At 46.9% G+C, this 66,206-nt stretch overlaps 2 protein-coding genes across 3 annotated transcripts in view; both read right to left on the reverse strand.

Moving 5' to 3' along the window:
• The window catches only part of LOC142582020 (uncharacterized), an 11,640-nt gene extending 3,516 nt beyond the window's left edge, over nucleotides 1-8,124 (reverse strand). Inside the window, exon 1 of the mRNA XM_075691443.1 lies at nucleotides 7,583-8,124. Within this exon, the coding sequence (XP_075547558.1) occupies nucleotides 7,583-7,802 (220 nt within the window). The 5' untranslated portion in view covers nucleotides 7,803-8,124. The remainder of the gene's footprint in view (nucleotides 1-7,582) is intronic.
• A 30,392-nt stretch (nucleotides 8,125-38,516) lies between these two features.
• On the reverse strand, nucleotides 38,517-60,634 carry LOC142583304 (glutamine synthetase 2 cytoplasmic-like). 2 transcript variants are annotated; one of them, XM_075693721.1, is made up of 6 exons: nucleotides 60,552-60,634; nucleotides 54,173-54,353; nucleotides 49,462-49,623; nucleotides 44,816-45,102; nucleotides 43,653-44,021; nucleotides 38,517-39,905 (listed from the first exon to the last, which is right to left on the reverse strand). In XM_075693721.1, exons 2-6 carry the CDS (start codon nucleotides 54,342-54,344, stop codon nucleotides 39,792-39,794), a joined length of 1,104 nt encoding a protein of 367 aa, XP_075549836.1. In that variant the 5' UTR covers nucleotides 54,345-54,353; nucleotides 60,552-60,634; the 3' UTR covers nucleotides 38,517-39,791. The 2 variants fall into 2 exon arrangements, with proteins under 2 accessions (XP_075549836.1, XP_075549835.1); XM_075693720.1 differs by lacking the exon at nucleotides 60,552-60,634 and adding an exon at nucleotides 59,745-59,899.
• Between the last annotated feature and the right edge of the window lie 5,572 nt (nucleotides 60,635-66,206).

Consider the following 66,206-nt stretch of genomic DNA (forward strand, 5'->3'; position numbering starts at 1 on the left):
GGAGGACTGCGGTGGCTGTGGAGCCGCTATAGATATCTTTCAGTATTTTTACATACGGCTCGTCTACACCCTGATTCCGCAATGCCTCCATGACTGCTGAGCTTTCGACTGAGCTTTCACCATCTATTCGGAATTGTAATTTTATTGTCGTCTTGCCGTCGTCATCATATCGTCTTCATGTTCTCTCGTAATGATTGCTCCTTCGTCATTTTTTCACCGTAGCTGAGTCGTCTTCAAACAGTCATCGTTATGCCGTCATGCTCATGTGTAACATTCGCTTTCAAAAATTTGTTGTTGTGATGCCGTTATGGTCCCTGTATTGTCACAATTTTGTCATAGGATTCTCGTCATGCCATTGTAGTCGCGCCTCATCGTCACGTGGCCTTGGTCATCTTATTGTCCTCATATCGTCTCCGTCAGATTTTTGTCCTTATGTTATAGCCAATATCTTGAATCATCATCGCAATGTCGTCATGCCATTGTCGTCATACTGCCAACTTTGTACCATCGGCCTAATTCCTTCATTGTCACTGCGTCATCATACTGGGGTGAGCATTCTGTCAGGCTCATGGCCAATTTCGGCATGCAAATGTCATAGCAAAGTGGGCCGATATTGGAAAGATTGTATGTCACATATAGCCGAGGCAATGAAAATCCCCGTATGACCACTATAGGTTCATTATCTTCATGCCCTTATCAGAACGATAGGTTGCTACACTGCTGGAGTGCTAATCGCATTACCATCTAGCGTCATCGTTAGATGGTTCCTCCCATAATTTATTTTTATTTAGAAAATCTCAGAAATATTACGCACTAAACCATGACATCCATTGCTTATAGCGTTGAAGTCGCCAATTATCTTTGAAGGGTCGATGCACTGACAATTTTTTATGAGATGCCGGCAAATAAAAGCTGTTTCCTAACGGACGGCAGTGCTGTCGTGGGATCGGGCATTTGATGGTTGTGTGAATTAAGCCTTACTCAAACGGACCGGCACTGCTATGCCACAGCGGAGTTGACCGGTCTTCTTTAAGTTTAGCGGAACGGCTGCCATGGTTTACCGTGGCTTCATAATGACATGACAGCGCATAGCAACCTAATTTGTTCGCGTTAATTACTGTCCGACGCGACAGTATGAAATATATAGTAAATAAGCAATAGCTGAGTCTGATCCCACACTAAGGACAAGGCATAATCACTGTTTCGTCGTTAATATTGAGATTAGATGTTCGTTTTGAAGCTGCAAGTTCCTAGAGAGGTGGAAGATAGGCGAGAAATGTGCCGGTCACAACCGAGCAGATGGCCAGACAGAACAATGCTAAGTCAATTGTAAATGCGGTTGTGCTAACAGGTAGGGCTAGTGGGTTCTTAGGTTCAACAACCTCGTAGTGTATTGTTGTGGTCGAAGCAGACCTAAGCCGACATCCACCACCTGCTGTGGGTTTGTCTTGCACTGAAACTGACGAGGCCCCGGCACCTCGCAGCAGCGGGAATTTCGATGCATAATCCGAGGGATTACGCTGCTTGAACGCAGGGACCACATTATCGATCCCTCTTAGACTTCATTAGATCAGCAAATCTTTTTTCATTCGTTTATTCATACTTATTCACTCCCATCCCATACCCCTGTATGCCCTGATGCATTTACCCTTGCATTAAAAAAAAGCAGACCTAGGAAATGCGAAACCACAGATACCCGCTTAAGATATTCATGCGTCACTTGGAAATCTTGAACTTGCCCGTGATGGCGTCAGAAATGTGTAAAAATTTTCGTTGTCATAAAGATAATAACAGTAATGAACCTGCCAAAGGATACGCGCAGTGAAAATTGGGAGACAAACAGCTCAAATATTGTTAACAAAGCATTAAAGCCACTAATACCACTGCCTTGAAAACTTCAATATATAACTTCGAAGCTGTCGACAATTTTTGTAGCGTATTTTTATCACAAAATATAGCGATGGGCGTGAAATATCATCAAAGTGCTCAAACAAGTAACCTAAGCGACTGTCAACATAGGCAAGGGGGATGTATTTTTTTGGTTTTTGACATAGCCATGAATCGGCTCCGAGCATGAGCAACAATGCTTGCTGCATTGTCGTCTGCGATAGGAAGTGAAATTTACTCCCGAAATAAACAGAACCTCTGTATTGGAGACTTCTCTAACTAAATGTGTTGGTCTATCTTGGCAGGTCCATCTGGTGTATAGTAAGGTAATGCATGACTACGTGTAGGAAAATTTTGCCACCTACAACATTAAGCCTTCCAGTTGCTGCTGCTACTCCGCTAACTCAAACAAGCTTTCCGTCATGTGAATTGTGGCACTCAGTTTAATCGGCACGGTTTCTACTTTTAGTTTTATGTGAGAATATAAAATTGAACTTTATTTCGAGGGAGATCTGGGAAACTCAAGAAAAGTTTAAAACCACGCAGAAGTGCAGTAATTGTCGATGAATGTTTTTTTTATACAATACAAAGGAGGCAAAGCGACTGAACAACCTTCTCAGGTTGTGAATTTGCGTAGGTTAGCTCTCACAAGGCTATCAGGCTATTTGGAGCACCGGGAGTCATTATTCCGGCACAATATTTATATTCAATAACAATAATAAAGGAATCAAACTATATACAGCACTGGCTTCTGGCTCAACGAGAGCACAAGCTCAGTCCAGGCACGCGCTTTGAACATTGTGCAGCCTTCTACTGATTTACATTTGTATATAGCAGCATTGCTGTATATACGCGGCGCATTGTCGATGTTGTGGCGGAGAATATTTATTGACAGCGGCAGGGTTGAACCTGGCACGCAGGGTACGTCCAAAAGACAAATCCGAGGTTTTATTTCGTCACGAAGTTCTCGTTTTTTGGTGACATGGTGGCACATAAAGACTTCATTTTAACCTATAGAAATACTGCGATGATTCAAGACATTATTTATTATTGTAACATATCCTGTTGGTTGTGCGGTCGCACACGGGGGGTTACAACGGGCGGAGACCGCAGTTTGAGGAAGGGGCCTGAGATAGCACCACCTAAAGTGCATAAATGCCGTTACTGCTGCACTAGTGTACTTTGTTCCAGATTTAAAACTTAATTTTATTAGTTTATCTTCATTGGTTGCAATATCGTCGCTCTGCGGTAGAAACGAGATCTGCCGTGATGAAGAGAGTTTTGGATGCTCTGATGAGGAAGGTCCAGTGACTTGAAGAAATGCCAGCATAGGGCAATAAAGATACTGTGTTGTGCTGATGGCCATATGAGATGTCCAGCGATCTCTAAACGCGCCCTGTGTGTTTTAGTTAACTTTCGGGTGGTGTGATTGTATTATTTCCAGTTAACATTGGCTCCTGTGCCGAAATAACTTTTCTTCAGTCGTCAGAGTGCTGCTTTCTTGTTGTTGCTTCTGAACCCGTCCATTTTCCGCGTTGTTTATAATGAATTTCGCCGCATTGTTCTTGTTCAAATTTTGCATCAAGCTCCATTTTATGGTCGCAGATGTTCAGTTACTTGTGTGCTTCGCCAAAAGCAAGTGGTTGAATTTGTCTTTGTCTGCGATCCTGGCAATAGATGATGTTTAAAAAACGGTGCCCATGTATCTTCAGACATTCGCAGTACGGAATGGCGTGGACTTCCAGATTGGTTTACTATAATTCCTCGACGGCGCATCTAAAAGTCGGAGACCCAGGCAAATTTGTAGCTTATTTGAATGGGAACCAGATAGGTAACAGTACGATGTATTACACGTAGCGAATCCGACTAGTAAGGGCGATCACGCGGCAAGATTTGTGTATAACCTAGCAGCGGTAGGCGGAAAAGTATTTTCAACGGTTTTAGGAGGGAGAAGACGCACCTTCTTAAACCACGCCAGTAATACTAATTTGTGATAGCATGTGGGGAACATGGGTAAAAAATTAAAAAAAAATATTTACTCTCAAGCTTCTTAGACGAAAACTCATGCTTCGCAAGCATTATTCGCGGCAAAATAATATACGCGGCATCAATGTGGCAGCCGCTCTCCGATTAACTAATTCAGCATCTATTACATATACCAAGTATATTGCACTTACTTTGAAATTACTGTAGCTGTACAAGTAGAGTGTCATCATAGCACACGTCTCTGCAATTTACTCGAAACTTATCGCCGGCCCAAATACCTTCGCTTCGCGTTTTCCTCAAAATGTGCAGTCGTGAGCAAAAACCGCAAAATTGAAATTTCATCTAGCACTACAGTGAGGCCTTAAATTGCCCCAATAGATTGCGTGGGGCGAATATTCATGGGCAAACAAAGTAGCATTTCATCGCAGTTTACGTGTCTAGGCTACGACAAAAACATTCATTTCCTGGCATGTGTGGTCCTTAGACATTTGTTCTATGGTATACTGCAACGATCCTCGCACGCGCGCAAGCATCTTATACGCCACCAGTCATGCATCATCGCGTATGGATAATCGTCACAAGAATATTATTTGAGAGTGTAGCAATACAGTCTGTCAACGTTTTAGAGGAGTTCGCAATGAAAACCACATCCCCGGAATCTTCGTCCAAATCGAAGAAAGTCTTCACGTGACCCTGGTCGACATTATGAATCCCTGCTAAACACGATCCAAAACTGCACTTTCGATACTTCTAGGTTCTTGCTCTTTTTCTTCTTACTGCCCATTTAAATAATTATGATCTCGAGAATGTAATGAACAAGAAAAGTACAAGTTTGCGCAGAGAAACTTGCACTTGTATTTCTTGTGTGGATCAACAAAATAAAATAGGGCTCGATTCACGAAGCCTCCCATTCATAAGGGCTCGCTGCCACGGAGCCACCTACTAAAATGACTGGAGCGAACTAGGCTAAAGTGTCATTGACCTACGACTCGCCGTGGTAGGTCATTGACTAACACCGCTGAGCTCGCGGGTCGCGGGTTTGATCCTGGCGGTGGTGGCAGCATGTCCATGGGTGCGAAATGCAAGAACACTGCTGTCCTTAGAATTAGGAACAGGTCAAAAAACACAAGGTTGCGAAAATAATCCAAAGTCGTACCTGACAATGGTGCCGTAATTTCGGCACGTAAAGTCCTTGAATTTAACTTCTCCTATTTTCCATTGGATTTACAGCTTATCATCAAAATGATGGTTAGGTTCATGATGGTGGTCTGATCTTGGTCCATTTCTAGCCTTCGTAAAGACGTTCTTGGGTCTATAGTTCCTGAAATCCATCGGTTTTTATTGGCGCAGAATTTGAAGCAATGATACTTTTCTCAGTGCAGAAGGCTTTAAGACTTTGCACACAGACGCACTCATTCCATTATAGTTTCTAATGTAAGCAAATAGCATCGCTGTAAACATAACTGCATCAATGTGTTCTTTTTTTGCTGATGATGGGTGTAGTCTGTAGAACAATACCTAACCCCCCCCCCACCTGACGTAACATCTCTACAGAAGGATCTATTTTTGCTTTCAGAATCGTGTGAAGGAAGGTGAACAGATATGAAAGCATCAAAGTAAAAACGGGCTAAATATGCCATCGCTTCTAATACTTCAATACTCCTTCAATGTAATGAATTAATGATGTCACTATCGAAACAGCCTCATCGCGGAAATACTTAGGTGTCATTCTTACTTCTAATCTAAACTGGATAGTCCATATAGAGCACATCACTGCTAGGGCATCTAAGAAACTAGGGCTTCTTAAACTTCGGCTACATGTTGCTAATAATGGCACCAAACTCTACGGATATACTTCATAAATCCGGCCTTCCATAGAATTTGCTTCGATTATTTGATATATCCATTAAGCTCATTTTAAAAGCTTGCTTGAAGCAGTGCAGAACAAAGCAACCCTTTTTATTCTATCATATTCACGGTATCAAAGCAGAACTGCTTTAAGAAGTCCCTTGATTTCAACCCGCTTGCCATGTGCCGCATGCTTTCACGATTGTCATTTTTCAGCTACTATTCCAAATGCCTCTTTGCTCGCACTGGCACATATTCTACCAGCACCTTATACTTCATCGCCTCTCGATCACTGCAACAAATTTAGCCTGATATTCGCTCTCAGAAATAAATATCAGAACTCTCCGGTAATTGTACCAATCAGAGCGGAACTCATTGCTATCTAAAATTGTCATCACTAAAGAGCCAGTATATTTTCTGCAATCACTTCAATGATATCTAGAAGACGATCGCTTCCTACTTGTTTTGTAGTGCGTGTAACGATTTGTTTTATTTGAAATTAGTGCGTCATTGTAAGTAAATATCTGTTATTCTTATGTAGACAGAGCTTTATCTTTACTGATTTTCTATAATTGAGACATATTTGAGAAACGCCAATCGGTTTGATGTTCCGTTAACTGCTGCGTAATGTATATTTTATGCGTATGCATTTTTAAATTTAGTTTACTGTGTAGTGAAGAAGTATTCAAGCTGTCAGACTGGGAATGTTTAGGAGTGCGGATCAACGGCAAATATCTCAGCAATCTTTGGTTTGCAAATGACATTGTCCGGTTCAGTCACGCTGGCGACAAATTACAACAAATGACTGAGGAACTTAACCTAAAAAGTGTAAGAGTGGGGCTGAAAATTAGTATAGGTAAGAGGAAGCTAATGTTAATAGCCTAGCAAGTGAACAAGAATAGAGGATCGCCAGTTGACACTCTAAAAGCTTGTGAAACTTTCATTTGAAGTAAACTTGAATACGCCTCAGCAATTTGGAGCCCACACCAAGCTTACTTAATTAATATATTAGAATCAATACAAAATGGTGCCGCTAGGTTCATCACTTCCAGGTACAGCCGTGAAGAAAGTCTCAGTGCGAATAAATCATCTCTAGGACTCGAACCATTGGTGTTGCGTCGGAAAATTGCAAAACTCTGCCTTTTCCAGCGACCTTATTATAACTTCCCGGAACTGCATGGAAGGATTCTAATCCCACCAACCCGTACATCTCGTCGCCTTTTTAACTCTTGCAGCATCCAGCGCTTGCGTGGTTCAACACTTTCCTTTAATCAATCGTTTTTGCCAAGCGCCATAGCAGAGTGGAACGAATTGCCAGATAGATTAGTCAGTGAACGTAACCCCATTATTTTCAAGCAGCTGCTTACTGATTACCTTTAATCCTAATATTATAATGACCGTACTGTGCCTTCATTCTTTTGCGATTGCCGTCTCACATTGTCACTGTTCTGCTGATTTGCTTTTGCATTCTATTCAGTGTGCCTCTTGGCTTTTCTTTTTTTTCCTTTTTTGTTCTCATACGAATCAGCAGGCTAAGTTTTTTAAGGAATTGTAACCATTGTAACCATATCTTTGTTTCCATTCTTATCATCTGTTACCCCCCTCCACCTTTATTTAATACCTCGACAGGGGTCCTTAAGTGAAAATAAATTATGATTATGATGATGCTGATGATTCTTGAAACTTCCCTAGCGACAAGACCGGTGTTCCATTAAGTAATTTTTTAAGCAAATTCTATGCTCTTTGACATTAGACAGCCGCCTTCGTTAATATGTCGAGCATCAGGATTTGTTGAAATTTTCTCTTGTTAACGATTACAGTAGTAGCGATTTTTGTGAATGCGAGCCCTGATAATACTTACGTAGCTGTATGATGCACCGGTCGCAGCACTGGCATGGTCCGGCGTTGTGCCGCAACATCTTATTTCCGGTGCATCTGGACGCGTCGACGGCCTCGCAAACAACATTATCGCAAGACATCGGACAATTTGGCAGCCTTTTCACCCGTCCTGCTTCTGCAAACACTTGGCTGAAATAGCAGACCACAATCGCTGCTGATATCTGCTTCAATATAAGTACCATCGTGGGTGCGGATCCTGCCGACGCTCTCACTCTTTCTGCTTATCTTGTGCAGTGCTCACTTTGCGCAGTACAATATGCCCCTCTGCAGTTTAGCTCTCTCGGCTTCACAGGACCTTTGGGAAACCCTGGATTGACGCGAAATGAACACAATTTCCCCGAAGTTCCAAAACGTAGTCAGGGATTGGGGTACGGTCTGCATGACTGCGTGAAGCCTGAGAGTATCACCTTCTTTTAAAAAAGCGTTAGCGTGAACTAGGCAGACAGACTTTTCGTGGAAGCGTCACCCCATAAACTCTATATGACGATAGTAGATCTTTTTCGGCCATATGCATCTGCCGTTTTACCGTGCAACTTCTTTGTATGCTAGAGCAGCGCGCGCTTAGCTAAAGAATAGCGGAAAGAGTTTATTTCCTATTCTAAACGCAGATGCGCTTACCGTTTATGGGCCTAGACAGATGTCGGAACGCATCTCTGGAAATCTGTGAGCCTATGTTGAGTCGTGGTTGAAGGGCGTTCTATGTCCTGAGGCCCTAGCAGCTGTCGAGAACGCAAACTGAGAAAAGTACGCGGGTCACTTTTGAATAGCCTTGCCTTTGCGTTCGCAATATCTTGGCCCTTCGCTTCATACGCTTTCTTTATGTTTGTTTGCTTTCCATTAATTTTTTGTGTACGATGTGAAATTTATAATAACAAATAACCCTTAGCTGCTATCTGTAAATGAAGTTGTAACATAACGCGATAAAAACCACAAAGACAAGAAAGGTGGACAAAGACAAGCGCTACTCACAACTGTTTAATAGAAGGATACCAAGGTATATGTAAACTGGTGGCGAAGCTCCCATAGAAGCCCATATGTCAAGAAAATCGGGCTCTTTGTAATCGTCGCCATCTACGTATCGTGCGGAAAACTAACAGCAAGCAAAACAACATTTGTATGTTTCGGGCTACCATTTGTCAAGTACCAACACGTGGCCACACTCACTATCTATCACACTCTATCAATTTAAATATTTTTTTGTTCGGACATGTGATATAACTGCACGCCAGTTCTGTCCGAGGTGGTGCTCACGGAGTCAGCAAATGTCAGCATCGAATTTAGCGTTACCGTCTCAGTGTAATATGCATTGTGGCGGTTGAAAGGGTGCCTCATTGAAGAGGCTTCGGTTGAAGTAACCCGATTCGGCATGTTGCCAAAAGTATGCCCCTCGTCAAAGGGCCTATGCGTTTGAAGTACGTAGAAGATGGACACCACACGTTGGAGGTCCCCACCAGAGTGCCTCTCAAAAAAAAAATAATGATATTGCCTAAGAGTATGCCTAATTAGCCTCCTGTACGCCATCCCCCACTGCTGTGGAATAGACACCGGGAGCGCCGGCATTCTCCTAAAGGGAATTTAATTAGAGGACTCCGGCACCGCGTCAACACCGGTCTTTAGTATTTATCGTACGTTTCAGATATTTCAAACTGCAGAGAACAACGCCGACCTTCTCTGACGAACACTTAGGACTGGCAACCCTTGCCGCTCCGTTTTGTGAGCGTACCTCGGTTTTCAAGGCACACTGTCTCACTTTCAAAAGATAGTGCACTAGTTAAGTAGAAGTAATTACTGTTTAAAGACACTATTTGGAGGAAGGGACAGAAAATTTATAGAAAATATTTGCCTACAGACGCAGAACATCATGAATGATGTTTACTTTAGTAAATATTGCCACGGAACAACACTACCTCTAGGTTATGAGGACACCGCTGATTTTCCACGCATTTTCCAACGTTTGGAGGGCATTTAGTCAAGAAAGATGCTAAAAACTCGCTACGCTATTCGGTATTCCTAGGCTCCATTGTAATGCAGTGTGCAATATACATTACTGATTAGTTGTTAGGTAGTTCCGAGAGCCTACTGTTTTTATCTAATTACCTCCACTGAAACTAATGTGGAATATTCAAGCCTGCCCTCAATTTTTCCGTCATTTCATGCTTACCACGACTACGCTTACGAATTAACTGAATTTGCTGTTACTCCAGAACAGCATTTTGCGACTCAGCAAAATATTCGTTACTGAAGTGGCCGCCTTACAAAACTAAAACAAAATGGAACACTTCGAATTTGTACCAGCTGTGCAACACGCTAGTTTTGAAGTCATATGAGTTTTTTATTTCCCGGTGCCTGTTAATGCGGTTGGCTACCCTCGGTCCCACACAGCAGCCGTCGATGTTTGCTCTAGTTAGCCCCTTGCCTTTCCTTCCCTCTAACAGGAAGCTTTAACTCTGGCACTGCACCAAATTTGTTGAGCTTTGTTGATTTACAAGAATATAAATAGGGTGACTATAAGAAGTGCAATATTTATTTAGGCCACTGAATGTTTTATGAAAACTGTCGATAATTGCTAAATTTCAAATAACTATGTGGTCAAGCTTACGAATGTGTGTGTCAGAAATGTAAGAAAGACCTCACAGCTCTGTCAACTGGACCTAGTATAGAACTCGAAGCGTATAAAAGTGATGTATCACACAGCCACCTAAATATACCACTAATACCACAATACCCTATCAACCAATGTCCTACCGATATAAGCTACCTAAGACACCTTTCACTTTGGGATCTCCCTCTGTAAACCTTGTACACTTAGACGCCTATGCGTTTACATGATATGATAGTAAGCTTCAGCCTCAACTTCTGTTAATTTGTGGATCGCAGTTTCAACTTCAACATCTTCCTAATTGCGAAATGCTACAAAACAAACGCATTTGCACCAATAACATTAGCCTACTTACATCATTGGTTTATTTTCAAGAAGCAGACGTTTTTATATTATCGCTTCGAGGGGAACCGAATGGAATGTGCTTTTCTTGCGGTGAAGGGTTGAAGGAGCGCGTCAACGCTCCGGAATGAGAGCCCACAAAACACTCACAAAACGGTCCTACATTAAGAGCGTTCATGCCAGCCTATAGCGACGTAGGACATATTATTAGCGAAGGCGATCAGCCAATAAAAAGCAGCAATTACGAAGGACAAGCTAAGTGAATTCGCGCCCAGATGCGGCAGTTGCAGCAGTCCCACTTACGCGGGCTACGCCGACTCAGGCACACATAATTTCAACACATACAAAATGAACGCAGACGCATAGAGCTGTTAAGGGTACTTATGCGAAGCTTATCTCGCCGTTAAACATGCAAAAAAGAACGAAATACGTCAGGTATACTTTCATAAACACACTGCCGGATTCTTCTAACGTACCCGGTAAAAATAGAGCGATAATGGACGTACGATTAATTTCAGCCGCCGCCTTCGACGAAATATGTGTCTTTAGTGGGCAATATTTCATCAGATCACCGCAGTCAGTGTTTTTCGTTAGCAGACAATCGACCCGAATTGCATGTAACGAAGTAATTCCATGTAAGCTTCAATATGCGCCACCTACCGCCCACACACGCTAACGCGGCGATATTGCTAAGCCTAAAGCTCGCTCTCGCCGCGAATTCTATCGTCGCGTACAGCATACAAGTGCATAGCATCAGTTTATGAATGCAGTGAAATATAAGGCTTTAAGAAGTTCCAAATCGCCAACGCATTACAAACGCGCACGCTTTAGCATCGTGTGCTATGCGGAAAATCAGTTTCCGTAATCGATGTCGGCATTATATTGGCCTAGCAGTGACACACACACAAAAAGAACATACATGGTCTCAATACGCTGTCCCATTGATTACGAGGTCACAAGTTCATATCCCAACCGTTAAAACTGTATTTCATGGGAGGGGCAAAATGCAAAAACTTCACTCTACCGAACTATAGCAGCGGGATTCTGAAACCTGGTCAACGTTAATCTGCAGTTCATAGTAAGACGTTTTACAGTGTAAGCTGTGATGGGCTCATTTCAATAGTCATTTCGGTTGGCGATGTTGTCCGCCGCCGCCTCCGGTGTCCTTTGCAGTTATCACCGGGAACAGGAAAAAAATTACCGGGTTTCAGCCGGGGTCGAGCCCTGGCCGGCTGCACCGGAGTCATCTACGCTGCCACTGAGCTGCGCCAGCTTTTTTTTCTTTATTGCCACATTGAACAGCACAAACACAGAATAACAAGCATTCGGGGAGCCAGACACTTGAAACTGGCCTTATTATGCGATTTCGTTAATATTCGGGCATGCTTAGCAAGGCGTCAAGCATAAGGAGCCACTCAGGCTCTGCATAGGGTTTGAAAGTGCTACACTGTGTTACGGTTCACTTTGGGCGGCAACGAACAGAACGGATGCCAAACGGCTGAGACAGGACGTGCTTAACTGTTATGCTCGTAAGCATGAAAAGACTTGTCCGTCGATTGTGTGCGACGGGATTAGGCGGGGAATGTGCACATATCCCTCTCCACTTACCTACGTTCATCTTTTATACGCCAGGGAGCTGTTTCTCTTAGTATTCGTCTGTGTGGCTTGACCTAACGTTACTTACGTTCACCCCTTCTACGCCAGGGAGTATTTTCTCTCCGTATTCCTCTGCGGGAGTTTACCCGACGTTTTCTGACGAGGCCCTCTACCAGGGAGCAAGGGAGAATAAGGTTGGTTGGATGGTGGAGGTATAAGAAAACCAGCGACTCGCATCGTAGAGCCTTCTCGGCCCTGGCATGCAGAAGTGTGCATTCCGAACTTTTCTGTACTATTTTTTTTGTCTTGGAGCGCACTGCTCACCCGTAGTAATGCATTAAACTTCTGTTATAGTTTTTTTTTCATCACCTCGTATTCCCTGCCAAACCTTCTGCGATGGTGAGCCTGGTTAGAGCTCCATGCAGATGCTGTTGAAGGTCGCCGAAACCCCGTCTCCGTAACAACAGATGGAAGCCATAAGAACAGCTATAATTCTACTGACGCTTTCCTTGAAATCCTGATGGGCTTCAGGTCAATGTCAGCAATTCCGAACTGCCATCCTAGGTCGGTATATGCTATGGCGGCTCAAAAGCATAATGAGGTCAAATGAAATACAATCCTCATCTTAAACTGGCAAAAAACGTACGCCGAAAGCAGGCCCTCTAAACGCGTCCTAGCGTGCGAGCAGACACGCGATGTGACATGCGCGCCGCGTAGCGTCGATATGGGCACTCTGTGCATTGCAGTTGCGTATTATTACGCCAGGTTGCCTTCCGTGTAGCAGTTGCATAGGTAGCAGTACAAGGTGCATAGAGAAGGTTTGAGGAAGAAAAGGAAAATTAAGGAGATGTATAGAAAAATGCTAGAATGCAAAATAGGTATAGTGACCCTCGAACTTGTTAATCTTTTTCGAGTGAGCGCTTTCACCGTCTAACAAATGTTATCGTTCAGCGCGGGACGCTCCTGCGTGTATTGGAAGTTTCTGGACTGTTATGGATGGTTCTATCCGCTGTCTGTTGTCACTGAACCTTGTGTAATATGATTGCATGAATGCGCGACGCGAATGGTGTAGAACTCTCTGGAAGACGCGCGGGCACCAGCGATTACTCTGGAACGTTCACTCACTCGCGCATAAAATCTGGCACACTCCACCGGAAGATTTTGGACGATCGCCGACCGTGTTCGCCGTTATTGCTGCACACTGTGTGTAACTTGCTTTTGTGAGCACAAATGCGCCCAATAAGAAGTCAGATTCTTCATTCACAGTTTTACAGCTGTATTATTCACCGTCACCACTACGTTACCATAGCATATTCCATTAAATCAAGCAGGCTAGTTGGCTGTTTCTCACCGTCCCGTTTCAAATGGAATGCCAATAAATGATCATCATTAGCATCGCATCGGGCCATTTGTCACGCGGCGTTGCATGCGTGCCGTGTAGCGTCGGTACCTGCGAACTTTGCATTGCAGTTGCATTGTATTCCACCAGATGTCCCGACATGTGACAGTTGCATGCTGCTGCATGTAGCTGGACCTGGTCAACTCAAGCAGGCTAAGTGACTATTCGTCACCGCCCCGTATCAAAGGGGATGCCAATAAATCATCGTCATCATCATCACCATCATGATGGTAATCATCAACACCAGGATCGTATTGTGCCACGGGTAAAGGGAAGTGACATTTGCGCCGTGTAGTCTGGATCCCTGTGTTTGCTCTTCGATGCACATTATGGCCCCTCCTCGATGGGCACGGTCCTCTGTTCCAGAAGTCAATCGTAGAGGTACGCGTGTGGCTGCCACCAGGCAGCGCCCGGCTCAGCAGACAGCTGTGCAGAGAGCAGCACAAGAAGCAGCTCGCCGTTGACGCCAGACGGACAGTTCAGATCATTCTCGTCAAAACGCCGCCAAGAGACTTCGCCGCGAAGACCCTCTTGTACTTGTAGGCGCTCCTGCAGCTCACGCTGCGACTGTACTGCGCGTGCCGCGCATGCCTGTGACATTTTCGATAACCCCTGATTGATGATATCATACTCAATTATGAAAACCTCACTCATACCGGTAGGGAGTGAGAGACTGCATTAGCCAGTGAATCAATGTTTAGTTTAATAATTTTCATGACTTGGAACGGCAGCGGTGTTGTTGCGAATTAGTACCATTTTAACGCGAACGCCAGCGGTTGCTGCTATGTACGATGACTCAAGGTCAACGGGATACCACTGTGTGGCATTCAGCTGCAAAAATAATCTTCGGAAGTGAACGCGAATTCCATATTTATCCGCGACTACATCGCGGACTCCGCCGCTGTGGTCGCAGACAAGCATCCGGTTTTCTTTGTCAGCATAACAGGGCTTCACGCCATCAACTTCGTCGCCTGTATGTGAAGCAGATTTTCTTTCCTGTAAGCTCACGTTGACCAACTTCGCACCTTTTATCAAACTCGGATATGACAGAATGGTTCGTATCCGAACATATCAACTATTGCGAATAGGCGTAGTTATTTATTTTTCGTGCACGCACATTAAGGTTATCATGTGCAAGTGGGTTCTATGTTTCAAAGCGTACTTCCTGCGGACTGCAACCCGGAAGCGCCAGAACGTCTGCATTATTCGACGCAGCTCGAAAAGCGGCATTCAGAGAGACCATCCGCAGCGCTGTGAGTGTACACGCTTTGACAGCAGCAAGGCGGCGGCCGCCAAGCTAAGCCTACGGACGATTGCCAAGCTTTGCTCCCCGTGGCCACGCGCCTCGCGCCTCGGCCACGAGCCTCCTGCCCGTGCCCGAGCTTTGAGACCGAGCTCTTCGCTTCGTGAACCATCTGCCCGCCGCGTACTGGCCCTTTGAAGGCTGGGTACGCTTTATACTCAAGATGGAGTATCAAGTGGCGGGGGAGGATATCTCCCCGGAAGAGGTTACCCAAGATCAAGGCTGGCAGTCTGCGGGGGCCAGAAGAGTTGGCGCCAAAACACGCACGGCTGACACTAATGCGCTATCGCCCCAGCCGGGAGTGCGACGTGGCAAATCAGGCGGTGCTGCGCTAAAATCCAGAGTGATACGGGCGGGACGAATGCCCTCACTTCCTCGAGATGATATCAAGATTGTGATCAGGCCGCGAGGTGGACTCAATATCGCCAAGATTGGCGTTGTTACGGTGGCTGACGCAATACTCGCCGCCGCTGGCATTAGTCAGGAAGATCTATGCCAAGATACTCTATGCCCGAATCTACAGCAAAATGTTATGGTTGCTAGTACTCCCAAGCGCGAGAATGCGAACCGCTACGTCCGGATGAAGCAGATGCTCATCTCGGGCAAGGTATATGAGCTCAGTGCCTACGAGACGGCCCCGCACTCCACGTGCAAGGGAGTGATCCGCAACATCCCTCTTCAAGACGGCCCTGACATCATCGATGCCAAGATTGTCAACACCAATAATCCACTCGCCTTAGCAGCGAAGAGAATAGCTCAAACCGGCACGGTCATCGTCGCATTCGACGGGCATCGTGTACCGAACTTTGTCAGGTATGGACCGTTACTCATGCAGTGCTCACTCTACCGCAAGCAACTCGACGTGTGCTATACGTGCGGCCGCCTCGGTCATCGCGCCGACGTGTGTCCCAATCCAGCTGACGCTATTTGCCGTGGCTGTGGTGCCCCTAGTCCCGATGAGCAGCATCAGTGCACCCCCAAGTGTAAGCTCTGTGGTGGCCAGCATCTCACGGCTAATAAGGACTGTGCTCAAAGATTCAAGATCCCATACATCGTGCGTCGTCGTCGCAGTGAGCGCGCCAAGATGGCCGGTGCCGTGTCACCGTCCCCTCATCAGCGCTCGGACACTGCGGAACTCGTCCAGGCTTCGTCCACTCCGGGTGCTCAGCGCAGAGGACGCTCCCGTTCCAGGGGCCGCTCGAGAGTCCGTTCCGTATCCAGGGGCCACTCCGCCTCCAGGGCACGTTCCGGCTCCCGCCGTGGGTCCAGAGGACGGGCCTGTTCCCGGGGACGCTCCGGTTCTCGGCCTCGCTCCAGCTCCAGGCCGGGGCGCGACACGTCGAGGCGGACCAGGTCCCGCTCCCGCAAGTTCACGCTCTCCTGGGCCGACAATGTTCGAGGGGGACGTGAGGGTCCAAGAGGTGACGACCCGCCTCGCGATTCGCACCACGCACACGAGCTCGAGGAGTTGCGACGAGTTAACGAGCAGTTGAGGAAAGAAAACGCGCAGGTTAGACAAGAAATGTGCAGGCTAGCTGCGGAGATGGCGGAGATTAGGAAACTCGCGCTTTCACCCTCCTCGCCGCAACCCCCATTGGCCCCGGTCGCCATGGATACATCCGAGACATCCCACGCGGCGCGCGCGCCCAAGCGTCGAGCGATAGAGAACAGAGAGGAAGACGAGACTAGAAAATTGCTCTCAGAACTCAAGAATGCTTTCGCCAGCATGCAGGCTAGCTTAGCAAAGGTCCAGGAAGTTATATCGCACCCAAAAATGGGCTTAGGTGCACTCAGTGAACGGATAAGCAAATTAGAGGAGGTCGATGCCAGGAGGAGAGAACCCAGCCCCGCTCCTTCGCAAGTCGCAGCACGACGTCATGTACTAGCACCACCGACGGAGGGCGCGATTCTCAGGGCCGTTCAAGCCTCCTCTCAGCCTAGCCATGGATAGTGCGGACGAGAACTTTAGTATTTGGCAATGGAACTGCGGAGGGTTTCCCAACAAGAAGCCGCTTCTGCAGCAATATTTAAGAACTCTCACGGTTAAGCCCCAAATCATCGCTATTCAGGAAGTTGCAACTAGTACTCCTATCAAACTCGCAGGTTATCTGGTAGTATCCTCACATTCAGGAGGTAGGGGAGTTGCTACCCTTGTCAGCAAAAGGTACAATTGCCTCTCTCGCGACCTCGGCCCAGTTGGTGATGGCATCGAGTACATCATGACTGAAATCCTCATGAACCCACCCAGAAAGGGCCTCAGAAGAAACAGCCTTTATATCCTCAACGTATACTGCAGCCCCAGCTTCCGCAGGGCGAGGGCGAACTCTCTCCTCAAGAGGGCCGTCAGCCTGGCCGGTGGGCACCCCCTTGTCATCGTCGGGGATTTCAACGCTCCACATAGGGTGTGGGGGTACACCCATGACACGCCCAAGGGACGCGAACTGTGGCAGACTGCGATGGAACTGGACTTGACCCTTATCACCGATAAGGACTTCCCCACTAGGAGAGGCAACTCCGCATGCCGGGACACTACCCCAGACCTCTCTTTTGTCAAGAACGTAGGGGAGGTCAAGTGGGTCAACACGGCTCTAGACCTCGGAAGTGACCACTACGTCATCGAAGTCTCCCTCCCGATAGCCCGCTATAAGACGAGGAAATTCAAGCTGATCGACTGGGACGTTTTCCGCAAGATCAGAGCCGAGCGCGCGCCGATGGCGGAGACAGATTTTGAAGGTTGGTGCAAAGGGATCAGGGATGACGCCGCGGCGGCAACCAAGGAGGTCGTCACTGAGCTCGACGTTGACAAGATGGATAGCAGATTGGCGCACCTTCTGGAAGCCAAGCAAGCCCTCCTCACGAGATGGAAGGGGCAGAAGCATAACAGGCGGCTCCGCAAGAAGGTTTCGGAAGTTAACAGGCAGATCGAACATCACTGCAAGAACCTGTGTAAGCAACAATGGGATGAGCTCTGCGAATCCGTCGAGGGTCAGCTCAGATCAGGCAAGAGCTGGGGTCTGCTCAAACACCTTCTCGATGAGGGCAGCACCAGATCCAGCCAGAGACGATCCCTCGCGCGAGCCATCCACCTCGCTACGGACTCTACCCCGGACGTGTCGATTGTCGACAGGCTCATAGACAAGTACCTGCCGGTCGCGGATAGCTCTGCCCCTACCCAGTTCCCGGACTACGTGGGGTGTGCGGTGCCGGAGTTGGACCAGGACTTTACCGCGGCCGAGATCCGAGATGTCCTCTTCTCACTCAACGTCAAATCTGCCCCTGGTCCAGATGGCGTCACTAACAGGATGCTGAGGAATCTCGATGATGAGTCGATCGACTTCCTCACTGAAAGAATTAATGAAGTCTGGTGCAGTGGACAGGTCCCCACACAGTGGAAGGCGGCCTGCACGGTACTCATCCCCAAACCCGGTAAAGCACCAGGAATAGAGAATCTAAGACCAATTTCCCTGACGTCCTGCGTTGGTAAGGTTGCAGAGCATGCCCTGCTCAACCGGCTCAAGGTGCACATCGAGGCCAATGACATGTACACCCAGAATATGATTGGTTTCAGAGCCGGCCTCTCGACACAGGACGCCATGAAGCTGATAAAGCATCAGATCATCGACCGGAGCACGGGAGATACCAGAGCCATCCTTGGACTAGACCTGCAGAAGGCATTCGACAATATTTCACACGAGTTCATTCTCCAGTCTATTGCCGGCCTCGGGCTCGGGAAGAGGGTCTACGACTTCGTCCGATCCTTCCTTAGCCAGAGAACTGCCAAGCTCAAGATCGAAGGATACCTTTCGCAAGAGATCACCCTCGGTTCACGCGGCACGCCTCAGGGCTCAGTCATCTCGCCAACATTATTTAACATCGCAATGGTCGGGCTTTCTAAGGAGCTCGCGAAGATTCAAGGAATCAACCATACTATCTACGCAGATGACATCACCATCTGGTGCGTCGGCGGGAGTGACGGCCAAGTTGAAGCCGCCATGCAGAGCGCCATCGATGCGACCGAGCGCTTCCTCCGCCCCACTGGGCTCAGATGTTCTCCATCAAAATCTGAGCTACTTCTCTACAAGAAAAGACCCAGAGGTGGCGGCCATCGTGATTGGAAACCGGCGTCCGAAAGCGAAATACGGCTTTTCACTGGTGACGGGTCTCCGGTGCCTAGAGTGGACTCACTCCGAATATTGGGGATGTATATCGAGTCTAACGGTTCCAATGGAACCGCACTCAGAAAGATCACCGCCAAGACGGAGAGTGCTCTCGGCCTCATTCGGAGGATCGCCAACAGGCACCGGGGAATCAAGGAAGAAAATCTCATCCGCATTATACATGCTTTTGTTCTCTGCCACCTTTCATACTCGGCGGCCATGCATAATTGGCATGTGGCTGAGAGGAACAAGCTCAATTCACTCATCAGAAAGGTTTTTAAGCTTGCCCTCGGCTTGCCTGCTAGCACCCAAACCGAAAACCTGTTGAAGCTCGGAGTCCACAACACGCTCGAAGAGATTATCGAGGCACAAGAGCACTCACAGCTGCTCAGGCTATCCGGCACCCCGACGGGCCGCAAGATACTCGACGAGATGGGCCTCAATCCTGTCGACCAGTGCCCTGACGCCATGCGGATTCCCAGCGACATCAGGTCTCAACTGCACATCGCGCCCCTGCCCCGCAATATGCACCCCGCAAACAACGTCGGCAGACGTCGGGCCAGGGGTAGAGCTCTACTCGAGCATGTCCGCAATAACCACATTGAGGCAAGCTTCGTGGATGCCGCGGCATATGTCCAACAAGAGGCATTCGCCGTCTCCATCGTAGACTCCAATTCAAGGCTCACTTGCTGCGCTACGGTACGCACTTCAAGGCCCGTGGTAGCTGAACAGGTTGCAATCGCGCTGTCTGTGCTCGATGGTCGCACAGAGGCAATATATAGTGATTCCAAGGCAGCCATTAAGGCCTACCAAACCGGCATGGTCTCCTCCCAGGCCCTCCGCATTCTCCAAAGCGCCAAGAGTATCTCTCCGCATTCTTTATTTTGGTTTCCCGCTCACTTGGGGTCGATTGAGGGTTCTCCCTCTAACCCTAACGAGGGCGCACACGAGGCCGCGCGAGGACTCACTGACCGCGCCGCCTCAGCAGTCCCTCAGCCCCGCGGGGAACCCTTGCTTACGTTTAATGAGATCACTACGCACTACTATCTGTCAAGACGGGTCTTCCCCCTCCCGCACCCCGCCTTATGTAGGGCGCGGGCGGTTACCCTTCGACTTTTACAAGCCCGTGCGTACCCTAACCTCGCGGTTTTTCATGCCATATACCCCGAAAGATATCCCAGTGCGGACTGCCCTGCCTGTGGACTAAGGGCAACATTGGACCATGTGTTGTGGGAGTGTGAAGCCATCGGCTCCTCCTTCAGCGAGGATAGGTGGGCTGCGCTCTTGGGCAGCCCCGAACTCAACGACCAAACCCTGGCCGTCCAGAGTGCCCGCGATCGGGCCGTCAAGCTCGGCTTGGCGGTCCCTACGTGGGACTAGCCGGGTGGCGCGGGATCTCCCCTGCGTCTTCTCTGGACCAAAATAAAGTTACTTCATTCATTCATTCATTCATTCATTCATTCAGTACGTGTCGGTTAAGAAAACGCTATTGCTTTTTGCTTGTAACCAAAGCCAGGCCTACCATGCTTGCTTGCTTGAAAGCTTTTATTCAGAACAGGAAGAGAGGTAAAGCCCTTATGGGACTCCGCAATGGGTGGAGTCTCTGTTCCGGGACCCCATTGGTAGGAACCGCTAGCTTAGCCCTCTGGACCAAGGCCTTTTGAGCCTGAAGGTCCGAGTAACCGAGCAGCGTCGCCTCCCACTCCTCTCGGGTTGGGTTAGGGTTGAGGGGAAGAGCTGAGTTTAGCTGACCAGCCCAAACCATGTGGTAGGTGTCAGCCACCTCCCCACAGTATTGGCACTTGCCAGTGAAGGAACAATCGAAATGTTTCAAGATTGCCGGGCACAACAGAGTTTTAGTGAAAAGTCGAATGAAGATCCGTTCATTAGGCTTGCCAAGCCCTTTTGCAGGAGTTGGGTATTGGCGATGCCTATCTTTATAAAAGTTCGTGATATCTTTGAGTGTTACAAGATAAATGCCTTCGGATTCCAGGTACTCACGGTCTAACTGGGACACCCGGTGTATGGGTGCTCGGGCCGCCGTGTTCGCGTCTTCATTCCATGCTAGGCCCTGGTGGCTCGGAGTCCAGACCAGACAATGGGGGGTAGGATCAATTCCCCCGTTGCTGTAGTTCGCCAATATTCGTTCCTCTAGTGGGGTGATCCAACCAGCTTCATAATTTCGGCAAGCCCCGCGCGAGTCGGTTATGACATATTGAGACCGAGGGTCAGAGGCAGCCAGGGCAATAGCTAATTCTTCTGCATGTGTTGAGCCCGAGGCTTTGAAAGTGAGCCCATCTACTTGCTTTTCCTCGTGAATGACCGCTGCCGAATACCACCCCCCGCGGCATGGACCGGCCACATCCACGCAGAAGACTGCGCGTTTGTTGCCGTAGTGGCGTTGCAAGGCGTCCGCCCTCGCCTGGCGACGACCACTGTGGTCTTCCCTATCTATTTTTGTGGGGAGGGGTCGAACTCTGATGGCGCGTCTCCAGAGTTCGGGCACTCGGATCCGCTCCTGAATGTGAAAGGTGTGTTTCAAGTGGAGCCGGTCCATCAAATGCCGTAACGAGTTTGTCTGAGCTAGACGTGTGTACTGGCTGGTAAGGTGGGCTTCCTTGTGCTCCTGAAAGGTGTTCACCACTTCCAAAGCGAGAAGTCTTGCGTTCGAAGTTGTGACAGGGAGGTCAACGGCCCTCTTCATCCCTTTGCGGAGGATGACTTCGAGTTTGGCTTCATCATGTTTCCGCAGATAGAGATACGGGACCGAATATAGAATTCGGCTTGTTACGAAAGCATGAGCTAGCCGCACAGCGTCCCTACTTCGTAATCCCCCTCTCTTGTTGGACACACGCCGGACCATTCGGCCCACTTGGTTCCCAACCTTGCGGAGCTTTTCTAGTGTTGTGTCGACTCTTCTTTGATTGTGGATAAAAAGTCCGAGAATTCGGAGCTCCTTGGTCTAGGGTATGGGAGCACTAGCCAAAAAGAGATGTATTTGTGTAGTGTCCTTAGGTGTTGGTCTAAGGTGCACAAATTCTGATTTGTTTGGTGCACACTGAAGTTCACAGCGGTCTGCGTAGCGATCCACTACGTGGGCGGCTGCTTGCAGGTTTTCTTCTATATTTCCTATGTTCCCCTCTGTGGCCCAGATGGTGATATCGTCGGCGTACAGCGCATACCACACGCCTTCAATACCGTTTAGCTGGGCCGGGAGATGCACCATCGCAAGGTTAAATAGCAGCGGGGAAAGCACAGCGCCTTGTGGCGTTCCCCTAGTACCCATTTCGTAGGGTCCATATTCAGTGTCTTGGATTTTGACGAGTGCGGCTCGATCCGTCAAGAAATCCTTGATATAATTAAATGTGTTTTTGCCACAGTGGGTCCCACGGAGGTGTGCTAAGATAGTACTGTGTTTAACGTTGTGGAAAGCTCCCTTTAGATTTAAGGCCAGGACAACTTTGTCGTTGTGAGGGTGCTCCGTTGGCTGTAATATGTCGTGATTAGTTGTAATAATATGTCGTGTGCCGACTTGTGTGGGCGGAAGCCGAACATGGTGTCTGCAAAAGTGTTACGCTTTTCCAAATATTTTGAGAGCCTATCTCGCACCATCGTCTCCATTAGTTTGCCCACACACGATGTGAGCGAGATAGGTCTCAGGTTGTCCGTATTAATTTCCTTTCCTGCTTTAGGAATGAAGGTGACCAGGGATGTTTTCCAATCGAGGGGTATAGGAGTCTCCCCTTTCCATATGGCCTTAATGCAGTCAAGAAGGGCTTCATACGCGCGATACCGGAGGTTGGCCAGCAGCTTCACTGTGACCTTGTCCCGACCGGGCGCAGTGCCTCTCTTCATTTTGGCTAAGGCTGCCTTGAGGTCGTAGAGTTCGAACGACTGATCCATCTCTGCATTATCTCGGCCTGCAGAGAAATATTCCTGACCTCGAGGGTCCCGTTTGGTGCAGAGATACTTGTCCCTTAAGGTTTCTGCCAGTTGTGTTGTTGTGCCCTGGAAATTTTGTAAAGCACGTTGTAAGTGTTTCTCTGTTTCTCATCGAGATTGAGCGTGATCAATCAAGCTGCGGAAGAGCTTCCATGTATTCTTCCCTGACATCTGTCGGGCTGCCGTGTTGGAATCAGTTGGAATCAGCTAATTGAGAGGCATACACGGCAGTCCGCTGGGTCAGGTCTGTTATACGTCTTTTCAGTTTTTTCTTGTGTTTTTGTCGTTTCCATCTTTTCGTGAAACTGCGGCGAGCTTCCCAGAGATGGAGTAAATGATTATCCACCGCTGGACAGTCCTCCGCAATCTGTATGCTTTTCACATGTTTCTTGAGTGTTGTCATAAGATTTTGAGCCCACGAGCTGTACGCTTCCTCGAGAAGACTGGCCTGCGGCCGGGACTTGCGGAAAGCAGTCCAGTCCGGCAATTTCGCTTGAGTTATTTGCCTTTTTAGGGGCCGGGTATGAATTAAAGTGGTAATGATGCAGTGATCGCTTCCTAGCGTGTCTTCGGTGTTGTATCACTTAACGTGTTGTATTTGTTAGGAAAGCGTGAGGTCGGGACAAGTGTCCCGAGTCACGGAGTTTCCAACACGTGTTGGTTGTGCTGGGTCGGTCTGAAGGGTTATGCTTAGCGTGGAGATGAGCTCCGCTAGCTTCCTACCGCGCACCTCCCCTTCTTGTAACCCCACACCTTACTGGGAGCACTGAAGTCGAACCAAAATAAGTAAGGGGTCCCGACCAGCTATCTTCAGTGTCCGGCTGAAGAATTCTGCAAAAGTGATACGTTTTAGCTTGGGCGGACAATATATGTTAAGGATGTGTACTTGTGGGTCAGAGCGTCGCAGAGGTAACACTGTGACCATGGGGTACGAATAAGTTGTTTGTAGGTCGAGGTCTACCTCTTGTGCGGTGTACGCTTCGTGTACAAGGATGCAAGTAGATGGATTTCGCTGAAATGCATTGTACCCTGAAATTTTAGCTGAGGCCTCTGGTTCCTGTAGAGCCACGATGGCTGCTATAGGTTGCAATGTTTCTAAGTAGAGACGAAAATGAGCGCGTTTAGTCCGATTCTTGAAGCCCCTACAATACCACTGTACGATTGTCAGTGGTTCCTGCCTTGATTTAGCTTGCCTTTTTCTAGATCCCTGCGCCATGATTAGCATTAGTAGACTCTGGCTGGCTATGAATAACCGTGCCGGCACTCTGTATGGTATCCAGTGAATCAGCAAATTCTTCATGTTCGTCGTCCTCCGTTACGCGGATGAATTTGCTCAGACGCCCGGCCTCTCTAATGGGACCGGTGCGGCGGAAGAGTCCTGGGTTAGTTTGGATCCATGTTTTGATGTTTTGAGTCCCCTATTGCGTGACTATTGTGGCTATTTGCTGTGTTTTCAGTTGAATGGCAGACTGGACTGGCTCACAGATTAGATTTGGGAGTTGAGCCACTTGCCCCTTTAAGGCCTTCATTTGCTGCTCCAGGGCGGTAGCCCGGACTTCTAGGTTGTTAGTAGGCGACGCGCTTGCCGACTTTACGGTGCTGCCCGAGCACACAGGTGCCGAACCCCCCTCGTCATCCATGGGTCCTCCCGGAATCGGACTGTTCGTCCTGGCATTTTCCAGTGCATGAATTTTGCTAGCTAGCTGCGCGTTTTGTCTCCTGAGAGCTTCTAGCTCTTTACGCATCTCGAGTTCCATTGGGGAAGATCGGGAGGGGGGAGAGGAGGAATGAGAGGCGACTCCCGCCCAGTTGCTCACCTGTTTTGAAGAGTTACCAAGAGGGGGAAAATCCCCTGCTTTGGAGGAAGGCGGCTTCGGCCCGGTCTCGGATTGTACAGCATTTTGCGTCTTCTGCTCCTTCTGTCCCAGTGGTGCTTGTCCGGACTTGCCTGTCTTCTTTTGTTTTGGTGGTTCTTGTAGTCCTCCCCGTTGCTGCCGCGTTGATGGTGTTGCCGCTCCTCTTGCTGGGGTCGTTGATCCCGGCCGCTTAAGTTTGCGGAATTTTTCTACACACTCTGCGGATCCAGTGAGGTGGGCTCCTCCGCAGATCATGCAGGATGGTGCGCACTCGTGTTCTGCAAGTCCGTCCGTTGTGGAGCCGGCTTGTTTGCCACAGAAGCCGCATCTTCCTTCCTCTGGGTGGGGGCAGTTATGCACCCAGTGGCCCACCGTGGCGCATCTGTAGCACGCGGTATGGTCTTCTTATACTCCCTTACCGGAACGCATTCATAATTATATTGTATGTAACGGGGGAGTCTTCGGCCTTCAAAGGTTACCACCGCCACGTTAGTAGTTCCCAATTTTCGGACAAAGGCGATCTCGGCCTCCCTCCAGTAGAGCTTGGGCTTGAGAGAGGCGGAGGTTTCATCCTCGCGGACGTTGATCACCCCCTTGCATACCTCTCCATTCAGCTTGAGATGACCGCGGAAGGGATAGGAGCGTTCCCCTACCTGCAGGTCGAAATCTTTGATCAGCTTGTCAGCTATCGGTGTTGTCTGGGTTCCGCACACGATAACGTTCTGTTCCCATACGAGCCACACATTGAGATCCCCGGCGGCTACTTCACCCACGTATTGGGACACCGCCGATCGACGTCACCATGCTTGAAGGCCATTTGCAGGTCCAGGGTGCCTCGGGGCTTCAACACCATGATTAGGTCCTCGGAACGGAATCTGGGCGTCTGTTTCGGGCGCCAGTTGCGAGCCGTCTTCATTTGCAGCAGTGGCGCAGCGCGAGCACCATCCGCATTCCCGGCGCGGAGGGTATTCCCCGCCGCCGTTGATGTCGGCGACGCCGCGCCAACGCAGCTTTTGGTAGCCATGTTTGCTTGTTGCTTGCGTTGCCGCAGGCGTACAATTGCTTGAAGACACTCACTTTCGGTGGGCAGGATGTCCTCATCTCGGGGTTTGTGCTCGATTGCGTTCCAATTCATGGATGTCGGGTCGTACCCGGTGATCTTCTGCGTCGCCATGTCCGGAGAACCTCCGACGCCGGCTGCGCCGAGCTTAGCCCTCGTTAGGGTCCGCTCAACCGCGGCATAATGCGATCTTCAGATTGGCGTAAAAGCGCTCAAAATTGGTCCACCTGCCTCAAGTTGGTGTCTGCAGGATCCTTGCGATGTTCGGCGTCGGATAAGACCAAGATTTTCGGTGTGCAGTGTGTTGGCCCGCGGTTCCAGTCTAAAATCGACGGAGCCAATGCGTCGCACGTCCGACCTCCCTACCATGTGCAGTCGTCACCTGTAAGCGTAAAGAGTGCTTCACGTAACTTGAACCAAGGATTTTAAAAAAATGGTTAATCTGAATGAAACCAACGACTTATGGTTTGCTGTCTTGTGGCGCTCCTTAGACTATTTTAGAGCACAGCTCTAAGGCGCCCGGTCCTGCGTTGAGCGTCGGCGTGCCTCGGCGTCCCTCGTAACCGAGCGAGCGAGAACTGCCAAGGAGGAAGAGTGAACGCGGGTGCGCAGTGGGTGATGAAAGACGGCTATAAGGAAGACAGAGCGAGGTAGAAAGCGGAGGGTACGGCGAAAGCGTGAGAAGAAAATTATACGTGGTTCTGCTATTGCTAACACCAGAGACCAACGAAACTGGGGGAAGGCCAGTAAAGTAGTGCCAAACCTCACACAAGACACGCGAGTGCCAGCAAGGCGTTCCTATGGCGTCCGTCAAAGGCTTCTACTACGGCGTCCGCGATTAGCGTGGCCAACGCCGTAGTAGACGCCGTGGTTGTCTCCACTTGTGTGGAGCGGTGGGCGAGTTATGATGTCGAGGCACCCTAGCCGCCGCCGGAGAAGGACGCCCCTCGTCCCTCGCATGACCCCTCAGCCTCGCGCGCCCCAGGAGAGGACACGGAACAGGGCCGCGTTCCTCGCTCGCGTGCTCCTTCGCCCGCGCTAGGTTTCACCAACCCTCGCCGCGTCGCTATGCTGCGCGATGCTATTTTTATACTCTGCTTTCACTCTCTCTCAGCTCCCTTTGCCCCAGCTCGGCGAAACTGGGCACGTCAGGAGAAACCTGGTGAGTTTCTAAGAGCTCCACTGTAAAAATTGTAGTGCCGCGAAAGACAGGCTCTGCGCTGACGATAGCTAGGAGATAGCACCAGAGAAGCTTGGGTAACACATATGAAAATAAAGCGCTGCATGAGCGGACTCCGCTCACGCACCGCTTTGCTCGGACGCTATCTGCCGATTAGCGATGTAGTCACGCCTCACTTCCTCCCATTTGAAACGCGCCCTACGAGAGAGATTGTCCGCGCCAGCCATGGCGCTCACATCGTTTTCTACATAATTTAAACCGCGTACTTCAGTGGTCATAATACCAAACATTAGCGCTAGAAAACGTGTATATAGCTGCGCTCAAATTTCGTATTAGGGAGTATATCTTAATCGTCGTTTTTATTCCACTTAATTAGTTATTTACTAAAATCGTGAATTCAATATATTTATTATCTATTTGAAGGCCAAGTACGTTTCGATACATAGTAGAGGGGATTCAGAAACGACCGATATAAGTTTTTTTAGCATCGTACATACCTGCAGCACGCTCATTTTCTTACCGTTTCAAGAAAGCCCTTCTCCGCGACGCGCTTTAATGTGATAAGTGCTGAAAGTGCTAAAAAATGGGCAGTCTTCTGCGATTCAAGGCCGGCCTTGCAACGTGTGCAGTCGTTTCTCCGACATAGAACTCAGGATCAGCTCACGTGCGAAATCGGGGAACTTGTCCATCACTTAGGAGAAAAAGGCCATGATATCGCTTTTCAGTGGATACCAGGTCATTGCGGTATTATAGGAAATGATGAGGCAGATAAGGCAGCTCGGGCGTCAAACCAAGAAGACCGGTGCGTCCGCATTGCTCTCTCAAGGACCGACACCGCGAGAGAACTTCGCAATCTAGGTCGCACTATCTCCTTAGCAGAGTGGAATACCGCATATACAAGGCGCACAAGACTGCACAGACTAAACCCCTCACTTCAACTCAAGAACTCGGGCTGGTCTGCACCGACGAGAAGCGTCCCTTCAGTGTGGGTTGTGGCTTGGAGTTGCCTTCACGAATGCCTACTCGGCACTAATTGGAATGGCTGATAGTCCTACAAGTAACTTTTGCGGATGCGAGGAGAACATTGACGACTTATTTTGCCATTGTCCTCAATTTCAACAACAAAGACAATCTTTGTCCAGCGCATTGCGGAAATTCGATGATTGTCCTCTGAGTGAACAGACAGTACTAGAGCACCGTCCCCACTGATCATCGGCTGGGAAGGCAGTGACGGCACTTTTGTGCTTTCTCAGAATGTCTGGTGTGCGAGAGCGGCTTTAACTCAACTACTGTCCGTGCACGTATCTGCACCTTCTCTCGCCCTTCCCTTTCTTCCCCTTCTCCCTTCATCAGCGTAGGGTAGCCAACCAGACCCTTGACTGTTTAACATCCCTGCCTTCCTATATTCCTCTCTCTCTCTCTTTCAAGAAAGCCTGCTAATATGAAATAGAACTCGTTAGCGAGTTCAGGATGGCTACACCCGGTGATTAACTTGGGGAGATGCGTTCACTCCTCTCCCGTCTGACAGTTGTATCGAGAGCAGCTCTTCGCGCGTATTTCGGACGGTCAGTGATGGACGGTGGCCTATGTGATACACAGGAGCCGACATAAGGGGGGATGCTCTCACGCCATCGAGTAGCTGAAAGGACAGGCTAGAGAAATAGGGGAGGAGTGCGGACTGCCGCGCGGGAGCTTTGTAGAGCGCTTGGCAACGAAAAAGTCGTTCGTTCACTCGCTCACGGATTCGTTACTTTATATTTTTTGCTCGTTCATTCCTTCTTTTGTTCGGTCGATCAATCGTTGGTTCACTAGTTCGCTCAGTCCCGCGTTGTTCTGCGAAATTTACTTGAATTGGTAATCAGTGTCGATTGTTTCTGCTCACTTGTTTTACCTCCTGCGTGTCTTAGAGAAATTTCTCGAGAAATGAACAAACGTTCCTTGCTTCCCTCACCAGGGTTTCAAATCCGCAGCTCTAGAAAAAAAATTTCTGGTCTGGGCAGCACTTACCGTTGGAAACAGAACTCCTGGCAGATGTTATGACGTGGGCGAGTCATGCATCCACAAATGAAGACTGTTTTTACAAAGTTTTGAGCGTTGTTGAATGCTATTACTTCCAGAAGTTATGCGCAAGGATTTTTGTTCTCTTTCCTTTCCGGGGTGTTGTAATTGGGGTGTGTGGTATACGAGGATATGAACTATACGCAGCAAAACACGGTATGACGTTTGCCAGCGCTGGTAGTCGCACTAACAGCTTTTCGATAAACACTAATGAATAAAATATTCATAGAGTTAAGCCTTAAGTTTCAGTAAACAACACACAGTTAGCCAACAAGAAGATTGTTCGTTCCTAACAATTGTTTTATATTAGATGGACGCCTGTAGACAGTAACCAGCATCTTTTCTTAGAAACGCGTCTACGAAGGTAATACGAACGCCCTTCATGTTTTCCGCTATTCGGTGGTAGTTATAGACAATGGTGACGAGTTGTTCGTTTGCAATAAGCAAATGAAACTTTCGCCGTGTCGAGCGATTTCTTCGTGAAAATCCGTCGCGTTGCATCCGCAAAGGCTTCATTAGCGTTCGTGACCCGTGAAAGACGAAATGCCAAAAACGCTACTTTGCTAAGATTTAGGTGACCGTTAAAATGAATCTGGAAACCCAGACTGTCGCGTCCCTCATAATCCACTTTGTAGTTTCCAGACGGTAGCGTGCCATATATTCTTGTGGCTAGCATCCTTTGCCTATTCCAGGCGTTTTGAGCCTATCTATCTATCTATCTATCTATCTATCTATCTATCTATCTATCTATCTATCTATCTATCTATCTATCTATCTATCTATCTATCTATCTATCTATCTATCTATCTATCTGTGTGCCAGCTAATCACAGCATTCGTGACAACAAGGTCGCCAACCACGTGGCCCGAGGTTTGACCCAGTGAGCCGACGCCGAGGAATCGAACCCGAGCGCATACATCCTCTAGTCTCGTACCAGGACATCACACATTACAGTTAACCTGATCGCGGGATCGAATCCCGGTCACGGCGGCCATATTTCGATTGGGGCGAAATGGGAAAATACCCATGTACTTATATCTAGGTGCACGTTAAGGAACCCCAGGTGGTCGAAATTTCCGGAGTCCCCCACTACGGCGTGCCTCGTAATCAGATCGTAGTTTTGGCACGTAAAACACCATAATTTAATTTTTACAAGCTAACCCACAGAACATACGCAACCGCACACAAGTCACTACCTAGATAAAGGAAGCAGTTCCTCCGCGCTGTGCGCGTTAATACATTCTCCCACCCAACCAGAAATCATCCCATAGCCCCTACACAATCCTTGCTTCAATGCCGCTCCTGCGCAGCACCCGGGTCCCTCAGACACATAGTAGGGAGTCGCACACAGGGGCCATTATATCCTCCGAACTTTAACAAGCCAACAAGTTTTGTGAGAGACCCTTGACCCACTCCGAGCTCGAGGATCAGCAACGGCTGATTGCGAGGACCCAGGGCGCGGCTCGAGCTTCATTTATGTAATAAACTTGTTTATTCTCTGTCTGTCTGTCTGTCTGTCTGTCTGTCTGTCTGTCTGTCTGTCTGTCTGTCTGTCTGTCTGTCTGTCTGTCTGTCTGTCTGTCTGTCCTACGCTGACATAGTGCCTCCCGTTCTATCGTCGTCGTTAAAACTTAATTATCTGGCTCTCATCATGGAGTAATCGTCACGCCTTCTACGCCGATCCAGTGTCCCAAGTTGTCTAATATCATGGGCCGTTAGATATGCACTCGCGGCCGTTATGCTGTTGTGGTCGTTGAGTTGTCGTCATTCCAGGTTTCTCATCCTACTCTTCTCATGCCGTCGTCGTAACGCCGTCGTCACTACATAGTCGACATACATCCGTGTACGTACCGTCCTCGTTAGGACGTCGTCGTTCCTTCATAGTTGTTACTAACGCTTTGTCATCTTACCTTCGTCAGGCAGTCGTCTTCACGCCTTGTACGCCAATGCAGTGACCCAAGTTGCTTAATAGCTTAGACCACTAGGCATGTGCTCATAATCGTGATGCGGTCGTGCTCGTTACTTGGTCACCATTGCAGGTTTGTGACTCGACTCTCGTAAGCCGTCGTTATCCCACCATCGATAGTGATCATGCATTCGTTGTCATACCGTCGCCGTGACGCCGTCGTCGTGGTTTCTTCTCCAGCATTGTAGTTTCATCATGCTGTCATCCTCACTATATCGCCGTCACACACTCGTCCACTTACAGTTACCCTGATACTGTCGTCGTCACACAGTCGCGCTCATACCATTGTCCTCACGCCATGCACTACCATCCGAGCAGCGTCATTGCGTTGTCGTCGTGCATTTAAACCTCCGTCACGATGCTGTTGTCATGTGATCGTCGTGACAAAGCCCTTGAGATGCCATTGTCGTCATGACGTCGTCCTCACGCAGTCATTTTAGCATCGTTGTCACTTCAGACACGTCGTCCTATTCTCGTAATGCCGTCCTACTCATACCGACGTTATCGTTCCTTCGTCATTCTAGTATATTCGTGGTGTTGTCATTCAATTGGGCAATTCCGCTGTTATCATTTCACCTTCCTCATTGCGTGGTGTCCAGACTGTTGCTGTCATGCATCTGTTATACTGCCGTCGTCACGCCGTCATGGTGCTTCCATCATTCCAGATTGGTCAACTTTTGTCGTCATGCCGTCGTCGTTATACCATTGATATCAAGCCATCCTCGTTACACCAGCATCCTCATTTCGGGATCGCCTAGTCGTCCTCGCATTGCCGTCATCGGTACACTGCCTTTGAGTATGCATCATTGTCCTTGCCTCGTCATTATGCTCGCGGGCGACTAGTGTAAGCATATGTCATGTACACTACACTGTAGTCATAGCAAAGTAAACCGATACCATGGACAGTGTGCCCTGCATGTAGCGGACGCGACAGAAATCTCATAATGACCACTGTACATCACCTAAAGCGATGCAACGGAAGTCCCAGAATGACTACTATCGCTTTTAAATCGATTTTACCTGGACAATATCGTGTGACGATACATTGCTTGAACTTAACCTCATTATCGTTGCATTACAAACTTTAGTAAAGCTACTTTCTAGTCAACAGATTGATAAGCGTGACATTCTCGTTTGCAAAATAGACATGCATGAAAAATTGGTGTAGCACACGTTAATGGCGTTTTCTTCAGTCGGCTTTACTATAGCTACTGTCTTCTCAGCTTTTCTTTGTTTCTTGCGCCACATTCTCGGAATAAAATGTCTATTTATTGTGTCGAACCATTTTCTGGAAGCCCACGGGCTTTTTTGTGGCTCAATGATGTCGTCGCGTGGCATCTGGTCGACTTGTTGCCTTATAGCTTCATGGTCTCGCGTCGAAACTCGGTAAGTGCTCTGGCGAAGTGATTGAGCGCACTCTTTCCATGTTATTCGTTGCTTTGCATCTGACGTTTGTCAAATGCTCGATGACATCGAAAAGAAAGCTTTCTATAGTCGCAAAGGAAAGTTGAGCTTTTGCTGTGTACTCATCGGAGAGCTTGGATTTATGTTGAAGCCTGGTTCGGGAACTATAGTCGTCGAGGTAGGTGCGGAAGAATCTGAGAGGACAAACGCATAGCCCGTTTCCGCAATTTTCTCGTTGTATGCGATCTTAGTGCCCTTGTTGATGTGCGAGAACTCTTGGTTGACGTTTGTCAGCATTACTTTCGCTTTTCCTCCACTCCTTCGAGCGATCCTGTTTGCGATGCAAATTTGACGGTCGAGTGGAAGACGTTAGTTGACCTCGATGACGCCGTACAAGTCTGCGGATGTTTCCGTGCCGACGGAAATGACTATGTTGGAGCGAGGCGGGATGCTGACTTCATCGTCGATCGCACTATCGATCTTTGGACAGCGTTATAATTTTTCACTTCAGGTCGATGAGTGCGCCGTTTTGGTTCAGGAAACCAATGCCGAGAATGAGGCTCGCGAACACTGTTGGAGGATAACGAAGGCGGCAGGGTAGATCCGTTCTGGAACGGTAATTCTTGCAGTGCACATACCAGTCGCATTATCAGGTGTCCTCCGGGGATCAGAAATTGAGGGCCTCCCCGTGCAGCCCTAAGTTTCTTCAACTCGGCGGCGATGTGTCGACTCAGGACGGAGTAGTCGGCTCATGTGTCTGCTAAGGCGGTGACTGCGTGGCCGTCAACAAGCACGTCGAGGGTAGTGTTTCTTTGGCTTGCGTTGCAGTTTGGTCTTCGCCGCACATCACAGCTGTGCCGTGTTGATCTGTGGCTGAAATGTCGCGTTGTTAGGTCTTTTGGCGACGTATTCTTTTTTTCTAGGCTTCGTCGGCATGGCAGCGTCTCGTTGATATGTAGTCGATATGTCATTTCGGCGTCTTTGTCGAAGGTGGAGGATCTTCGTCAGTTCGACGAACAACAACCGTACCTCCATCCATCAGTGGCTGCTTTTAGTTTTCCGGTAGGGGCTGATAGACCAGACCGGGCTGAACCAGGGAATGGTGGGCGCTGTGGTGAGAGCTACAAGCCTGGTGAGGGCGAACGGGGCGGTGATCGAGGGCTCCGAAGCTAGTCGGTGATATCACGTGGCCGTTCACGTTTCCGTTGGCGCTGTGCATTGACGGCGAACCTTCATACTCTCAAGTCGTGGTATGGGCATCGGCAGTAGACATCCTCGGCATCGCCGCAGTGATAGCAGAGTGGGCGTGGTCGGGTGCGCGCGAACTGTCCACGTTCCTGAGTAGTTGCGCTGGGCGATGGTTGGCGCGCTGGCAGCGGCGGCCGTGGACGACGGAACTGCGGCGTTACGCGGCCCTAACACAGTCGCAGAGGAGGATCTTGAGGGCGGGCGACGGCGGTGTAGATCATCGCTTCCGGCTTCGGTTGCGGTGATGGCGGAACTTATGGTACTTTCAGTTGCCGCTCAAGCTGATGTTTAACTATGCGAGTGACTGAGACCACCTCGGGCAGCGACGTTGGGCACGAGTTCTGTAGCTCTTCCAGTACGACCGCTCTGATTGTCTCACGCAGGTTGTCGGCGCCCAGCGCTTGAGCTTCTCCGCAGTTTGTTTTCAGCTCATGGCGGCTGTATTGCCTGTTGCGCATTTGAAGCGTCTTATCGATCCTTGTAGACTTTCGCACCTCGCATCAAGAGCCGAATTTTGTTTTCTTCAGACATGTCAGGACCGGCGTGGTGGAAGAGGTGATTCCCCTTCTCTGGGAAGACCGAGATGTTCTCGTTCGGCAGCTTCGCACTGGTTTCTAAGAGAACTTCGACCCTTTCTTTCCGTACGATACTCGTGAAGGTCTTCACAAAGTTCTCACAAAATAGGTCCCGTGTCACTTGGGTGGTCTCTCTGTTCTCAAACCAGGTCCCAGCGACGTCACCCAAATAAGATTGAGATGGCGCAACTTATCCTCGCCGCTCCATTCTTAAACGCTGCGATGCTCTCGTACGTCTCCAGTCAGGTTTCAGGGTCTTCAGCCTATGTTCCACGGAAGGTCCATGGCTCCTGAGGTTGTGCAGAAGGATGGAGGATCTTGCGGCTGCCATTGGGCTCGTTGACTTGGCCTTGATCCCTCTAGTCTTATCGGGATGTGGTCCCTATTCCGGTAGCAGTCCTTGCTGCCTACGGCTAGTTTGCGGGCCCTTGGTGCCTTTGGTGTTGTCCTCTGGTTTCGGGCTTGCATCGCGGCTTTGCGGGGTGTTCGGTACATGAAGGCACTAGCATCTCCACAAGACGTCACGTAGTAGTGGCAGTTAAGAGCAAATCAGCAAAACTATGAATGAGAAAACTAATTTTTTATTGGCCGAATCTGTCAAGAAAAAGAGGCTACACTCAAAGCACAACGATAGCGGCAAACACAGTTGGTGATCACCAAAGTCCCATGACGGGTCAAGCGGATCAAGCGTGTCGGTTTTTACACTTCAATCGTAGAAGTTTCTAGGGTAATCGCTGGTGCCCACGTGGTTTCCAGAAACTACTACACAATTCTTTTGTGCATGCAATGTCATGATACAAGGCTCGTCGAGGAAATACACAATATACAGATTGAGCGATAACACCCGCGTAAGTTCCAAATCATGCAGGCGCGTCTTGCGCTGGACGATAATGTTTAACACTTGTTACCCCGTGAACAGCGGTGACCGAGCAAAGATGAACAAGCGCGCATGTCAATGTTAAGGTGATGTACAGGAGAATGCTAGAATAAAAAGCATGTAACATATTTTAATACTTCAAGTAGACTGGGTGGCCAATTGTCACCACCCCGTTTGAAGGTGGATACCAATAAATGATCATCGTCATCGTCAGGTGCATGGCAATAAAATGCACAGGTTTTACCCTACCCATTTGTAATACCTTTGCCGCTTCTGTGGAATGCCCGACAGTATCCACCACATGGTGATGGAGCGCCTGCTCGTGCCACCCAGTACCATACAACCAAGCAGACCCCACAGAAAGCCAGGATGAAGTGCACTGTTGAGGATAGTGGCCGACAGCCTTCGCTCACAGCTTGAGATCTGGAAGATCAGTGCAGGCTCATCTTCCAGATCAGCATGGGAATTAGGCAAGCGAGGCACGGGAAGCGGAAATTTCCAACGGCTTCCTAGATTAATGGAGCCGCCCACACTGGGCGAAGAAAGAACTCTTTCTCACTGATTCTCGGTATAAATATTTAGGCTTTTCTCCTTCTCTCCACTAACTTGTGGCCCCATTTATTGAAACTCATCAAGACTCACAGTCGCATGCACATCAGAAATGAGTGTGCCGATTAAAGCCAGTATGGCAAGAGTGGTTTACATGCCATGATATATCAAAATGTTTGAAGGTAAATGTGTATTTCCCAGTCACAATGTATACCAGTGACAAGTAATATCACATCTCTTCTGTAAGCTACTACAAATTTGCAAAATAGGGATACTTTAAGCTCGAAACTCGGCATAAACAAATGTACTGCAATTGTCACGTTCACGAATGATTCAGTAGAAAAGGAATAGTGTAATGACAGCACACCAAAAAACATTACTAAACGAAGAACAATTCAATTTTGGACTTCAAAGTTATAGGCAGCAAACAACAAAACACAATAACGAATGACCGTGATCTTTATTTACTACAGCGGAAGAAGTTATACAACACTCTATGTGTTGTATATCGTACTAGTTCACCTAGGGTGAGCTAGTACGCTCACCCTAGGTCAAACCTCGCATCATTTGGAAAAGGCGCAATGAGCACGGAAGGATGGACATGCAGCTTACAGAAGTCTTTCGGGCCTTTCGCTAAAGTTTCAGGCAATTCATTCGAGTAGTCATTCTCGGCGACAAACGCCGAAACAGCAGCTGGTGTGCCGCATTGGCGACGTATGCTGCAGTTATAAAGAGAGGCCGCAGAGGCCCGCTGAGTCCAGCGATGGACTCGTAACCAAGTCATCAAACATGGCGGTGCCCACCGCAGCAACAGAAAAATTGTCTCTACAGGTCAGCAAACACAGAATTAGGTTGGTACGTTTTACTCACGCTATCTGAAGATCGCAGGGCGTGCATGCTTCTGACATCCAGTATTCGTACACGGCGCCGTTGTTTTGATGCGAAAGCATCAAATAGATTTTGAACGAAAATCCCGGCGTCTGTAGCAGCGAATCGGCACCTAAACTCCCACTGGCTGCGACGCCACGCCACGACCGCGCTTCGGAAGAGCAGAGCGTGCGAAACGGTGTTGCACGGGAGGAGAGGGCATCGCCACGACGCCACGTCACCAGTGCACCTCGACGGAGAAGATACGGCAACGCGACGCCGTAGGGCGAGGAGGGCTGTTGGCGAGGCAGTCGCGAGACGCGGGCGTCGGGGTGCCGCCGCCTTACTCTCGGACGCACGCGTGTGGTCGTTCTCTTTCTGTCACCTCCACTAGGCTTAACTGTAATAATAATAATAATATTTGGGGTTTTACGTGCCAAAACCACTTTCTGATTATGAGGCACGCCGTAGTGGAGGACTCCGGAAATTTTGACCACCTGGGGTTCTTTAACGTGCACCTAAATCTAAGCACACGGGTGTTTTCGCATTTCGCCCCCATCGAAATGCGGCCGCCGTGGCCGGGATTCGATCCCGCGACCTCGTGCTCAGCAGCCCAACACCATAGCCACTGAGCAACCACGGCGGGTAGGCTTAACTGTGGTGTAGCTGCAGACCTTGGCGTCGATGGCAGCTTCCTCGGTCTCTCGTCACGCAGGACGTTGGTGGCATGCGGCGTTGGCACCGCAGGCTGCTGCTGCTGCTTGCTGGCTCGGGCAGCACGCACCGCTAGGGCGCACTACTTGCGGTGCAAGAGTTCGAAGGACAACTCAGCGGAAACCCATTGGAAATTCATGCTTTCGCTTTCGCAACTCATAAGAAGTGCTTAGGTGTCCTCGGAATTTTTTTTAATGTGGCACCAAGACAGAGCTTCAGTATATTCCGACTAAGCCACTGCTGAATTTTCCTTTAGTAACACAGGCTACGTTTAAATAAAAGCTCCACCTCGGACAAACTCCAATTTATTTTTCAAAAATATATATAAAATCACAAATGTTTTCTGATGGCACACCTAATGCAATCTGAATAAAATGTTTCATTTGAAAGAGAAATAACAGCGCTAGCAACTATATCAACCAGAAGTTTTATTTAGGACCTCAAATTTTGTACAGTTGCTGCGAAAATTCCTAAGTTAAAAGCAATAAACGGACAACATTTATCAATACGCAAGACTGCATCAAAAATAGATGTTGCAGTCCTGTAAGCGGCATCTTTCTGATCTCAACGAGAAAAGTATGGTTTATAAATATGCAGCTTATGTAACACTCTTACAGTATATGCAAAACATTTGCAATAGTCCTGGTGAAAAATTGGTGGTATACTTTCAGAACGGTCTATAATGTGTCAATTTTGCCCGCTTTATATGCATAATAGTATGCACACTTGACATCAATGCTACATCGTGCTTCTTTGCTGCATTAGAGTTGCGACGTTTATAGTTAAGCTTCTGAAATTTTGCAATTTTCAAGAAAAATATTAAGTGCCTAAGTAAAAATAAACATTGATATGGTCACTATATTTTTAATATTGGTCCAGAAAGCCGAATCAAAGTGCAGTAGTTGCAGAGAAAATTATGATTTTTATCGCCATCGAGGAAAGTAGAAATAAATATAGAAGTTCCTGAGGTAAAACTTCCTCCTAATGCCGATTGACACCGTCTCCCACCAAATAACGCCGCTAGTATAGAAGTTCAACATTAAACACGTGTACAGCGGGAAGGCCTTCAATATTCATCGTCAATCTAGTGCTGGCATGTGTAAGATCCCTTAGGAAACACTTACACTTAACACTGAAGAACACTGAACAAATTACCCTGAACAAATTACACTGAACGTTCAAAAATGGTGTCGGATAGACAGCGTACAGTACAAAATAAACAATGTTTATTGCTCCTTATCGCGCTATTACAATACATCACGCTTCCACAAATACAATAAATCGTGGTTACTGCCTAAGGCATATGGTTACGACAATATTATGCTGAAGGAGAGAACATTTTCCGATGCGACAAGCATTTTGTAATTTGTGCTGCGTTAGTGATGGCGCGAACATGCAGTTAACTAGTGTTCCTTGAGGTGGAACGAAGAACATGGAACATGGAAAGAAACGACTGCACAGGTAAGAACGGTATTTCCTGTCTGGTAATTTGTTCCCATTTTTCCGAGCCTTCTTTTCACCATAATATAGGCCAGCTACCGCAGCAACAAGTAGTAGTGCAAAGAGGTGGGCGCCTACTCCGTCACAGCTACTGAAGTAATTGACGCATCTCGCATGGCGACCTATTTGAGGATAGTGTTATTGCATAGTCAGATCAAAACAATGCGATTTGCTCAGCTCCGATTTCTGCAGAAGGATGAGACCATGCTCAGTGAACACAAGCAAGGCGGTGGAAAAAAGGGTCTGCATTGCACCTGTAATCCACATGTGTCATAAGCAAACGATGTGGCTTCAGGCGATGCTTGCCTGTTGGAATCATTTTAGGTAGATATCGGTGGCAATAATTCAGGATAGAATGAGCGGTGATTATAGCGCTCTAGGTGTGTTCCTCCCCTGAGTCATCGATGCATTCTTGAAGAACATCATTCATGCGCACATGTTTATTAGCTGTGGGAGCTACTTTGAAACATAATCAGCTAGCTTATTGTTGTTTATTACGCAGTAAAGAAAACACATTAACCTTTCATGTTTCTTGACGATTCTACCTTGTGCAGGCAGTTACGATGCTTACAATCTGCAATAACACTTGTGGTTTTACACATCTTGCTGCAGTAGACCCTATTCGTTTAACATTTTCGTTTCAGAAACTGAGATCCCGCAGAAATCGATGTCACAATTTCTTCGCCGACGTGCATGCGTTATATGGGAGGCAGCGTTGTGAATCGTCCGCCAACCAGTATACTACAAGATACACGCCACTCTTTATGACGGATACAAACATCGCTTTCGTTACACTAAGCTGCCGGAAATTTGAAGACGCCTCACTGTCCCATCACGCAAATTTTACAACCCATCGTTATCGCAGGTCTCACGAACGACATCTTAAACGCGCAGGAGCAATGAGGTTCTCGCAAGTGAAGAATTTCGTTGAACGTCCAGACGCGAAAGAAGGTTCGCCCAGAGGTGGTGCGGCGACGAGTCACGGTCCCTGACTAAGGCACACAGTCGAAACAATGGCCTTCGCCACGCTGTAAGGGTCGCAATTGGACGCAGGCCTTCGGTCCTCCAGGTACCCCTTCCGGTCTTGCGACACCTGTAGCACGTGGCGTGCAGAGCAGAAGGTAAGGGTAAATGCTTCGCTCCCATCATCCTCGGAGTTAGAGATGGAAAAAAAATTCGCAATAAGAAAAATTCAGATTTGTGGGCCGTGAAGGATTACGTCCCAATTTACGACCCAGCTGTTTCTTACGAGCAGCTGCAATAACGGTTTCTGTAGGCTGTAATTAAATTACAAGCTTTGAACACCCTAGCAATGCTTGCTGCTGGGCTAGTTGGTTCCATGGTATACAGAAAAATTAAATTAGTGCAATAAAGGAAACGGACAAGACTGAACAACACAGATTGCTTGTGTTGTTCGGTCTCGCCCGTGTACTTTTCTACGCGTTTGTTTTTTTAATTTTAGGACGTCGCCAGTGTATGGCTGTTCTGTTTGCAACCTTGCCCACATATAACCCTTTTGATACACTTTCTAATTTTTATAGAAGCAATATTTTATGCACAGAAATTTCATTCCGCCAGAAAGTTGGCGATAGGGACCCCCATTCTCCCCATTTTGTTGTATTTGCTATATAAACTGCTCCCAGGGCAGCTGGAATAGTTCGGCAATGTTCATATAACACGACTAGAAGGCAGCGCATCGATTACGTACGTTATCCTGTAAAGACCGCAATTAGTCTCCACTTGCATGCATAATTCACTGCGAAATCCATGCTCAATCAAGATACTTTGTACTCCTGTTACACATCACCTGTAACCTGACCCTTGCTTTCCCCAAATATAGACACGGTACATTGCCTAGCTCAGCAACGACGCCGGAGAAACCAAGTATGAACCCCGCATGTCACCATAAGATAGGGGAAAAATGAAGGTTCACTAACTTTTTTAAACGTGTCAATGTAGGTCAAATGCCTGAAAGTTTGCCCACACAATAACCTAATATGACCCCTATTTCCACCGAAGTTGAGGCGCCCGTTTTGCGCAGTGGCATCGGGAGTTTGAAAAACATTGCGAATAACGACAGCATGACACTCTGACACAATTTAATCAGCAACTTTTTACGAAGCATGTGAATAAACGAAGCAGCTTAAACATTTATTGTTCGTCGCTGACAACATGTTTCCTACTAAAACTGTGACAAAACACAAACATCGTATGTCACATCGTTCACCGCGGAGGCCGGAGAAAAGCCGCTACAAGCTTTTTGAAGGCGAGTATTGAAAATATTAAAAAGCATATGATTATTCTAAACACTTCAAACTTTCCCTACACGACATACATAAAGTAGCTCCAGCTTTTACAAAACATGAAATACCTGCCAGCTGTTTAGTTTTACAGGATAGTGGGAAAATGTGTAAAGCGTTTCGTATAACGCCTCTGTTCTTTCCTTTTCTTTTGCTTTCCGGAAACCATGAAAACTGGCATATAATGTTTTGGAGCGCTTCTAGTCGCATTGACAACTTCGCAATAAAAAAATACGAAAACACTATAAGCAAACCTGTGCAACAGCATGCCAAGGGTCATTCTTCTATCTTGGTATTGAAAATGAAACAATTCTGACTTGCCCATTGCGCAGTTGTTTTAGTCTCCTTTTATTTTTATTATCTTGAACGCTCACGTCAGTGATCATTAAGGCGTACTTGGCAAACAACTTTCTTTTGCGCTTGTGGCATCCATAAACGTGCCCTATTCATTCCAGCAATTAGGGGTTACGCGTGCGAGTGCTAGAAAAAAAAAGGCTACAGTGTATCTCACCGATTCCTTTACGTTTGCTTTGTTTTCTACTAGGAGGAAGTCTTCATCCCTTATTGCGTATCATCGTGCGTTGACCATCATCTTAAGTGTGGCACACCGAATTGCCATACTAAACCTCATTACGAATCCTTTGTCCCAAAGACTAGTGGCGCCTCGAATCACCTGTCCGCCTGCGTCGTCTTCCTCGCAGCGCCTGCATCCTTCAATGTCTCCAATACAAACAAGGTTTGTGACGAAGTGCACCTGCTCTTATATATTAATTTTATAATGCTGTTCACACTCCTACTCCTCTGTTTCATGCCTCACGGTCTCGCGAATACCTGGATAAATAAACGACAAAATAAGAAGTTTGCCATATTTTTTTCCTGCTTCGTCTTTTGCCCAAGCGACGCTGTGGCAGAATGGCTATGGCGTTCGGACGCTGAAGCCACGGGTTCAATTTCATCTCCGCGGAGATCGCATAATGACGGCCGCGAAAAGCAAAAGCGATCGCGTACTTAGATTTGAGTGCACGTCAGACAAGCCCTGATGGTCAGACGAAATACGCAGTCCTCCACAATGACACGACTCGCAGCTAACTGTGAAGGTTCTCGACGTTAAATCCCAAAATTTATTTTCATTCTTTTCATTCTAAATTGTCAGCATGTAGCGAGCACAATGGACTTCGCGTCGCATTATTTCACTCCTTTCAATAGGTGAGTTTAGCTGGATCACTTCGTTGCATTACATGAGGAGACTTATATGCCTTGCCTTAAATTTATCTATCTTGAGGGAAACAGCAGCGACACCGAAATGTATTCAAGCAGTGGCGCCGTCTTACCACATGACTTCATTCTATCACTCCTCTCCTTCGTTGAGATCTTGCCTGCAACACTGTCACTACTAAAATGGCCCCGCGCATCGTGTTCTCTGCCAGATCATTTGTTACATACATGGAAGCAATACTGCAGTTACAGAACGCTCCGTCTTTAGGCTTGTGATCGCGAAAACAGCTTCTTCCGTGACGTGCCGGTTCAATGTCTTGTTCGATAAAGTCAGGTGCTAGTGGCTCTCGGTTGATTGCACCTGAGCCAACCTGAATGTTTGATGCTGCCTACAAAAGAAGTAATCTACAATATCGTACCACCTGCAGGTTTTGTTTATCATGGACGGCAGCAAGATGCCATCATTCTTTATAACTATTTTTGACCGTATGGTAAGCCGTACGAAATAATGTGACTGATTGCACTTCTTTCGGGTCTGTACGCTACCTTCATCCTCTAATAGCGCTTAAAGGCTGACAGTATGAATACATGATGTGCAAAAAGATGTGTCAGACATCTTCATGAAGAAGCCGCATCGGGTACTTCTTTTCACATAGTTGCTTTTTATGACTTTTATTTGGTCGATGGTGCGACGCATCGGACCAGTGCGGCTTTGAATTCCTCACTACTCCACCTGAAGCGGAATATTCAATTTGTCAAGTTTATACTAATTTGTCCTAAAGAATCGAGCTTATATCAAAACCAGAGATTTGAAGGGTTCAAAGTATGGACAGAAAGCGGGCAGGATCGGTCCAGACTGCAGAAAAGATAGCTGCTTGCTTTCAGAATAGTCATCCTTATTATCCTAATATACAATGCAGGGCAAATGTTTCTCCCAGTCATATTGTGTTGCGACTTGTCTTGAATTAGATGGCGATGATCAAAGCGAGGGCCATCACTGTTGCTATTTTAGCAATTTAGTCTGTAGATGCCGGGACTTTTTTATCTCGCTGACAGAATTATCCACGCGCTAAATATGTGTTTGTGTTTGTGTGTGTATGTCTGTGTAGGGGGGGGGTGCGTGCGCGCATCCGTGTCTGTGCTTGTATGACGTCCTTTACAAGCATAGAAAGCTAACACATAAAAAAAAGAAACTGGTCCTTATTCGGTTCAGTTTATGCACACGATAATCCGTTGAACGGCTCCTTCAGCCGCATCAGAGTAGACTTACACAAGAAGGGCAAGTCGATACAACGGCTATAGCTTGGGCACAGAACATCACCGACCTGTCGAGGGATTCGGATGCTCGCTCCGCGGTCCGCCACGCCGGACGTGAAGTCGTGGATGCTGGACGTCTCGTGCAATCCCGTCAGGCGGCGCTCGTTGTCGCGGCCTCCGCGCGGGTCGTAGGCTTGGATGTGCTCGCGGTGCTTGCGCGCGAGCTGCTCGATGGCCTTCTCGATGTACCGTATGCCATCGGGTTGGCGCATGGCCAGCGTGCTAAAGTTGGTGTGCGCGCCGGCGCCGTTCCAGTCTCCCGCCACTGGCTTAGGGTCGAGTGTCACCACGAGGCCGAAATCCTCGGCCACTCGGTGGAGGATGAAACGCGCCATCCATAGCTCGTCGCCGATGCTTATGCCTTCACACGGTCCTACCTGGGCACGTGTTAAAGTAAAAGCAAGTGGCAGTTTCGCCCGAAAGTCGAAGCATCGATTCCGATAGCTAATTATTCGACAGCAACACGACGTAATTTAATAGTTTCATCACGCGCATAAACTACTCTAAAATTCGCTTACTAACTTAATAATACGCAAGCTGTCACCCGCGCACGGGCGAACACGAACGCATGTCAATCGATGTCTGCGGACACTCACTTTCAAAACACATGCGTGATAGAGTGGTAGCAGCGGCGAGCAAATTGCCCTTCGTGGCGCATTTCACTTTAAGGCGAACTAGGCGCGCAAGAACACAGCTCACACGAAGGGGGCAACGTAGCCTTCGAACCCATCGAATATCGCCTGCAAGCTAACGCGCGAGCACTCAGCCGCCGCAGCCGGAATGGAAGACGAAATGCGCAATAAGCTGTCCCCTTTACCCCTTCCCTCCTAGAGCGCGCATCTTCCCACTCCCCTCCTCCTTACTTGTGTGCCGAAACCGCGCTCTGCCCACCTTCCCCCGTTGCGCACGCGACCAGAAGCATGAAGGCGCTCTCACCATCCTTCTCAGTTCGCCCTCGCTATCTTTCTGTCGCACCCACAGCATGAGGTGCCCGGCCGCGATGTTATCGCACTTAGACTTTATACGGAAGCTCACGCCAATGACGAAGGCGGAAATTCGCCTTCAATGTTTGTATAATTGCTATCGCAATAAAATAAATTGTATTGACTCATTATACAGCCAATCAGTTTAGGCAAGAACGGCGTCGCTATTGGGAGTGTTGCGTGCGCACCTGGAATTCCCACTGAGAAGGCATCACTTCGGCGTTTGTGCCCGCTATCTTGACGCCGGCGTAGAGGCAGGCCCTGTAGTGCGCCTCCACCACATCCCGACCGTAGACGCGGTCCGCACCGACGCCGCAGTAGTAAGGTCCCTGAGGTCCCGGGAACCCTTGCTTGGGCCACCGGTAGGGCCGGCCGTCGATGTCCAGAAGAGTGTACTCCTGCTCGATGCCGAACCATGGCTTCTGGTCCTTGCACCGATCCATTGCCAACTTGCATACGTGCCGCTTGTTCGATTCTGAGTTCAAGAGAATAAGGGTTGAATTACATACCTTTGTCTCATTCGGTTTTTCAAGCCTTATGTTACACTGCCGCTAAATTACAATAAAGAAACGTCGCAGATAAGTTTCCAAAATTCCGTAGACATATAGCTTTCAAGTACTGTTAAAAAAACACACACAGTGGGCCGTTATGAGAGTTGTAAAGCAAAGTAGCCCCAAATAGGACTCTATCCCACATCTCCCTCACACGGAGTCAAAGTTCGGCTCCCACCCTGTGCCAGGCTTCCTTAGTCTTTGTTCATTTAGGTATTCATAAGTATTTCTACGTTACAATGAATATAAAACTGAATTTTGAATGTACATAAAAAAATCGAGGTCATCGCTATTTGAAAGTAGCTTAGAGGTACTGTCCGATTAACTGTATATTTGCTCATAGTGTATACGTAAGCTTAAAATCACTTACAGGGGTGTTATTGTAGACATCAGATCTACCATTATTTATTTCAGCGCACATCTAGAAGAAAAAATTACGACACAGCGAAAGACGAACTGAATCTGTACGATGTGATCGCACATTGAACCTACACACCTAACCTAACATAACCAAAAAGTTGCTTTTTGTCTTCCTTGATATCTATATATGATATTCGTGCGGGATGTTCAGCGTGCGCTAGAAAACATGGCAGAGGGGCATTCCAACAGCTGAGGTCAAAAATGAAATAGAGTTCGAATACACAAGCTAGCCCATCAGATTCTCGGCTGCAGCGGCCACATTGCAAAGGTGGTTGGGCTGAAATAATGCGCGTCCACCCATAAATGGGTGCCTTTGAAAGAATTTCAGATTCATAACGGCATTTATCTTAGCCGAGGATAAGCTTTTTTGAGGGTATAATATGCAAAAGTTACCTTAAGTAGCCTTATTTGAGCGTGAATTTGAAGGAGAGAAGCAAATGCTAATCAAACACACACACATACAAAAAGCACTGGCGACACTCGCCAATATATAGTATGCACGTACGTCATTCAATGATACTCCGCGACTTCCTGTTTACGGCAGCGCCATCTTGGGGAACCTATAGGCCTATGCGCGCGCCTGCCTGTTGATAAGGTACCCCAAGATGGCGGAAGGTAGCGGAAGCAGCGGATGTGACGTCACGTGCATACTATGTATATTTCTACTGTCGGAAAGAGTGGATTCTACACTGTGTTTCAGTAGTTGGGTTCAGCAGTGTGGAAACGACAGGCTTCTTAGACCATTCAGGAGGGCGAACACGTCTAAAAGGTGCCCTTACGCGCCCTGTCGTCTGCTTGCGGCGATCGGGGTAGCGCAGGTGGTTGCAGCATCTTCGTGCGATACAACAGCGTAGCGAGATCAGCTGTTGTGATGGCAACGGTAGAAAATTAGTTCCATATTTACTCTGATATGTAAAAAAACGCTCGTCTTCAAACCATCACGAGAGACAGAGGAGAAGCAGAGTCAGTATGGCGGCGAGAAGCGAACGGTTCATAAGGAGCCCTCCATTAACGTCGCACGGCTAGGTAGCGCCATCTCTTGAGTTCTCCACTAACATTCACTCGTAGATGATGGGCTCACCGAAATTTGTAAGTGTAGCCATTCTTATTTTTTGAATTAGAATTGGCATTTCGCGCACGTCTGCCGCACTCATTCTGCACTGTTACAAACATGTTCAACGCCAGCTTATTTGTTCCTGTCGCGTACAAGTGGAGCCCCGGAAGGTATCAAACAAGCGAGTCTGTGGACGCCATTTCGGCGAAGGACGAAGTACTACCCAGGAGCGAGCCCTCCGCTGTGTTGCAGCTGTGCTGACTGCACATATTAATTTAGTCACTGTCAAAACAATTAGTTGTTTGTACTTCTTCAACGAAGATAATGTCCGTACAGCAACGTTGGAATCTCTTTTGTTTTGTTTTTTTCACTGTAGGCTTTCCTTCGGAAATGTGGACAACTCTTTTCAGTATCACGGAGCCTTAATAGATATTTTGTTAAAACAAGAAGCAATATCGCGCGACAAACCCCACCCGCGACCTGCAACAATCTCTCAAGTAAACGGCTGCCAACGAGACGACTTGCCAAGGCCATTTAGTCATGCAACTGGTTGGAAACCACGGCGCTACATCTCGCTATGTAAGAATGTGCAGTCGCAGGGTGCGTAGCCTCAGCTCTTCTGTGAGGAAACACTGAAGCAGAGTATAGGTAATTGTTGAAAGAGAACAAGATTATTTAGTAAGCGGTATACCCGGCAGGTAAGAAAAACATAAAAGTTTAACAGCCGCAACAACCACCACTACAGCACGAATTCCACGGGCAAATAGTCTCTCGTTCTTGAATATGATAATTTCAACCTATAATCACATCCGTTTATACCATTCTCTCGCAGAGCCGGTCGCGTATTGCGCATTTACATCGCTCACAGCCTAAGCGAAGCATTTCCTCCGCGAAGCATTTTTTTTTATTTCTTCAAATAAATCAATATACTGAAGGACTCACTAATATACGTAACTCACCACTACATCTCTTGCTAGGTTGTTACCAAGTTTGTCTGAAATAAAAGCAAGCTAACGTAATGTAACTACACCTAAGATTCTTCCGTGAACGTAGATTGACTTCGCTAAACTCGAAGCATATACTTGTAAAGTGCACAAATGTTATTGCGATAGCAATTATAGCGACACTCAAGGCAAATTTTCGTTTTCGTCGTCAGCGACGCCGTGAGGTTCCGTATGAAGTACTCGTGCCATAAGATAAGTGGTGTAAGATGAGCAGGACAGTCGACTGATCTGATAAGAGTGTTCTGTCTTTATGCGGCAACGCGCTGGCGTAGGTACTCGTACTTATGACGACACTCCCAGTTACTCGGCTCCAGTCACAAGATTTGGCGCGTTTCTTTCGCAGCAGTGTCGCCAGCCGTAGTCCCTGTGTCCACCTCATCTGTCATCTGCTGCAGCTTCCGCTACAGGCACAAGCGCCATATGTCGCTTGTCGCATTATAAATCTGCATAAATTATTTTCATCAGCTTCGTTTGACGTTGCAGATGCTCGCTTGTTCACTTGCCAGGATCATCCTGGTAAATGTTCGCGCTCAAAGTTTGCTAAATAATTTCGAATGCCTTAATGAGGCAAGCTGGTTACATTTCAATCCGAGTAGGCAATTTACGTGATGCTCTCCTTATCTACACCGCACAACCAGTTGACGCTAATAGGAGCAAACGAACTACCGGAGATTTCTAGGCATCTCCTAGATTTCTTGCATGTATATCATGGTACAATGATTATTTGAAAACAAAAACTATAGATGGCGAACCTCGTATGACACAGCAGTTTAAATATTAATAAAACAGGACTGAAAAAACGCTATGAAAGGAAACAAAATCTTCCCCGTTATTTTATTTTGCGCCAGTTTCTTAACAACTTAGGACGAGTTTTTTAGGAATATCGAGGCTCAACTCCACGAAAAACCACTGAATCGTAGGGTACGAAGCACAAAGAAATAGCCGCATGACGGAATCAGAGAAACAGAGTAATGAAAGTAAGAACCAGTACATGACTTCGCCGATGTATCGTCGAATGCACATAACCATTTCATGCGTCCTGAAAAATACTGTTCGAGTTCAGCAAAACACAGTAAAAGCATCGTGTGCCACCTGAAGACACAGAACACTACTGAAACAATAGAGCAAACCAACGGCGAAGGGCACTTAAGAAAGCAGAGCTTTGAGAGTTGGACCCCCGGTCAATAGCGCATTCTGAAATAGGCGAAAGTGCCTGCAGGTTATTCCAGGTGTTTGTAAAAGCTATCAGCAGCACGTAAACGCGACAATGGTGGTTGAATAGCTTGGGCCACCTCAGCCAGCTCGTCTGCACGGTGTAGTTTGACTCAACTCCAAAGGCTTGCCTCGCACAAGTAAACGCGGTTTCGCCAGTCAGTGACACGCAGACAGCAATGAAGAACTGGGGAAGCAGTTCGAGTACTCTATAATCTCTTGTCGGTGAAGGCCGCCACTGTGTCAGTGGCGCAAGCGGAACGTGTGTACGTGCAAACGGCTATCGGATCGGACTGTTGTGTCAGCCCGACTTCTAAATCGACCCGCCTGCGTCGACCTCTACGTCTGCAGAATGAATGAGTGCAATAAGCTGTCCCCTCTACTTGAGCTGACTGAGAAAATAGCGTTGGTTTTATTTGTCAAATACATATTTGTTTCTCGTGGTAGAAGACAATCAGCAACCTTTTTTCGAAACACGCATACGCTTTTTTTCTAACCACAAACGCATTTAACATTTTGTAAGCAGAAAGCTGTGAAATTATGCCATGGCCGACCATCGGGTGCAGTTCGCGTAAATGCGTTCCGCCGCTCACCATGGGGCGTGTGGTCGTGCTTGTAGGTCTCGCACAGCACCAACTTGTTGGGTCCGCCGAGGAACGGGTCCCGAAACAGTGCCACCGGGTAGAGATGGACGTCCGAGTTCTTCCCCTCGGCCTGGCCCGTGCTCGACCCGTCGAAGTTCCAGATGGGCAAGTCTGTAGATGCGGTCAGATTTAGGTGAAGAACGCACCTTTCAAATATCTAATTTTAATGCACCCGTCGCAAGGTATCACAGAATATGGCGTTTCTCTTCGGGGCATGAGATCGTTCATTTGAATCCCGGGCTTAGTCGAATCCCGGCCGCCAATACGAATGCCGGCCGTGGTGGTCGTCATTCATGGCACGTCCAGGTTATAACATCCCCTCCTCCCCTCCACCTTCCCCCCCCCCCTCGCTACGACGAGCTTGACAGCCAAGATTTGATTCGAGGCTCAAAACTATGCATAGTTGCGCAAATCAAGCGCTTTAGCAACCGCGCTTCTCCTTACGTTCGCGTTGAATCTTTAACGTAAGTAAAACATTTTGTTTAACTGTATCCTGCTCTCTGTGCGAATGCCCCAGTTCAAACAGCAAGAGTTGGCGTGAAAAGTAGTGCCACGTTCTCATTTGTCTATCATTTACGAAAAATAAACTGTTCACTAATGCTTCCCTTGTTCCGAAAGATACTTGCCTTGGATTTTTTTTTCGGCAGTTGTCTATTGCTGTCTTATTTTTCCCGCAAAATCTTTTCTGGCTAGGCTTATTTGCACAAGGCTCATTACATATACAGCTTTACTTCACAGTACCAACTTAAGCTGAAACATTACCAAACACCGATATGTTCTTTTCAGTAACATCTGGGTGGAAGTCACTGTTATACTTGTCCTGTGAATATTTCTCACGTTTCTTTCTTTAGCTATCAGGGCAAACTACTCATAAGAGAGAACTGGAACATGTTTGAACTGGTGTTCCTTAAAATATGTAGAAATGAAATAACAATTCTATCTCGCGCTATATTTAATGTCTTAGCGAAGGCAGATAATCTTTTATTTACTTCGGTTTGTCTGTTACTTCGATTGAATTCTTGGGTTTGTCGTTATCATCCTCGTTATGTCGTTGCTTTAACCACGTAAACAAACAAACAGACCTGTAAAAGCCTTTGTACAGCTTTTGCGTTATAGAGATTGTCGTCAACATGTGGTCCCTCAGCCTAACTCGACGATTTGGTTAGTCGTTTGGCTATACTTTGTACTGTTTGTTCTAGGCCTCGTGCAGGCACTTCACTATAGGCTTTATGTGAGTTGGCCCAAAGTTTCCTTTTTTTCCTTTATTTAGGGGGGGGGGGTGCTTTTGTAGGCTGTTATGTTCAGGCTGCAAATGTACGGTAAGCGGTCAAATGTTCCGCAATATCTTTTCTTGCACCCTAGCACTAAATGACCATATTATATATAGAAAAAAAAAGACCGCAGAATTGGGTAACTTTGAGTAATGACGGCTCAGTTTAAAGCACAGCTGCTTTTTACGAGGAGTGCTATAAAAATTGCAGATACGTGCAACTAAGTTCACGACATACTTTGAAACGCTCATTATGAAAAAAAAAACGGGCGTCCGTCCAGTCTTTTCTACCTGTCTTGTTTTTTTTTCCTCGCTATTTTCCCGTAATGAAGCCATACCAACAAGCTCAAGTTCAGACTTCTTTAAGACGTCGCTTACATACGAAAACTTTGATCACTAGTTTGGAAATTTTTACGCACGCGCATTGGCCATAGTATTCCAACATTCTCGCCGCATTCGATAGCGCTGTCCCTTAGGGCTTCCAGCGTCGCGAAATAAATAATGTGCCATGTGTGAAACGCACCATAACAAAGACAATTAGACCTTCGAAAAGTGGCGGAATGCTTTGATCTCGCCGCCGACCGATAAGTTTAGTGCGCCCCCTGGTTTGGGCCAGGAGCAGCTCGTAGACGACAAACGCCGCGCGCACGTTTGCGCCTAGACGTGTCCTCTGATATAATATAGCCTATGATATGACGATAACGGCTGTAGCAATAGCCGGTTCTTCGCAATGGCCGGTTTGTTCACGCATAGCGAATGGCATCTAAAATGGCGCCAAGTTGCGAGATTGGCCGATAATGTTACGTAGCCACTTAATTCCAAGCAGCTTACAGGGCTCGCGAAAATAAATATTTTGCTTTCGGCACAAATCGGGAGCCACTGCCCGCAGTTGTCGCTACATTTAGAAGGTCTAGCGACTTTAACCTATAAGGCTCTAGAACGCTACTATAGTAATCGTAAACGCCGCATTCATCCCACACGTGTTCAACATTGCACATGCGTCGCCCATAAGCTGTCCATTGTTTTCGTGAAATATAAACAGCAGGACTTGCTTACTGCTTCGAAGACACCGCGGGCGTCTCGTATAACGCACGAAAATAAGGAGGAAAGACGCATATTGCCGTTTATGAGCACATGCCCAGTCAAGCTACCGGTATTTCTCAGTGCGGATGAGAGAAATGCGAACTGTGGTAGAGTGCCCGTCTGAACTGAAGCCCGAATACTTTCAACAGTTTTTCTATGCAGCGAGTGTCAAATTTGTTCATCCATTTCACCGTGGATTACTCGCGAAATTGCAGGCATTTATGCGTGAGGCATGAAGGCCATTTGTTTGTTTTGAAAACATTCAATTAGATTTTAATTCAATTTAATTTAAGATTAATTCATTCAATTTTAATAGAGGCTTTTTTCATGTCGCTTTAGTAGGCATACAAGGCCAAGGACAGCAAGCTTCTTGGGATTGGAGGTTTAGACAAGTGCAAAATGTTCATAGGCTGCCTCCTCATGACGTCAGCTGGCTGCCAGCCGGCTGTTTCAATGTGGAAAGGAGGAACCCATTTATCGCGAGGAGGTCGTGCTATCTTCGCGTTTTTCTTGTTAACTACCCCCCGTCGCGTATAATAACCGATCAAGGCGTGCATGCCCAAGTTCCGCGCACCACCCGCTGTATTTGTTTAGCCAACAAACTCGAAAGGTGGCTCATGCACCCTTTAAACGCATACTAGAAATGACCTAAAAGTAATAATTGTCCACTGGTCATACTAATTACTTGATGGGAAGACACGTATTAAAAAATTCGGCCTCCTTTTGTTAACACTAGTTATTTCCTCCGCTGTTAAGCGTCACTGCTAAACAACCCTCGGAATCAGAGCCAAATTCTTTCCAACAGGGGCACGCCGGGGATTTATTCATTTGTTTAGCACCGAATCATTATTCGATTGGTTCATCCAGTATGCTTCAGTCTTTGTTGCAAACATTTGTTGTGAACTTTTGTTGCTTGAACTTTTGTTACAAACGCAGGCTGGTATAGTCAAAGAGCAAATCATTTTTTTCTTTTGCAGCACACTTTTCATTCATTTCTCTTGAGCACCAATGCCATTGCTTATTTTCATTAGTTGAGCACAAATTCGTCTTAATTCGTTAGTGAATCCAGCATTCGCAAGCGCTTCACCTAGTACTGAACTTTGTTTCACGCGCACGACTCATTCGAACACAATGTTCCATAAACCAGTGTTCACCAGAAATACGCATAGCGACGGCATTGCATTCTGTTTCCCGCAATTTATCCGCGCACGATTTATGCATTAACGGATCCCTGAGAATATCGCTTCCCCCCTTGGTAACAAATAAAGGCTTTGTGCCAATTTCGATTTGAGGTGTAGGTGGCATACTATTGTGTTTTCCATTGATCTAACATTTACAAACATTACAGACACTATTTTGACTATTCCGCACCTAAGGCGAATATAAAGCTTTTGTGGTGATAAGTAGACGGTTATTATTATGCCACAAATGCTACTTGCCCTTTGTGGTTATGCATTCATCAAGGCATATGTATGAATATTTAACTATATGCCTGCAAATTTATTGTAATGCACTCGAACCGCAACTTCTGCCGTGATGTGGCACGAGTGCAAGGAGCCATATTGATATAGGTTTGCCTTTGTATCTGCCATTTGCCGCGGACTTACCGCAATCGCTAGTAATATCACCAGTATCAGTACTGCTTGGAATTTTTCTCACGCGCAATTTTACCATGCATAATGCTTCTGCACATGGTCCAACACAGCTGACCCATAAATTTGTATTCTTCTAAACGTGTAATTTCCGCAGTCTGTATGAAACGTACCGCTTTAGGACAACTCGCTAGTGTTTTAAAATGGATTGTTATATAGAGTGAACCAAAAACACACATTGGTGCACAAGAGGAACCCCAAGGAAACGCTTTGGAACTCAATCGGAACACATTGGTGCACAAAAGGAATACGGCCCGTATTAAAAACGCTTTTTGCGCTACAATTGTAAGTATGAAAAAAAATTCTCGCCAATCCTGCTGCTTGACATGTTATTAGTGAAAACGGTCAGCCGATGGCAAAGCGCACATAGGAAAGAAGGTCTTCGTGATTACGGCCCCAGGGTAATACGAGCACTACTACTGGACGTACGAGTCACTTCATGCAATTAATTTCATACCTGAAATGGCACGCTCAGTGTCATTCATGTAAAAAAGGCAAGACGAAGAAAAATCTCGTTAACAAACTATTACCCGTTCAGAAAGACAATTACAAACAAAAGAGTTTCAAGCTTTGTATGTGCGCTATATTGTGCATTATTTAGTGTGTTTTCATTAGTGCATGCTTGTAAAACCACTAATAACCTTGTAATCCTCACCTTTCACGTTTTGAGGTTCAAATTCGACGGTTCTTGTTTTGCAGCGCAGATTCTGTCCGCTGCCGTCGATCCATATATAGGTGCACTGAATTTCGTTGTTGGGCTGGGGCAGACTCAGGTACTTGGATAGTAGCGCTTGGTTGCTTGTGTAGGTAGGTATTACCGGAGCCATTGCAATTGCCTGTGAATATAACCGTCATGAAGTTTGTTATAGCGCCCTAAATAAAACCAATCATTATGGTTATCTAGTATCGGGCTATGTTCCTGCAAGTCAAAACATTTTTATTACTTTCTACAGAGCGCCTTCGACAAAAAAACAACGAATGCTACAGAAATTCTGAGAATTCCCTGCCAATGCGCAAGCATTGTTTGGCTCGCCTGTTACTTCTATTTTGCTCACTTATTTAGCTAGCTTATCCATGACTGCCCATCACTGCCAATCATCTACCAGGACGCTATTATAACAATTACACGCGGTAACTTCTTCATTTCCTTTTTTTTGTTACGCCCTTGACGCCACCACGGCGACGTAACCAGTGTTTTATTTCTCTAATGCTACCAATCACCTGCTATCACATTCTTATGACTGATTACGTGTCTTAACTTCCTTACCTTCCTTTTTTGTCACGACCTTGACGCAGCGATGGTCACGTAGCTATTGCGTGTGTGTGTGTGTGTGTGTGTGTGCGTGTGTGTGTGTGTGTGTGTGTGTGTGTGTGTGTGTGTGTGTGTGTGTGTGTGTGTGTGTGTGTGTGTGTGTGTGTGTGTGTGTGTGTGTGTGTGTGTGTGTGTGTGTGTGTGTGTGCGTGTGTGTGTTTGTGTGTGTGGCTCAAACAGACATCTGCCTGCCACTCTGTGGTCCATGGTATCGAATCCCAGTCTGAAGTATACTATTTCGTTTTGTTTTCTAACGCTCCCAATCATCTCCTATGTTATACTACTATAACGAGCACACATGTTAACTTACCCAATCATGCATTTATTCTGCAGACATAAGACGTCACAGGACGGACAGCTTTAGCTGAGGTACTCACCAAAGAATGCTTACGCAATAGTAATTGGGTAAAAAGAAAGCGCAGGCGATATTTAATCGGTTCTCAGGATTATCGCCAGTGTTTTCATCCTTCCACATATCCTACATTTGCCATACACATATGCATATACAAAGGAACTCCTAGATTTTCATAATAAGACGTGTGCCGTCGTCGCAGTGCGATGAATGTGGTGTTACGCCCCTGAGCTCGAGGTCAAGGGTTCGATCCTGGCCACTATAGCCGCATTTCGACAGGGACAAAATGCGAAAACGCGGGGTTACTTATATTAAAGGGCACTTTAAAGAACCCACAGTTGTCTAAGTTATTACGTAGTCCTACGCTGCCGCGTAATTCACAATCAAGATGTGTTTTTGGCGCGGGAAAACGTAGAATTAGATTATTATTTTTATTCATAAATTGGTTCCCGAATCAATGGCCCAATAACTTTCACCGGATGTAGTTCATCGTTGAAGAAAATAAGTTTTCATGAAGCCTGTAATAGGTGGGAAGCTTCATAAAAGGAGAAAAAAAATCCCTCGTCAACCTAGAGGTAACATGGAGCTTCAAAAAAAAAAATAGAGAGAAAATTCTGCAGTTCTATTAGGAAGAAACATTCACAGTTCAAACTGATGGTGTCTGGTACCACTCGCCACCAGGAATAATCTCTCGTGTTTCATTTCTCCACCTCTAAAGCAGCTTAGGCGAACCAATTCCTCAAGGTTGGTGGTTAGTGAAATTTTAGCAATTAATGTGGTAATCTTGCCGGGGGTTAGTGTTGCGAAAATAAATGTATAGGCAGAAAATCGGCTTTGCGTGACTTTAGGCTAAGGTTCGATGCTGCCATACAAAACGTATTTCGTTATTCATTAAGTGTGCCTTCTCACTGTCGTTTGAGTTTGAGTCGTTTGAATTTCAAGATAAGGCAGAATCTGCTTTAAGAGTTTAGTGCAGCAGAGCCATACCATAGCCTATATTATTATTACCTGAATTTTATTTTTTATTATACAAGATAACATTGAAAATGCGATGTGCATAAAGGAAGTGGTAGTTTCGCCCGAAAATAATGCGAAGTATCGATTACGATGGCAAATTAGTAGACCACCATCAAAAGTAAGGACAGTTGTTTTATCGGGCGTATAAACTCGTAAACACTCGCTACTAATTAAATTACCAAGCATGGTGTCTACGCGCACAGGCTAACATGCAAAGATCACACTCGATGACCGTGAACACTCGCAGTGCAAACGCTGGCGTGAGGAAACGCGACAACAGCAGCGAGCGAAGTGACCTTCGTGCTGTCTATCGCTTCAACGTAAACGGAGCGGTGAGAACACAGCGCACGCAAAGCTGCGAGCCATCGGCGCACGTCGACTCTGCCCCCAATACTGTCAAAATAAAGCTCGCGCGACCACGGCTAACGTAGTTGCTGCTGAAGTACAACGCCATCCCCTGCCTCCTCTCCTCCCAGGTCCCTTGCGCGCCACGGAAGACTGCGTGCTTCCTCCCCGCTTTCCCCCATTGCGCACGCGACATTTAGCCGCCGATCGCCGGCCCACCATCGCATGCTATCGCTCGGATATACAGCCTACGGCGCACGGTGACGGTGTTATCGCCTTTAGACTTAATACGGAACATCACACCGAGCACGACGGCAACGCCGAGGGCAAGGATGCGCCTGTAGTGTCCATATAGTTGCTAGGGGAATAAAACACTTTCATGTAAGGTGAAAACAACAACAGCTGGTTTGACGCCATTTGTCTGCCAGGGGTAAATTAATAGGTTTGTTACCGAAAAAACTGGCGTCTAGCGGAATGCAACGCCCTTTCTATCCGCAAGCTTTTCTCAATTTGCTTCGTCTTACTTAGAAGTTGAACTGCCTAGCATCCTAAAGCAACCTCTAAAGGAGCTTGTGTTACTTAAATGCCGACTGCAATCCGTGAACCCGAGTGGATGAAGCCGCGCCATTTCCTTGAAAAGTTTCAGCTTGGTTGGACACTCAGTGCGTAGACTCGCATTAACAGAGATACTGAAAGGCTGATGTGTGGTCACGATCCAGCGTTCTCTGGCTTCAAAACATCCAAAAGAGCGATAAGTTTGACTGGTGAAATATTTCTTGGTCCGAATTTTCAATCGATTAGCGCATAAACGTCGATGAAGTATGCGGCGAGAAAACACAAACGTATCTTCTGTCTGGCTTCCTTTGTCACATCTAAGGTGCATGCTTGTAAAACCTGGAAGTTTCCACCAACTAGACAAGCAACATGTTCTACTAATCTTTCACTGTGTAAATTTTTAGCCCATACGTTAGCATGAACTGAAGATTTCAGAATGTCTTCGCATATTTTAGCCTCTTTTGTTGAGACAATGTTGTCGTGAATCATTGCGGTGTGTTGGTGGTTTATCCAAAATTAAGTATACCGTGATGCTTTGTTATATTATTATAACATATTGTGGGGCTAAATTTGCCAAAACCCCGTTCTCATTATGAGGGACGCCGTAGCGGAGGACTCCGGAAATTTCGACCACCTGGGGTTCTTTAACGTGCACCTAAATCTAAGTACACGGGTGTTTTCGCATTTCGCCCCCGTCGAAATGCGGCCGCAGGGGCCGGGATCCGATCCCGCGACCTCGTGCTCAGCAACCCAACTCCATAGCCACTGAGCAACCACGGCGGGTGATGCTTCATTGAAGAACTATGAATTGGTCCTGAGCAAAACCTGTGCACACCTGGTGAGGTCGCATTTAGCTAGTGCTGGAACTTGAAGCGCGCCTCATTTTGCGACTTTTCCAGCTTAACAAAACTCCGATCACTGTAGGACTGGCGTTTCCCTGTTCCAACAGCGTAAATTGCTAATCATGGTTAAGATTCATCTTAATGACATCAAGCATTTGACGGAATGTGGGTGCAAGATTTTGATTGAAAGATGAGGTCACTGCTCAAATCAAAACAAAACGAATAAAGAGACAAACTCATAGCACTTTTGATTACAGTTTCAAGTTTCATTACAAACCCTTCATTGCAAATTACCCGCCGTGGTTGCTCAGTGGCTATGATGTTGGGCTGCTGAGCACGAGGTCGTGGGATCGAATCCCGGCCACGACAGCCGCATTTCGATGAGGGCGAAATGCGAAAACACTCGTCTACTTAGACTTAGGTGCACGTTAAAGAACCCCGGTGGTCGAAATTTCTGGAGTCCCCCACTACGGCGTGCCTCATAATCAGACAGCGGTTCTGGCACGTAAAACCCCATAATTTAATTTTAAATTTTTTTTCTTTGCAAATCGCGAAGTTGTAAACAAGGATTCCGCATGGTTCTCGAAATGTTAAGAAGTGCGTCGTTTTGACGCGGCATATGACCCAAATGGTTCACAAACCCCCTAGTTAATAACGCTAGCACAGTTTAAGCCCATGAAGCATTTGAAAAGATTGTTCGCGTTCATTCGGCACGAAAGGTTGACCATTTATCGCCAGATAATGAAAACAAAACATCGCAAGTTTGTGTTTGATGCAGAAACATCAGCGCGTGTACGTTAGTCTAACCACATTCAAGTACGTACAGACACTGTGAAAGAAAATGACATCACCCCCAGCTGGTTCGGAAACCTCCGAGCGACATTGTCATCTGTCGTTTGTTCTGTCCGAGTAGCCCATCAACATTTAGACGGCACGCTTTGGTATTGCATAAGGGTAATTTATTGCTACATTTATATTTCATATGCGTTATTTATTTAAATATCACAACGGTATGCATAAGTTAAGTTATGTGTATCCCCCCACCCCCAGAAATAACTAGGAATCCATTACTACCTTTATCCACTCTAACGGCAGTGTTCCTGTTTAATACACTAGGCACCGCTATTCAGTTCTTTATAAAACTGATAGCATTACAGATAATCACCATCATGCGCACCTCCAAACTACGATGCTGTCAAGTATTATTCTAAGCTTGTAAATACGTCCAATAATTGTTCCCCAGCATCGAGTTAGCCCCGTGTCTAGGGAATTCTGGGGCTGAGTTCGAGGTCAGGGATTCAATGCCGGCCACGGCGAGCGTATTTTGATACGGGCTAAAGGCAAGAACGTTCGTTTTCAGCTAACCATTGAAGAACCCCACGCGGACAAAATTTATGCGGACCCCCACCTCCCCTTCCCCCAGTAAACCATGCTTCATAATCACATTGTGGTTATGACATGTAATAGCTTAAAATGTTTAAATTTTTTTATAAGCGTTCCTGTTTTACTCTTAGTTTAGATTAGGGATCCTCATTCGGCTGGTCTGCTGACATAACGCTGTTGAATACTTTATTGCGAGCGTAACGCTCGCAATAAAGTATTTCTAACCTAACCTAACCTAACCTAACCTAACCTAACCTAACGCAAATTTGTAGCAACTAACGGATGGCAGTGTGCAGCTGAGTATTTTGTAAATTTCTAAGCATGGAGGTCTTCCCTAGTCGGCTAGCATACGAACGTTACCACGCAGTCCAGGTGGCAGAGGCGGCGGCAGCACCAACACCGAAATAAAAAAAAAGGTTACCTCTGCTTTGGGCGGACGGTCAGAACGTGAGAGCGTGAGGCGTGCACTCTTGGGCGTCTCGTACCAGGTCGCTACTTTTACGAGTTTCTCCCGAGTGCCCCCGCGCGAGTTGCCCATCACCCGCCGCTCATCGCGGCTACCGTTTCCTCTTCCTCATCGACTACGCACCACCGGCCGCACTATTAGAGCTGCTTTCGTTATACTGACATCGCATGACTCGTACCCACTGTCCCGGAATGGTGAAAAACTGGGAGGTGAAAACGGAGAAGGGAGAGGTTTTTTCCATACCGAGAGGGCGAGGAAGACACGTGGTTGGTGGCTGTGTATACTTTCTACATCATGCATGCTTTCGTCTTGCATGCGAATTTGCCAAAAGTTACTGCACACGTCGCAATTAAAGAACTTGGTGAGGTATGCATCCGAGAAAGGAGTAACAGCTTACTAGGGTAGGCTTTTAATATCTGCAAACTTGTCTTATGGAAGAAATTGAACTGGTGCCCTTCAGGTTATTAGCGAAGTCGTATTCTATAACAAAGCTGACGTTTTCAGACCTTTATGATAAAAACAAATTCCCTACTGCGGAGGTTGAAGAAAACCGAATAGATTAAGATATTTTATGTTTGCTAAAATAACAGCACGTCTAATTGCTGTCTACAAGCTTACAGAAGTATCAAAGTGCTGAAATAAAATCGCTGAGATGGGGATTCTTTTCTAGAGAGGACAAACATAGGAATTGTTTTAACATGTCAGTTGTTAGAAGCAGGGGGAAGCGAAAAGAAAATATTGACGTTAGGCGAAGTCTCTTACCTCAACTTATCGTTCTTGGACAAACAACGATACCTTCCCCGCTGATCACCAAGAGGCGCGGAGGGTACTGAGCCGGTCTTATTTATACGAGCGTTCGCAGAGAGAGGGGAAAATATGAACAGTTTTCTCGTTCCGTGTTTTACCGTTGAGCGCTTTCGTGTGCACGAATCGTTTGCCGGGAGATAATTCCTGGGTCCAGTTACCGTCCGACTGTCGTGTGTTTACATTTCTTTCCTTTTACGTCTGCCCTTCCCTTCCTTGCTCTGTCAGCCCATTCAGAACAATGGCGTGTCTTTTGTGACGCTGGCTCCAAGAGAGCAACCCCGCCCCCTTGAATCTGTGCAAGCCGGTCGCCGGGTGAGGGGTGGGGGGAGTGGGGGAGGGGCGAGGTCGTGTGGCCGGAGGAGGCACGCGTGCTCAGGGTGAAAGTTGTTGGCGTTGAGTGGCGATCTGCTAACGCTGCGGGCGTGCGCACTGACTAGAAAATTGCACTCATTCAGAAAGCGGCTTGACCACTGCTACAAAGGCGCACTGTCCTGAGTGACCTTCGAGGATTGCCGCAAAAGCTATACTACCGAGCAATGCAGGAAGTCCGCGTTCACGTGACGTGTGCGTCGTTGCGACACTCCCATGTACGCAATCTTGGCGGGTTTACGACTCTTGCGCGCGATTACACGTGTTGATGTCCAGTGATGCTCCCCGAGGCGCGGAATGAGTGTCTACTTTTTGCATCAGGCATTCTTTATTCCTCGAGCATTCGACTAATTGACAGAGCCGAGAAGAACGTCACCTAAGCGAAGGTAGTGAGTGTGAGACAGGTTGGTAAAGGTATTGTACCGTTGATAGGGTGGGAACGCATCTTATAAGAAAGGGTTATCTGTAAAGCTTTCCTTTTACGAAACAAAGATGCCCAAATTGCTACCTACGGAGATGTGAAAATGACGCTGCCGGAAGAGTTCTGTTTGATGTGAAGCCAAGCTCAGAGGAATGGTGAAAGGGATTATGTTCCGGGTGTGATACTTAGGTATAGTTAAGCAACGCAGTTATGGGAAATAAAAAAAAGATTACGCCAGCAGCATTGCAGTCAGAATTTAGGATTTTGGACCAAGAAATTGGTATCTGCAATGACAAAAGACAAGACCAGCTTTCGATGTGGGTGGAAAGGTTGAGTTCGTAAGATCGTAAGATGGTAAGATCGTAAGATCGTTAGATGGTAAGATCGTAAGACCTTCCTACTTTGTTTTTTTATGCAGTGTATATATTTCTTGATGTTCCAAATAATTACATCTGTAGGTACTCATATAAAACGCCCAATAAGAAATTTGTCTGCCATCGAACATGGGGCAAAATGCGTTTCTATGACGCCAAGCTGGGCCTCCAACCAAAACAAAACAAAAAGAATTGTAGGCACCTTTCATTCCAATCTGAATCAGACAATGTAATACACAATATATGGCTAGCGCAATGTGCAGCGAGAACTGCATACCAGAAATTACAAGCAGTCTACATGGAATACGCCTAAGGAATATTAAAATTGGATAAAATTCGCAGTTCATTCCGAAAAGGGAAACACCGATTGCGATAGCAAATTAGTAGACTGGTGTGCGAAGTAAGGATAGCAGTTTTATCGGCCGTATAAACTTGTAAAGATTCGCGTACTAACTAAATTAACAATGATAGAATATGTAAGCGTAACTTAACAATGACGTACAAAGAAAGACACACGCAGACAGCGCTGTCTTTATGTGTGTGCTTCTTTCTACGTCCTTGTTGAGTCACTCTTACACATTTTATCATGGATTCGAACCGACTGGCACGTCAACGTGTGTCAACTAAATTAACCAGCGCGGTGTCATGCGCGCGCAGCAAAACATTAACACAGATCTCTCGAAGACAGCGGAAACTGTCTATGAAAACGAGGGAGTTAGGAATCGCGGCAGCACCCGCGAGCCAATCGACCTCCGTGCATCTGTCGCTTCAACGCGTACAAAACGTCGAAAGCACAGAGCATACGCGCCAACTGGCACTGCGCGCTCTCTGCAAACATCGCAGATCTTTTTGTAGACGAGGCCCGCAGGGGTGTGCACTTTGGCCACGTCGCAGATCGCTTTCAAGACACATGAGCGCCGGCAACGCGTCCCTACGGAGTCCGCCAAAAGGCGCCTACTAGGCCTCCGCGATTCGCGTGGCGAATGCCGTAGTAGACGCCGCGGTTGTGTCCACTCTACGCAGCAGCGGGCGAGAAGGACATCGAGGCACCGTAGCAGCCACCGGCGATGAACATCCCTCCTCCTTCGTCTCTGCCCCAGACTCTGGCGCCAGAGGCGAGGGTACGCATTCGGGCCGCGTTCGTGGCTCACACACGAGAGATTGAACCACGTTCGCCGACTCACCGTCACACGCTTTCACTCTTACGGAACCTCCCGGTCACGGCTACGCCGACACCAGAAATGCGCTTGGAGTGTCCATATAATTACTATCGCCATAAAATTCAAAATAAATTGAAGGAGAAAATTGTTTGAAAACAGCGCAAAGGATGTACACCCAACAGTATAGAAGATGGGACCCACACGGCACTGACAAACAGCGCTGAGAAAAATAAGCGTCATAAAAAAAAATTGGCAACGCGTTTTCTGTTAAGTAATATTTCGCTCTTCCGGATAAGACGCGTAGCCTGCCTTTTGAACGAAAGCCACGACTTGCATTTTAATATGATGTCGACTAATTGGGGGTTACAATTTAAAAGCACAGATGTCTCGTAATTAACCTACTGGCACCCGTAAGATGTCGTAACCATATTCCTAACATATCCTACATTTCTTAAGGCAGACACAGAGTCTGTAATGCGGAAAGATAATGCCAGAAATTCTGTTTTACTTAATTAACTGCCTTCATATGCAGGGGTTGTTTTTTGTCTGCACGGAATAATAAAAAATGCATATTGCAGAGAGCGCAGTTCTAACATTCGATCTAAATTACTCGATGAGGCAGCTATTACTTCTACTAGGAATCGAAATTGCTCATTTAATGCCTAATATGCCTAATAGCATGCCTAATATCCGTTTATTTATTACTTTACGGCACATTATTCAACCTACGAATTGTAGCTTGTGAGATTCCAAGGCATATGACTTCGAACGAATTCTGGGGATGGCACCGGTTTCTAACTGTGCGCTGTCAAACTTGCTGTACCATTGCACTGTTGTTTTACTTAATTTTGTTAATGAGATTGCTGTCTGATGCATTGAAGCGCAGAAGTAACTGGAACACCAACGCATTTCGTCGGACATATTCAAAAATTTTAGCTCGAAATTGGTGCAGTCTTAGTTCCAAGTGGATACGCCTTGTGAACACACCCGCTATAATTCATCGATTTAAATATACGCCATAAAATGTTAAGTGAAAGCTTAGTTAAGGTAATTGTGTTAATTATTCAATCAAACATTTTGATTTTCCGTACAAATAATGGCTGCCTCATTCAGTAACCCATTGTGCTGTAACCCATTGTTATAATTGTGCTATCTGCAACAAAATCTTTTGAAGAATTGTGGACCTTCTAAAAAAAGATAGTTCCGCTCCACCCACTATTTCATTATAACGGCTAAATGGCTCAGAACTATACTTATCAAGCGTCAAAATGTCGTTTTCACAAATAATAAAAATTAAATTATGCGGTTTTACGTGCCAAAACCACTTTCTGATTATGAGGCACGCCGTAGTGGAGGACTCCGGAAATTTTGACCACCTGGGGTGCTTTAACGTGCACCTAAATGTAAGTACGCGAGTGTTTTCGCATTTCGCCTCCATCGAAATGCGGCCGCCGTGTTTTCACAAGTAAACTGAGTTAACAAATGCCAGGATACTAAATTCACGCTTCAGTGAAGCCAAATAAGCACGGACGTTTCTGTGTGTTTTTTATTATTTTGCACACACTCAAATGAAAGACTGGACGAAGATTTTACTGTGGTGGCAAGTCATTTTGCAAGCAACTGAACGAGACTGCGTCATAGGGTAAGATAGTATGCTACGCTATACGTTCTCGAAAAGTAACTTTTGGTTGTTTTTAAATAATCAAACTTAACCAAATATTTAAAATATTTCGCTAGAGCCAATTGTTAAACTCTAGTTGCTGTGGGTAAATAACTATCGCGAATTACCAGAAGACAACTAAGGACAAAAGTTTTCGAAACAATGCCGAATAAATGCTTTGTAATGCAGGTTTCTTTTCGGTTTCATGGCGGAAGCCTAATTGACAAGCTGTGCTTTTTGCTAGCGGTGCATGAGTTATGTTTTCGGCAGCCTAGCGGTGTAGCCGTTGTATCATTTGTCATAAATCTTTAACTTTTCTTACAACGAACCATTTTACATGTGCCCGTGGCGCACTAGTAGTTCAGTATTTTTTTCCCACAACTTCTGAGGATTTCTCGGCATGCGTTGAATTAGCCTTTTCTGAAAGCTATATTTGATTCAGTATTGGACACCTCACTGTATGTATTCTATTTGTATTAGCGAACAGTTTCTGTTCCCCCACATCTAAAATAAAAAAATATAATTCAGGGAATTCACATTGAAACCTAACGTACATATTGGAATTTGTGGAAACCGCAGGTGTAGTTAGGCGGTAAGTTAAATGCTTTACAATTACCGGCGATGCACCCCTGCAATTTTGCTTACTTTCTTCTTACGCACTAAGTGTTATCATGGAACACTAATGTACATCCACCACATAGGCCACAACCTTCTCGTCGTGTACATGGGTGATAAGCTATGCCGGAACACAAACTCCAGTTCAGGCAGAGGCACAGTCTCAGATAGTGATGTCACAAGAAAGAAGGCGTTATGAGATGCTTGTTGAGGGAATAATTCTGAGGGCAGTTATGCGAGCAGAAAAGTGCGACCCGAATCAGTCAGCATTTAGGGATTCTGTGCCGCTTCCGTTGCAGTGGGACATACTCATTTTGCAGGCTTGGCCAAGAGCTGGCCCAATCCAGTGGGCCATACCAAAATAGGTAAATCAAAGGTAAGAAGGCAAAACGAAAAAAAAAATCCTTGACATATAATTCGCCCTTCCATTAAGAAATCGTTCAGCATTGGAGAGACTTGTAAACCGACATTGTATACCCCGGTTCTGTGTAAAGGGTCATTATTTAGTTTTATTTTTTTATTTTTTTCTACTACACAGAAAAGAACGTTCACACACTTGGTCCGCTTGGTTCACATGCAAGTCCGTGCGCTGGTACTTTCACTCGATAAGCATGTAACTCTCGTATATATTATCCAAAACATATGTGTAGAGCTGGCTATCGATTACCCAAAAACTAGCAGCCAAGCAACCACGCCATATTTGCGAAAGAAGGCAAAGACCATTTAGCTTTGAAAATTTGCACGTTTACACTAACTGTCCTAGAAAAAACAACACCTTCCACTATCTGATCTGAATGCATGCTTGACTAAAATGGGAACAGTTAGTGACACGCAGCCCACCAGCATGTTGCTTTGTTGTCAAAGAATTCTCGCTTGTGTAGTTCTCTGGGTCCTCTACATTGTTTTCTCAGTCGTTAACGATCATCCTGAACCAAGTGCCCCACTACGATGCTTTCAAAATTCCAGCGCAAACGTATTGAGGGCACGGTGATTCTCTGCACATTCGTCAGC

Source organism: Dermacentor variabilis, chromosome 5 (genome assembly GCF_050947875.1).
Source record: "Dermacentor variabilis isolate Ectoservices chromosome 5, ASM5094787v1, whole genome shotgun sequence".
Classification (NCBI taxonomy): Eukaryota; Metazoa; Arthropoda; class Arachnida; order Ixodida; family Ixodidae; genus Dermacentor; species Dermacentor variabilis.

Excerpts from the sequence above, each read along its gene's own strand:
- LOC142583304 (XM_075693720.1), bottom strand. The coding sequence starts at position 59,861 with ATGGGCAACTCGCGCGGGGGCACTCGGGAGAAACTCGTAAAAGTAGCG. Across the intron at positions 45,103-49,461 it reads GCACGACCACACGCCCCATG|AATCGAACAAGCGGCACGTA; the intron begins GTGAGCGGCGGA and ends TCTTGAACTCAG. Across the intron at positions 39,906-43,652 it reads GCATCCGAATCCCTCGACAG|GTGTCGCAAGACCGGAAGGG; the intron begins GTCGGTGATGTT and ends CACGTGCTACAG.